At 41.0% G+C, this 72,089-nt stretch overlaps 2 protein-coding genes across 2 annotated transcripts in view; both read left to right on the top strand.

Annotated features, from left to right (window-relative positions):
• LOC149211131 (GDP-mannose 3,5-epimerase 2-like) overlaps window positions 1–640 on the top strand; it is a 2,609-nt gene extending 1,969 nt beyond the window's left edge. Inside the window, exons 5-6 of the mRNA XM_089394526.1 lie at window positions 6–213; window positions 326–640. Of these exons, the coding sequence (XP_089250652.1) occupies window positions 6–213; window positions 326–481 (364 nt within the window). The 3' untranslated portion in view covers window positions 482–640. The remainder of the gene's footprint in view (window positions 1–5; window positions 214–325) is intronic.
• A 44,935-nt stretch (window positions 641–45,575) lies between these two features.
• On the top strand, window positions 45,576–49,688 carry LOC149211130 (uncharacterized). The gene is made up of 2 exons (XM_089399193.1): window positions 45,576–46,882; window positions 47,405–49,688. The coding sequence occupies exons 1-2, from the start codon at window positions 45,576–45,578 to the stop codon at window positions 49,686–49,688; spliced, it is 3,591 nt and encodes a 1,196-aa protein (XP_089255319.1).
• Window positions 49,689–72,089: the final 22,401 nt, after the last annotated feature.

Genomic DNA, 72,089 nt, shown 5'->3' with positions numbered 1-72,089 from the left:
GCCAGGTTGACTAAATCAGACTTCAGAGAGCCAGTGAATATTGGCAGTGATGAAATGGTCAGCATGAATGAGATGGCTGAAATGGTGTCAAGCTTTGAGAATAAAATGTTGCCAATACATCACATTCCTGGGCCAGAGGGTGTACGTGGTCGGAATTCTGACAATACATTGATTAAGGAAAAGCTAGGCTGGGCGCCAACCATGAAGTTGAAGGTAAGGTTCTAGCCATTAGATTTTCAGATTGTTAAACTCCTTGCAATGCATTTTCCCTTGTGCATTGAAAGAAAGATGCAGAGTCACATTTGTTTCCTTTTGTTTTTGGCAGGATGGCTTGAAAATTACATATTTCTGGATCAAGGAACAAATTGAGAAGGAAAAGGCTCAGGGAATTGATCTCTCCATCTATGGGTCTTCCAAGGTGGTTGGCACTCAAGCCCCTGTTCAACTAGGTTCTCTTCGTGCTGCTGATGGAAAGGAATGAAGACCAAAACCTAGATCTCTGGTTAAGGGGATAAATAATCAGTCATTTTTTTATAAGGCTGGCAAGATGGTTAGCAGTTGGAGACTGCAATTTTCAATTTTCTCTATTGTTTATCTGGGAATTTTCAATTTTCTCTATTGTTTATCTGGGAATGGTAATACAGTTTTGAGAATTTTAATGTAATTATTAATAATTTTTAGATGGATGGTAGGGATTTAATTTAAATGGAAAGTTGAAATTTATCTAAAAAGTAGTTGTGCTATTTTTATTTTTCAATACAATAAAAAATGTCATATTTAATTTTTATTTGTGGCACTAAACTCTTATTAGTTAGTATTGCTTTACTATGTTTTTCTTGTTATATGTTTTTTTAATGTAATTATGCTTAAAATAATTTAAAATAAAGTTATGTTTTAGTTAATTTTTATGATTTTTTTGGGCAATATGAGATATATGATATCAGTATTTTCCAGTCATTTAATTTATATGGTTAAGCTAGTATAAATGACTATAAAAATGATAAATAAAAAATTATGATAATACTAATTTTTTCCTATTATATAATTATAACCCATGTACATGAGTATCATATCTCTTTAATAAGTACTTTAATTAACTACTATATTTCTAATTCATCAACGAAAGTAACATTTAACATCTACCGCAAACCACATTGGAAAAATCAAGGATGTACCTAGTACACCACTTTACTATTCTAAACAAAAATGCTTAAACATAATCAATATATCAGTTCAATATATCAGAAGTTGTAAACAAAATGAAACACTCACCATAATGATGGGAAGAAAAAACAGATAAAGAGCGTGGTAAGCTTATGTGCACCACTCTTCCACAACATCCATTTTGACTAAACCATTTTCTTCGCTCATTGTCTTATCCTCTTGCACATCATTATGACTAAACCATTTTCTTCGCTCACTGTCTCATCCTCTTCCACATCATTATTTGGGATGCAATCCCAAGTCCCCATTCCCACTTTCTTTAGTGCTATCACGTGCTTTACTAAAAACCCATTAGACTGTTCGAGGGATTTAAGCTTCCCTATGGATGCAACAAAGGACACCCCTTCGAAAACAGAGTCACACAAAAAAAAATGTTTACTCGTTCTCATTAAATAGATCATAATTACATCACAATTCTCTCGCATATGATCACGGCTTTGTATACTCATTGTGTGGCTAAAAGTGATTTTATTCCTCTACTCTATTTTACTATACATTTTGCTGGTTTTACACTTCCAAGGTACAAGGTATGGTAGTGTTTGTAATGCACCCACACAGTCTTCCCTTAATAAAATCTCCTTTATTCAACCTATCATATTTCTAACGATGATTTCAGTTCATCTTTTAACAACAATGATAACAGAGCTTGCATGCAAATACAATTGTATAATTCATATCGCTTGTACTTGGAAAAGATTTAAATGTGAATATTCGAGTACTTTATACAATTAATTAATCCAGTTACAAAATCCGTATGTTATGGACTGAATTCATATAATTGAATATAATAATATAATAAAAACATAACATAAATATAATCACAAATGTTTATCTCTGTTCAAGTCAATGTCCTCATTGAGTAGCGATTCACTGCCAAATTGTATGATTCAGCAGTCAATTTTTCCTCCGAGTAAAGCCATGATACCCTAGGGTGAAGGAACTCCTATGGGTTTTTAATCTGGCTTTCTTAGCCCAACCCACAATGCCCTCAAAACTTATATCAGCTAGCTAGATAATATCAAACTCAACAAGGTAACTACTCCAACAATCACACTGTCCCACAAATGTTTATATTTTCTTCTCTACATCTCAACGCAACACTAGGAACCCCTTCTGTGTAATGTAGTGCCTGGACAATTTCCCTTTCCCTCCAGTTTTCTACTGCAGGCAAGAAAATTTTGGTCTTCCATTTGTTATATAGCAATTCTTAGAGTGGAATACCCTTGGCTTAATACATGGCACAAGAATACGGTGTTAGATTTACAACTTGCTCTAGTCAATGTTAAAAACCAGCCAGCCATGGTTTACCCTGATAACCATCCCGGTTATCCTTTCGTAAGATCAACAATTTCCCCCTTCACCATAGGCTCACACTAACCTTTCATCATGTAATTCTATGGTATGTTTTATAATGATGGCAATGGTAACTTCATACATAGATTCCAATAACCAAGGCCCAAAATAACCACATAAACGAAATCACTTTGGATAGAAGAGCAGGAAGATAATGGAAGGGCTCTCTCAAGAAAATGCACAAAATATACTCTCTTGCAGGGACAGCAATTGCCTTTTAAAAAGTCTCGTCAATTTAGATCAAGCACTAAGTTGATAGGTTAGGGAGATCAATTTAGATCAAGCACTAAGTTGATAGGTTAGGGAGAACTTAGGAAAAGAGACAGCAAAAATAACAACAAAACGTTTTCTCGTGAACCTCACTTTCCTTCCCCTCTTGTAGTATCACGATCCTTGTAGCAACCTTCTTTTTGAATATTCTTTACCATGGTAACATCCATCCTAGCTCATTTTATGAACTTGAAACCATGCATTACAATGGCTTGACACTGATCAATTCCATCATGTCATTTCATCTTATTCCTGATTTAGTATCATATATCTCTCCCCCTTGGAATACCATCATCCTCAGTGCTCTTTCCTACCAGTATGTAGTACAAAAATGATTCCTTATTGTCTCATCATTCTCTTTTGTCATCCACAGCAGTACCATCTCCATTGGGAGCTTGTATTGGTTGGTAGATTGTATTGAATGGCTTTCTCAAACAATAGTATTTCAATGATTATGTATTGTTTCACCATTATTTATGGTCATCTACACTGGTACCAATGTTACCATCTCCATTGGAAGTTTATATTAGTTGGCTTTCTCAAACAGGTACAAGTCTTATATTGATTCCGTATTGTTTCACCATTCTTGGTTGTCATCTAAAGTGGTACCATTTCCGTTGGTAGTTTGTATTGATTGGCTTTCTCAAACAACGAGCCTTTCAGTAACTTGAGATACTTACACGACCATCACAATCGTGCTAATTACCCAGTACAACCATCAAAGAAAAGCATACTTGTCACTGTGTCAGATCTATTCACATGCAATATCACTCAAATGCATAACGGAATCACATATAACAGTTGTACAGGATACAATATGTTCTCGTGGACCGGTACCTATATGTATGAATGTATGTCCGTTATTACTGGCTGCCACAAGGTTGGTTCTGCATACTGTCTTTCATGGGCACATTCAATCCTTGCTAGATGCCCATCCACCTATTTCTTATTGTGGGATTTTTTTTAGTGTAGTCTAATTACTACATCTTTGTCTTTTTCTGGTCAATTTTATCTGAAATTTGCCAGGGAATTTTTGGGATGGTAAGTTTCAACTATGTAATCTACGGTGTTTTGGGATTTTTCTGAGTACTGAATCTATTTATGCATTCAAAAATACATTTTAAACAATTAAACTTCATGATTTTTACTGAAATTTATATTGTCAAATTTCAACCCAGAAAAAATATGTATGATCTTTACCAAAATTTATACTGCCAACTTTCAACCAAAAAAATCTGTAGCTTAAGTTTTTTGAGCCCAAAAATCTGTAGCTTAAGTTTTTTGGGCCCAACATCCTCTGTTAGGTTGTAACAACTAACAAGAGGCCTCTACATAGACTTGCAACCAACATATTGGACTTATTCAACATTCAATCCAAATTGTTAGAGGTTCGTCATTCATTCTCCAGTCTCATATGATTTTAAAATCTCATACTCCATCTTTTCTGCTTGCTCATTATTTTATATTCATTCTGTAACGTTTCATAGAGTCATTTCAATGTTCTTTGGTTTAAAACATGTTTTTTTTTTTTTAAGAGAAATCTTCATTTTCATTTTATTGTGCAATGCTAATAGTATATTTATGCATTTGATTGGTAGATAGGATAAGCTAATTATATTTATGTCCAACTAATGATCACAAAGTAGGTCATAGGGATTGTTGAGTACAATGATGTCCATAAAATGCGGGAGAACCAACGGTCTCCTATAAAAAATACAATGCATGAATATAAAAGCTAAAATGCAGGAACATAAAAGATACAATGTATGAAATGCCCCGACGAAGAGGATCAAACCCATCTCTCCTAACATCCAAGATTGACTAAAGAGCACTGAAAAAAATCCGCAAAGTTTGTTGGCCTGATGAAGGGTCAATGGGAGGTGCAGACTGTCCACTAACTCGTTCTTTGGGGGAGTTTGTGCATTGCTGAGGTCTGGAGGACCTAGTCCGTCTCCCAAGGACGGATTTGAGACGCTTTCGCTGTTGAGGTCTCGTGTGGTGGGGTGAGGTTCCACAGATTCTCATTGGTCTATAGTCTAGATATGAAACGGTATCAATCGTTCTCTTTGTGCCCTTGTCTGAAGGTAGTACCCTGAAAAATGTCGTGTTCCTCTGTGTGGGGTCTGGTCTGATGGGAGGCTGAAGAATATGCGCTCAGAACCTGAGAGTCTCCTGCATATATAGGGCCAAACATTTCTAATCGGGGTACCTGAAAAAGTCTATAAGGGTCTTAGAGTCTCTGAACAAGCAATGGAACCTTCCTCTAATCTCGTAGTAGATAGGGCATCCAAAAATAAAGTGCACCTCGATCTCTACTTCCTGTAAATGATATACCTGACAGATTCTGTTTGGTCTATCATTCTGGTGGTCCGTCTCTACCCAAAGTCTATGAGAACCTACTTTGAATTGGCCTAGAGTAATGTGAAGAGCATGCATCCAGTGGTGAAACGTATACTGGGGTCGAATAATGAGCCCGTCTCTCAACTCCAAGAAGTGCTCAGCATAGAATGCCATCTTTGGGTGCAACCCTCCCGGAGGATTGACCCAGGTGACCTGGATGAATTGCCTGTAGATGTCTTCCCTGATGATCTTGTGCAACTCTTGTCTAGTAGGTAGAAGGTGACCATGAGCATCCAAGGAATATCAGAAAGGAGGGAGACAATCCAACTGAATGCCCACTAACTCTAAGAGATCTAAAGCTCTTGTAAACCAACATCTAGCCCAGCCCGAGGGAGTAGAACGAGCAATAGTCTCAAAAGAGCAATATGCCAAGTAAGGGTAATGGTCCCTACTCGTTATCGAGTCTGCAAATCTCCACGATGCAAGAATGAGACCAAACTGAAAAATTGTCTCAAGCCGAAAGGGTTGAGCTCCAAACTCTGCAAGGATGATGTGTCGAGGTAATGTCAATTTCCATCTAATGATGTATCGGAGAAGAAGAGTTTGGATTCTCTCAACTGAGGCCTAATCCAACTCAAGTAAATACGATCCCAAAATCTCTGAGCCATATAGAAAAGTGGAACGAATCAAAGTGTCCATGAGGCTCATCTTGGACGAGATGTCCTAGAAGTGATGTCGAAAGCACCGTCTCTCGAGAAGGGCTAAGGATCCATATCCTTGGTTGATCTGAGGCTGAAGCGTTGATCGCAAAGGAGCTGAGAATTGCACCCCTAAGTACGTATACGTGCTGGTGATCTCAACCTCCTCCCCTCTAAATAGGAAGCGAAGGTCCAAAGTTTTCTTCACCCCATTGAATATCATAACTTTGGTTTCACCCATATTGACCATCAACTGTCGAAGATCGCAAAACAGAGATAAGGCATCCCACTGCCTCTGTAATCCTTCTAGAGATGAGGAGAAGAGGACCAAGTCATCACGAAAGAGTAGAATAGATATCATGACCTGGTGAAGAACGCAACCATCAACGTCCTGGATATGCTCGTGTAGAAAGGCCTCCAACTCATCAATATAGATCCCAAATAGGGTAGGGTACAATGGGCAACCTTGTTTAGCCCTAATCGTGCTTCAGATGAAATTAGACATCCCATGAACCATGTGAATACAACCAAGGACAGACTCATATAGGCGTGTAATCGTTGTCAATAGGGTCGCCAAGATGCCAATATCTCTGAGTCTCTGGAGTAAGGCTTCCCTCGGAATAGAGTCAAAAGCTTTCTGAAAATCTACGAAACAACAATAGACTTTCGAAGAGCGATGTCATGCCTCCTCAATCACGATGCAGAGGGTGAAGATGTGGTCAATGGTTTGATGAGTTGGTCGAAAACCTGCCTGTCCCCTAGCTCTGAGTTGTCTTTGCTCAAGGTCACTGGAGAGCTTCCTATGTAGAACAGTAGCATAAAACTTCGAGAACATGTGGCCCACCATGATCGTTTTGTAGTTATTAGGATTTGAGCTGGAGCTTGATTTGTGGATCGGATGGATGATGTGGTGTGACCATGCCAGTGGAAAACCTTCACAGACTACATGGTTAAAGAGATCAACCAAGTAACTAACCAAAGCACGGAAACCGTGTTTAAAGAACTCTATTTGGTAGCCTTCCTCATCGGTTGCTTTGTTGTTGTTCATCACCCAAATGGCCTCTCTAATATTTTTGTCTGAGAATAGGTAACAGGAAGGGGGTGGGGAGGTAACATGAACTTGGCCCTGCCTCGGAATATCATAAAGGTTGGAAGTGTGAGAGAACATGGATGTAGGGTCGAGGTTAGATGGAAGAGGGGAGCGTTGGGGAAGGATGGTATGCCATAATTGTTTAGGGGAGTGGGCAAGGAAAGCAGAAAGTTATCGTCTTCTATGAGAGACAAAGAGTTGTTTCTTGCAACGAAGGAGACGTTGGGAAGAAGCTTTGAGGTTAGGGTAAAAGGGTTGAGACTGGGTGAAGGCATATCGAAGTTCTCGATGTAGAGTCTTGCATTTGTCATCGTACCATTTGTTCATGGGGCAAGATCCAACTTTTCCGGAGGTGAAAGTGGAACGAGTGGAGCGAGGAAAGGATTTGAGTGTTGCTTCCCAAATGGCAGATGAAAGATGGGTGTATTTAGTGGAAGCAGAATCAAGCAAAGAGAACTGGGTTTTTGATGGGAGCATCTTATGTAAAGTAGAGGAGAAGATGTCAAGGTTGCCTTCGTCAAACTGAAAGGTGGTTCAAGGTGGGTCCCGAGGGGGAGGATGGGGTGGAAGGGGAGGGTCAAACTAGAGAGAGAAGGAAAGAAGTGCATGATGAGCAAGCGGGATGGGGGAGACCAAGAGATGGTGAATAAAAGGGAACAAGTTCTGGCTAGCGAGGACATAATCAACTACACTTGCACCCCGGCCATATGGCCAACATGTGAAAAAGCGAGAGTCTGGGAAACAGGGAAGACCATTTAAAATTAACAACTCATGTGATTCCCCCAACTGCAATAGATGCTTACCATAAATTATTGTGGGCCCCAAAGCATCATCTGATATCCGATGAAGCCCAACTGAATCTGGATCTATCCCCTGGGTACAAAACACATCCTTTGATCAATCGAGGAGACGTACCTGGAGATCTCTAGTACGAACATTTAAGTCACCTAGCAGTATGACTTCCCCAATAGTAGACTATTGGTCGGTGTACAAATCTATAAAGGGGTCCCCATTTGAGCCATTATGGATGGAAAATGGTGAAGAGGCCGGGGAAAAGTAACAAATTGCAATGTAGATGTCTCTTAGACAAGAAGTTCCAACGCTAACCAAATCCACATAAACCTGGCAAAATCATCTTCGATTACCATAGATACCCTGTTCTGAAGTGAGTGACTAGTGAAACAAGCAACTCCACTTGATCCTCTTACCCCTCCCAAACTCCTCGTCTCCTGCCTACAAACTGAGAACTAATGGTAACCGGTGATATCTGGGAGAGGTCGAACAAGGCTTGCATAAGTCTCGGCCACGAAGAGGATGTCTGCGGATTCGTGAGCGTCATACAAAAGTCCCGGCAATGACCAGAAAGATCCATTGCCATTCCAACAGCGGGTGGAGAAACTAATGAACACTAGATAGTTGTAATCTTCTAACTTTACTTTCCAGCACTCTATAATCATCATCAGGCTTTCCTGCTAGGTAGAGTCCATTAATAAGCAAACCAAAGTTTTTTTTCTTCACAAGCCCTAAAATCCCATCGATAGCACCAGTGATTCCAAAGAAAAAATAGAGAGATTGGATCAACTCAAACACAGAAGAAGCCATCCCCACATGATTGGAGTTGAACAAAATATCAAGAATGAGAATCTCGGCAAGAGTGTGCGGCATACAACAATAACTAGATATTATATTGAAGGTCTCAGGGGTTTCTTAAACCGTACCTGCATGCGTGTGGATTCTGAGAATCACACTAACGCGGTGTATGAATGGTGCAGCCAATGTCTTGTAATGTCCGAGGACCCCAGTGTAAGCTCACTTCTAGGATGTAAGTTGACAGTCAGGGTGATTTGTGGGTGAAAAACTAACTAAAAATTTCCATGCTTGTCAATTTTTTTTTTGTTAACATGATCAAAATGGACACTAGAGTTACAGCCTGTCAAATTTGAAGGGTATTTCAAATTTGAAATTCCTACAGTGCGCGCGTCTGTTGATGGGTTTGTTGAGCGTTATAATAAGCATGAGACATATGATTGTAGTTAGGTTAGTTCTTAAAATAGATAAACATGTTTAATGCCATTATGTTTTATTGTAAAGTTGGGAGTTTTTAGTAGGGATTTGGGGAAATCTTTTGTAGTTAACTTTTGATTTTTATTGTTGAAAATCAATTTTGATTATATATATCGATTTAGTATCTGAAAAATTTTGGGCATTTAAATGGTAGAAAAGTTACAACTCAAACTTGTTAGATTCTAAACAAATTAGACTAGAAATAAAAATTCTCTCACATATGATGTTGGCTTGGTACGCTCATTATGTGGCTAAAATGTGATTTTATTCTTTTATTCTATTCTACTCTACATTTTGCAAGTTTTACACTTCCAAGGTACAAGGCATGGTGTTTGTAGTGCACCCACACTAGCCTCCCTTAATAAAATTCCGCTCATTCAACCTATCAGATTTCTAGCGATGATTCCAATTCATCTTTTAGCAGCCATGATAGCAGGGCCCTCATGCAAATACAATTGTATAATTCATATCACTTGTAATTGGAGGGGATTTAAATGTGAATATTCCAGTCATTTATACAATTAATTAATCCAGTTACAAAATTCATATATTATGGACTGCATTCATGTAATTGAATATAATAATATAATAAAAACATTCAACACAAATAGAATCACAAATGCTTATTTGTGTTCAAGTGAATGTCCTCATTGCATATTCAACTTATCAGATTTCTAACGATGATTCAAGTTCATCTTTTAACAACCATGATAGTAGGGCCCGCATGCAAATACAATTGTATAATTCATATCACTTTTGATTGGAGAGGATTTATATGTGTTGGAAATAATACTGAGAGGGGGAGTGAATCAATATTATCAGATCAATAATTTAATTTCCTAAACAGATTTGTAGACGCTACTTCATCTAAGTGAACTAGCATGTATACGCGACTGTACTTAAAGAAACCAACGTATATGCAGAGAACTTTTGATTTGCCCAATTTATTATGCATAGAACTTTAACCAGTATATCAGAAATTTATTAGACAATGCAGTAAAAGTAGAATAAAGCATCACACATAAGCAACACACATGAACACCAAGATATAAGGTGGAAACCCAATGTGGGTGAAAACTACCTGCTGTTGTCGTCTCTGTCTTCTTTTAATAATAAGAAAATATGTTTACAATTTTGTACCGGTGCAAACTTATACCAGTACGCAGGCTTTTACCTGCAGAAGGTTACAACTTTCTCTCGTTCTCCAACTTCTACTGGAAGGGAGCTACAACCCCCTAACTTTTTTACTAGCCGATATGTTTACTAGTACGTATGCTGCGACCTACAGAAGGCTACAACCTTCTTTCTTTCTCCTTGGACCACGTTTCATAAGTTCTCAGACTGGATCCATCGAAAACATTATAACTGCAATTCAATCATCAAATACATCTGCATCAACCAATCACTGAAACTCAAACATCACTTTCTGAATCACCCATAACTAAATCAATCAATCACTTTGACAGTCAATCTAATCAGTCAGAATACTGTCACTAGAACCTAGAATTCTGCAACAGCAAACAGAAACAACTGAAACATACTTTATGAGGTATACGCTACTTCCATGTGTCGAACCTGCGTGTATATGCGCTTTTATCAAAGCCAACCAGCGTACACATCTGCAAATATTAATTCATAATTTTGTAGCTATTCGAGACTTAAGTTATACCCAGATCATAATATTTACATAACAACACATGCGTGAATATTCAGATCTAGACTATACATGATCAAACCACATAATGATAATTCATTTCAGGCCTTAAGATCTCGATCCATCATTAGATATTTTCCTTCACCAACCATTGAGGTTCCTCCTTGGTTCAGATCAAGCACAGTACCATAAGCCAATAACTTGCATACTAGATCTCACACTTTATCAGATATTCGATACTTGCACACCTGGCCTAATGATATTCTCCTCCTTTTAAAGTTTTAGGTATTTCTCAATACCATGGACTAAAACCACTTAGGAACAATACCTTGGACCAAATACCTAGGGTCAATACCTTGGACTAGATACCTTGGACCAATACCATGGATCAAAATACCATGGACCAAAAACTTAGTTTCCAAGATATACGCGCTTTTTCTTCTGTGAATGTGTGTGTGTACGTATACGCTACTTGTGTTCAGTGAACCTGCGAGTATACGCACCTTGGTCAAGGTGAACCTACGTATACATTTATTTCTTCATTCTTTGTAGTCTGATCTGTAATTATTTGTTGTTATCCTGTTGTATTGTGATCTTTCATCTGAGTGAGTTGCCATAAAGGACAACACTTGTATCATAATGCCAACAATCTCCCCCTTTGGACTTGATGGCAACAACAGCACCAAGTCACTCTACTCCTTTGACATCACGGGCAAAGGGTCATTCTCCCCTTGAGTACATGTTGAATTCTCTGATATGCTAAAATGTGTTGATTTAGCTCTAATGATTGAGTCCATGCTCCTCCTGAGCACTAGCAAATTCTGCAAGAAGATTTTCTAAAAGAATAACATGACTCTATAAATCAACTATGTGGGGATGACCTTCCTATCACCAATGAATCATACATTCATCTCCCAACCAAGTGGGAATATACCAAATTTGACTCATCCACCCAACCAAGTGGGGATATACCAATTGTTTATACATGACAAAAACAAGAAATATTACATCATCCGTCCATGCATAGTGGGGTTACAAATTAGGTCTTTTCATGACCTTTACATTAAATGATATACATGACATTTATAATAAGGACAACCGATCTAAACAAGACCATGTAGGAATTTACAGGGTAAGTTCCTCAGAAAGAATACCAAAAGGACACCGCTCACAACCAGATCTCAAATCAATACACCAGTATTTTTGACGTGGTTAAAACCCTCAGAGTGCAAGGAGGGAAACAGTCCACGGCCTGTCCCAACGTGGGTACAGACAATTTATTAATCAAAGAATGAAAATTTACATAAGCTTCTCTCATGCACGGATTACCCGAACAATGACCCTCCATGCGCTTTAAATAGAACTCATGGACCAATCGGGTGTCAAGCCACGGATCAAGTGTCGGTAATACCGAGGTGAGAGTGAACCGTCGGATCACTACATATCGTGACCGTCGGATTGTAAGTTACAAAATGTACAACGGTAAAGAAACACACTTTACCTAACTCTAACCTAACTCTATGCTAGACCAAGTTGAACTTAACTATATCCTATGTGTCGGAATATCCTAACATCCCCCCTTAAGAACAACTTGGGATAGGATTGAAGGATTTACAAATATGACACAATAGGAGAAGGAAGGAGGCACTAGAGCCTATCCCCCCTTAGTGACAACTTCCTGAACTCCAAGCATATATCGAAGTTTAGTGAACTTCGCCTCTGTGAGAGCCTTTGTGAAGATGTCTGCAACCTGATCATCCGTTGGACAATATTGCACTTCAAGAACATGGTCATGAATGAGCTTTCTGATGAAGTGCATGTGTAGTTCAATGTGTTTGCTGCGCTGATGCTGGACTGGATCTTTGCATAGCTGAATGGCACTTTGATTATCACACCAAAGTGTGGTTGGATGCTGCTGCTCAAAGCCAAACTCTGATAGGATCTGACGAAGCCACAAGGCTTCCTTACTAGCTTCCACGGCACCACGATACTCTGCTTCTGCTGACGAAAGAGAAATGGCAGCCTGTTTCTTACAAGCCCATGTAATAGGTCCTGAACCAAGAGTGAAGACATAACCAGCAGTAGACTTCCGATCATCAAGGTCACCAGCCCAATCAGAATCAGTGAAACCAACTAACAGAGGAGCTGCTTTGGCACTGTAATGAATCCCAAACTGTACTGTACCTCGAACATAACGAAGTATTCTTTTAGCTGCTTTCCAATGACTTTCACGGGGGTTTTGCATAAAACGAGCAACAAGGCCAACAGCAAAGGAAAGATCAGGACGAGTATGGGTTAAATACAAGAGTTTTCCGACAAGTTGACGGTATAAGGTAGCATCAACTTCAGGAGAAGTACAAGAGACTGAAAGTTTGACTCCAGACTGAAAGGGAGAAGGGGCTGGCTTACAGTCTTCCATGTGAAAATGACGAAGAATATCACAAGCATACTTGGACTGGGAAAGGAAAATACCTTCTTGGGATTGCAAGACTTGAAGACCGAGAAAATAGTGTAAGTGTCCTAAGTCTGTCATTTCAAATTTCTTTTTAAGGCTGGACTTCACATGGTTTATAAGGTTGGGATCACTACCAGTAAGAATAAGATCATCAACATAAAGAACAAGGATGATAAGAGAGTTGCCCACTTTCTTGGTGTAGACAGTATTGTCAGAATGACACCTAGAAAAGCCAGATTCTAAAAGAAAGCTATCCATTTTGGCATACCAAGCCCGAGGAGCTTGCTTGAGGCCATAAAGGGATTTCTTAAGTCGACAAACGAGGCTGGAGTCTGTTTGTATGAAGCCAATGGGTTGTTCCATATAGATTTCTTCCTGCAAGTCCCCATGCAAGAAGGCAGATTTAACATCCATTTGATGGACTTCCCATTTTAAAGAGGCAGCAAGGGAAAGAACAAGGCGGATAGAGTTCATTTTGGCAACTGGAGAGAAGGTTTCAGTGTAGTCAATGCCTTCAACCTGTGAAAAGCCCTTAGCAACTAGACGAGCTTTATGTTTATCAACTTTCCCATCTGGTCCATACTTGGTTCTGTAAACCCATTTGCATCTAACAAGTTTGCGTCCCTTTGGTAGAGGAACAAGATCCCATGTATCATTTGTCATCAATGAATGATATTCTTCATTCATAGCTGCTTCCCAATGTGGATGGCCTGAAGCTTCTGCAAAAGTGTCAGGATCATGATTTACTGGAGCTTGAGCCAGTAAAGAAGAGGCTCTTTCAAACTGAGAACGTGTACGTCGCTGATCTGTAGGATCACCGGCAAGATCACCTGCTGCATCCCGAGTAGCACGGACCCATCTTGGAAGTTGAGGATCCTGAGAAGGTGGGGGAGGATTATCATCCTCGCTTTCATCATCAGAAGAAGAAATGTTTTCAAAGATAGAAGAGATAGGAAGAGGTGGCACATCCGCCGGACTAGGCTCGCAGGCCGATTTATTTTCATCAAATTTTACATCTCTTCTAATGATAACATTTTTGGACTTAAATGGAATAAGTCTATAACCTTTTACATCTTCAGAATATCCAACAAAAGTACATTTCTCACTCTTAGGTTCTAAAGCTTTATGCTTTTCATCTGGAATATGGGCCCATGCTTCACTTCCAAACACACGAAAGTGACTTACATCTGGTTTAATGGAACTCCAAGCTTCTTCTGGAGTGATATTCTCTAGAACCTTAGTAGGAGTGCGATTGATTATATAATTTGCACAATTAATTGCTTCGGCCCAAAAACTAAGACTGAGTCCTTTAGATTGCAGCATACAATTAGCCATTTCCTTTAAGGTGCGATTTTTCCTTTCAGCTACACCATTTTGTTGTGGAGTGTATGGAACAGTATGTTGCATTTGAATTCCATTTTCGGTGCAAAAGTTGATGAATGTGTTTTTAACATATTCTCCACCATTATCAGTTCTTAGCTTAAGAATTTGATGTCCAGATTGTTTTTCAACAAATGCTTTGAAGGCCAAAAAAGTGCTAAATACTTCGCTCTTGAGTTTTAAGAAGTATACCCAAGTGCGTCTAGAGAAATCATCAATGAAAGTTAAGAAGTACTTGCAGCCAGAGAATGAAGCAACAGGAAGAGGACCACATAAATCACTGTGCACAAGCTGTAAAGGGGCTGAGGCGTGCCAAGAGGCACGTTTGTCAAAACTGTCCCGATGATGTTTTCCGAGTACACATCCGGAACAAACACCATCTTTGCAAGATACCATAGGAAGACCTGTCACCATATTTTCTTTACATAGATGCTGAAGGGAGCGATAGTTTAAGTGACCAAACCGCTCATGCCAAAGTTTGCTCACTTCATCATTATGAGCAACAAATACTGAGGGAAGATGGGATGACCCAAAGTTGTGAAACTTATACAACCTTTTGGAATCATCAGCAAGACCAGTAGCTAGAATCTGTTTAGGATCTTTTAGATCCTTGATTACAACATCATGAGGTGAAAATTCAACAATTTTACCTTCACCTGAATGAGTTATCTGATAGACAGATAGAAGGTTGCAGGATAAGTTTGGAACACATAATACATCATTGAACTGACCATTGTCTAGATGAACAGTTCCAGTCCCTACAACATTAAGAGATCTATCATCACCAACATATATATTTTTGGTGTTACAATCATTTAAAGAAGAAAACATGGCTTGGTTTTTGGCCATGTGACAAGAGGCTCCAGAATCAATGAGCCACTCATGAGAATGAGAAGAAGAAGAAGATACATTTAATGCATAACCAGACTGAGATGATTGACGATGACATGCAGAAAGTGCCGTTCCGGAAGTTGAAGTTGAAGTAGGCTCCAGATGGATGTTATGTTTCTTCATTGCGGCTTCCAAGGCTTCCATCTTCTTAAAGCATTTAGATTCTAAGTGGCCATCTCGATTACAAAAGTTACAATGTCTGTCAGTCCTCTTCCATTTGTTTTTATTGGTCTTATCATTTTGCTGAAATGATCTTTCATCTTGAGGCTGAGTTGGTTTAGGACCATTCCTTTGAGGATAAGACTTCTTAGGATTCTTTGAATTTGGTTGCTGCTGGGCGGCTAACGCTTTCGAGGAAGAGTTTCCAAGATTAAGAAGACCAAGGTGTAAGAGTTTTTCTTGTTCTCTTATTAAGGAATCACAAAAGGAGTCAAAGGAAGGGGGTTTGTAGTCTTTGCCTTGACAAATGAAAGCTTCCCTTGTAGAATGGAAAGTGGAAACAAATACAGAGTAGGCTGGTCCCAACTTAGTAAGGATGGAATAAATAAGGTTACCATCTTCTTTCTTAACTTTAACACCTTCCAAGAGATATCTAAGGGTCTTGAATTTGGACAAGAAATCTTCAATGCAAGAAAAATTATTAGGATCCAAAGTAAGCAACTCATTCTCAAGTTGATGGGCTCTAATTTCATTTTTAATCCCAAAAACTTTAGCAAGTTTTTCTAATGCTTCATGAGGAGTTTCAATTTCTGCAATGTGGAATCTAAGATCAGGAGAAACAGACATTCCTATCAAACCACGTGCTTGATCTTGTCTATTTTCCCATTTTTCGGCCTTGTCTTCATCTTTGGGTTTCTTCTCTTGGTCTGTGGCTATTCTGAAGAGACCTTTACTTCTAAGTAAATCTCCCATGTAGGCTACCCATTGGAAGTAGTTAGTGCTGTCAAGAATGACTTGGCATGGACTTTCCATTTTTTGAAAAAAAACTGAAGCTGAAGATGCTGAAAGTAAGTGGTCCAATGGATAGATCTCGAAAAAATAGGCGGTTTTAAAAAAAACGGCTCTGAAAAAGGCTTCCGGATGAAGAAGTTATGGCTTTTTGAAAAAAAAATTGTTGACGTTGCCGGCAAAGTGCGCGAATGTGCGGGAATGAAAAAATCCGCCCCCACAAAATGGAGACTTGAACCCAAGACCTCTACTCTCTTAAAAAGTCTTTGAACCAATTGATCTATACAAAATATTTGAGAGAGAGAGAGAGAGAGGGGGGGGGGGGGGGGCCTCGATTTGCGTGCTTGCCTTGGGAAGGCTCTTTTCCCCTACAAAACACAAAACACAAAACCCAACACGAATATGCAAAGAAAAACGAACCTTACGGCTCAAAGTTAGCTTTAGCCAAAAAACTAGAATTTTAAAAAAAATCTCAAAGTTAGCTTTTAACCGAAAAACTAAATATTTTTCTCAATGTTTTTGATTTTCCAAGATCACACTAAGGTGCAGGGAAAAGAGCATACGCATGAGAAAAATCCTTTCTTTCTGTTTCTGATTTGCCCAGATCGCACAGAGTCGCAGGGCAAAGAGCATACGCAGAAATGAAAGGTATAGATCCGGGGAAAAAAAAAGGCTAAATAAACCGAAACCGAAATAAGCAGAGAGAAAATGACAGTAAACTGCAAAAAAAAACACTATATACCCGATCTGAAAAATGACGCAGCTAGGGCTACCGGAAACCTTTTCGCGTGAAACGAAAGGGGTTCCTCACTGAAACAGATGCTCCGAACGCAACAGAGCAGTCCTCTCGGCCCGAAAGCAGTCAGAAACAGCAGATCTAGGAAACGACAGCCGCATGCAGTTCTACCGGCTTCAGATTTGGATCACCAACGGACGCGGCCCTCAAATAGCTCTGATACCATGTAGGAATTTACAGGGTAAGTTCCTCAGAAAGAATACCAAAAGGACACCGCTCACAACCAGATCTCAAATCAATACACCAGTATTTTTGACGTGGTTAAAACCCTCAGAGTGCAAGGAGGGAAACAGTCCACGGCCTGTCCCAACGTGGGTACAGACAATTTATTAATCAAAGAATGAAAATTTACATAAGCTTCTCTCATGCACGGATTACCCGAACAATGACCCTCCATGCGCTTTAAATAGAACTCATGGACCAATCGGGTGTCAAGCCACGGATCAAGTGTCGGTAATACCGAGGTGAGAGTGAACCGTCGGATCACTACATATCGTGACCGTCGGATTGTAAGTTACAAAATGTACAACGGTAAAGAAACACACTTTACCTAACTCTAACCTAACTCTATGCTAGACCAAGTTGAACTTAACTATATCCTATGTGTCGGAATATCCTAACAGACCATGATAGTCATCAGCAACTATCATACACCATATATGATCTGCACCATCAGGATCAACAACGTGTATATTTCCATCATCAAAAGAGTCACCTGAATCAAAACAATTATGCGAATCTGTACCAAGATCTTCTAAGATAATGCCAACAATGCATTATTAGAAGCATATGCTCCCCCTAAACCTGTGTCAGATGTTCACTGTCAGATATGATTATTGCATATATCAGTAAGAAATATTAAGGCATCATCATCAATTAGATATACATCAAGTTATCAACAACTTATGAGGACCAACATATTTCCACATGTTATCCACAGATTGTAACCATTATCAAACAGAGCAGATAATTGATTGAACCATATCAGACTCCTTGTTCCTCATTTTGGCCCACTGCTTTTCCTCAAACCAACATATACGCGATTGTGCCCATAGAAACCTGCGTATGTATGTGACTACGCTTCATGAAACTCGTGTATAACAACCTTTTTCTGAAAAATAGGATTTAACAACAGGATGATGCAGCAACTACTCCCAATTTTTGTCTGAGATATTCAAATGTCTCTCTGGGCAGTGGTTTAGTGAATATATCAGCAACTTGTTCTTTGGAGGGAACATACTCCAATTTGACCTTTTGTTCAAGCACTTGTTCACGTAGAAAATGATATTTGATGGGTATGTGCTTGGTCTTGGAGTGCATGACTGGATTCTTTGAAATACTGATGGCACTTGTATTATCACATAGAATGGAGATGGGTGGAGTACATGTGATCTGAATGTCTTGCAAGGTTTGCATCATCGAAAGTAGTTGTGTGCAGCAAGATGTAGCAGCCACATATTCTGCTTCAGCTGTAGATAATGCAATTGAACTTTGTTTCTTACTAAACCAAGACACTAACCTGGAACCCATATAGAATGCACCACCACTAGTGCTTTTTCTGCCATCAACACTTCCTACCCAATCTGCATCTATATATGCATGAAGAGTAAGATCTGTATCTCTAGGATACCATAAACCAAAGTTCTATGTTCCTTGAAGATATTTGAAAATCCTTTTGACTGCCTAAAGGTGTGATTCCTTTGGATTTGCTTGGAATCTTCCAACTATTCCAACTGCATGCATGATGTCAGGGCAGGTACCTGTTAAATAAAACAGACTGCCAATCATGGATCTGTAAGTTGGTTGATGTACTGTTGTTGATTCATCATTTGAGCTAAGACTACATCCTGTTACCATTGGGGTACATATTGGTTTAGAATCTTCCATGTCATACTTTTTCAAGATCTGTTTGAGATATTTGGTTTGTGAAAGAAAAGACCATCTTTATTTTGTTGAACTTGTAGACCAAGAAAATAAGTAAGCTCACCAAGCAAGGACATTTCAAATTCTTGTTGCATTACTGAAGCAAAATTATGACTCATGGATTCTTTATTGCTACCAAAAATAATATTATCAACATAAGCAACAATTATTAGCAATTTATCAGTGTCAATCTTTGTATATAGATTGCTATCTGCTGACCCCTTTGAAAAATGATGTTGGTGGAGATATTTGTCAAGACGATAATACCAGGCCCTTGGAGCCTATTTTAGACCATAGAGAGCCTTTATGAGTCTGCATACAAGTTTTACATCATTTCCAAGAATGAATCATTCTGGTTGTTCAATATAGACTTCTTCTTCTAGGTCTCCATTAAGGAATACATATTTTACATCCATTTGGTATACTTTGAATTTCTAAAAACTAGAAAGAGCAAAAAATATCTTTATGGCTTGAAGTCTAGCAACAGGTGCAAAATTTTCTTCAAAATCTATACCTTCTTGTTGAGCATATCCTTTACAAACAAGTATGGCCTTGTTTCTAATAACTTCTCCATTTTCATTCAGCTTGTTTTTGAATATCCCTTTAGTTCCTATGATATTCTTATCATGAGGTCTAGGAACTAATTCCCAAGTATTATTCTTTTCAATTTGCTCAAGTTCTTCATTCATGGCCCTGACCCAACATTCATCTTTGCAAGCTTCATTTACATTTTGAGGTTCGGTGGAGGATAGTAATGCTAGATAGCTTGAGGTTTCTATAATAGTTCTTCTTGTCTGTACACCTGCCTCTTTTTCGCCTAAAATTTGAGTTTCTGGATGATTTTTCTGAACATACCTGGAGGGAGTCTTTTATTCTACCGTTATCTCTTCTTCTGGTGCTTCATTGGTTTCTTCTTAAGAATCATTGTGATTTGATGTGGGAAAATAATTCCCATCTTCTTCATTGTCATAATCTTCGGTTTTTATCTGTTTAGGATTTTTGCATGCTTCATAAACTACAACATCAATACTTTCAACAATTTTCCCAAGTCTTTTATTATAACATTTATATCCTTTACTTCGGGAAGAGTAACCAAGAAGAATACTTTCATCTGCTCTAGGCTCAAACTTACCAAGTTTTTCATCAGTCCTTTTGATATAGTATTTGCTTCCAAAAACTTTAAAGTATTTTACCGTAGGAGTCTTACCATACCAAAGTTCATGTGGAGTTTGAGTGTTGTTTACCTGAACATTTGTTTGGTTGAGTATAGTTACGGCGACGAACACAGCTTCACCCCAGAAGGTTGCAGGAGTTCCAGATTCATCTAACATAGCTCGAGCCATTTGTTGAACAGTTCTGTTCATTCTTTCTACCACTCCATTTTGCTGAGGACTCCTTGCGATGGAGAATTGCCTTCTTATTCCATGTTGTTCACAAAAGTCAAAGAATTCATCCGAGGTAAATTCCCCTCCTCGATCAGATCCGAGGCATTTGATTTTGCGATCTGATTCATTTTCAACCAAAGCTTTGAAGGCTTTTAACTTTTCAAATGATTCATCTTTATGCTTTAGAAGACCTATCCAACACATTCTGGAAAAATCATCAATGAACAAAATAAAGTATTCTTCTCCACTAGGTGACTTTTTCCTTGATAGTCCACATAAATGAGTATGAACAAGTTTAAGAGGCTTACTAGCCGACCCTTCTTTTTCAATGAAGTGAGATCTGGTTTGCTTACCGAATTGACATGGTTTGCATATTGTATTTTCAGGAATGTTGATATCTGGAAGATCACGAACAGCCTGGAATCTGCATGTTTTCTTATTTGATAAAAGCTTAGATGTCCCAATCTTCTATGCCATAGCCAGTTTTCATCATTTTTACTTACATAAAACTGTTGTTGTCCTCCCTTAAGTATGTATAAGTTGTTTGGAGTTTTTGTACCTTTGATCACGGTTTCTCCTGAATCAAGCTCACGAACAACACATTCGTTTGATCGAAACACCACTTCATTTCCTTGATCACACATTTGACTGACACTCAACAGGTTATGCTTTAGACCGTCTACATACATAACATTCCCAGCTTTAACTTTTTCTTTTAAGAAAACAGAGCCTTTACCTTTTATGACAACAGGAGTGTCGTTTCCAAATGAGACATTCTTTTCCTTTTCTAATACATTATATGAGTGAATTTTTTCTTTGTCACCTGTCATGTGTTTTGAGCATCCACTGTCGATGTACCACTAATTTTCTTGTCCTTCTGCATACAAGGCTATACCACATTTTTCTGTTTGAGGTTCTTTCCTTCTCCATATCTTGGGATTTAATGGAGTTTGTTCCTTTTGAGATGTTTGCTGAAATTTTCTCCTGCATTCAGATTCTTCATGGCCAAAGTTGTTACAGATTGAGTATTCTATTTCATTTTCAAGAAGAGAAAAGTTATTATACGAACTTTTCTTGATCCCTGTCACATTCCTTTGATTTCGTGCTTCTCTAGTCATGATGGTTTTGTAAGCAACACATTGAGCAACTTTGCGTCCAAAATTATGACATGAGAAACATTGACCGTTAAAGAAGTTTCTGCAATTATCAAATCTATTGACCTAGTGATTGTAGTTTCTATTGATATTCAACAATGTAAACTTTGAAACGGGAACTCTGGCCAAAAAACACCAAAAAAGACATCAAAAACAGTGCTAAAAACGAAAAGTGTGTATACTGGAACGATGGTTTTTTTTTAGGGACAATTTTGAACATGTTTTAAAAATGGCAGTGAAAACAAAATTTTCGTGCAAAATATAGCTTGAAAACGAAAAAGTCATTATTCTGGAACGATGGTTTTTGTTTTTAGGGCCAGTCTTCAAAATTTAAAAAAAATGCTAGTAAAATGATCTAACAATATAAAAATGACTCATAAATTCTCAATTAACACCATATGGAAATCAAAAATTTTATTTCAAGATACGATGCATACATCAGTTAGATAAATTGTCTTAAATAACTATTCAAAATCACTCATATTTTTTTGCACGCCATCATAATTCACATCTTCAGATGAGTGACTGGATGCTGATGAAGATGTTCCATATTCTTCTCTTTCATCAACTAGTGCCCCATCTGAGTCCACATGCATGCCCATCATTTCAGGTTTCAAAATTCTTCTAGATCTATGACTGGTTTCAGCAGACTCCCATCTCAATATTGTTCCTTCTGGTAACAACCTTTTCAGAATCTCTATCGTCTTGAAGCGAAGAGTTCCCCTCTTTGTTAAATTGAAGTCATAAACAAGTATGTCAACATCCTCCAATTTCAATATGTCTGTGTGGCGACGATTTATATTTGTACCCTTTCTTTTTCTCTTTCTGCCATTTTTTTTGTCAACTACCATCTCTGGCTTATACACACCATTGAATGGGTGTGTATTTGTGGCATACCAATGTACTTCAACACTTATAACATCTTCATTTTTTGTAAAGACCTTTATAACTTTAGCAACCCAGAATGGATAGCCATTGAGATCTCCATCTGCTAGCACTGCGATCATGCAACCCTCCTTAATATCCTGTACTGAACCCCTGTAAAGGTCTTCCATGGCTTCACGTTGTGCACAAGATCTTCTGGAACCAATATACATCTCTCTTTCCTCTGCCTATGAAGAGTTAATGATACCTTGAGATTGTTGTTGTTCAACAATGTTTATTTCCTCATGTGCATTCGACACATTTTATGGCCAAATAAATGGATTTTTCAAAGGTATATCTTCATTTGTTCTTGTTTAAATGATATCACTTTGATTATTGAAAAATGACTCCCACCAAACTGAATCAGCAATGTCAAAGTACTCATATGTATATCTAATACATTTTTTAATTTCTTCTAGGCAATCAGAATAATTTATATCTCTGTTTTGTTTGCGTGCATTATGAACTTCACCAACTAATTTTAATAACAATATTTTCGATGCAAATATTGGATGATCTCGAATAAACTTCAAAAATTGCAAACCTGATGACGATGCCCATTCTGTAGTAGTTGAATACTTCTTGCCCCATATTAGTGTTTTCCCATCAATTTTTTTGATACGAAATTGATGTTGGAAGTTAATGTCATTAAGTTGTTCAATGCATTTCCCCTCACCATATGATCCCATAATAAACCTTCGCATGTCAATAGTTTCTTCCAACACATCAAAAGTAGGCTCTGGCATGTATGATTTCTTAATACATTCAATTAATGATGGCAAGCTCCCGGCTTCCTTCCTCCTCAATGTGACTGAAAAACGACTGAACATCTGATCAATATGGTCATGAGTGTGCCCAACAAGAAGGAAACCAACCTTTACCTTCTAAAAAATTCTCAATTTAACAAACATGTTTAGATATCCAAAAACAACTTGATTTTTGTTTTCACGGCAAGTGTTGTCCAATTGTATATACAAAACTTTAGGAAGATTACCAGACCAATGAAAAAGCACATCATGAATTATAGTTATGGTCATATTTGCATCATTATGAATATTTGGAGCTGTGAAGTACACCTTTGGCAACATTTTCCCATTGAAGACCATACAACCGACCAAGTGATACTGAATAAAATTTTCCTTCTGTAAACTTTTGGGTGTGCGAACAAAATGTGGTAAAAGTGTTTTCTTCTGGTCCATACCATCAATTATCAAACCCCAATATTTATTTGGATTATCATAACACTTCTTTCGATGCTTGTACAACTTTTTCCGTTCATCTGTTTGTTGTTCGCGATGCTCCTGAAGTTCTTTGACAATTGAATCTACACAACATAAAAGAAAGCCATTAAGAAATACGTTTTCATACTTGACGAATATACAATTTTAAAAGTTAAAGTTATGAATGCCTACCTCTTTCTGACCCTTGACATTTGTCCCTTTTTTATTTAAGAGAAGCACATGTACTGCAAATCCCCATCCTTGTCTTCTTAGGAATATGGACATTGTTGAATTCGGTTTTCCATATCTTCACAAAATATTGATATGTAATAAACCGGCCATGTCCCTCAACACCTTCTGCATATTCTTTGTATAAGTTGTAGATTTCGCGTCTTGAAAAATTATCTGGAATATGTATTGTCTCTCTATTTGGCATACACTCTCCATGCTTTGAAAATAAATCTTTCATCCATGACATTGCAGTGTTTGATAATGGCCCAAACTGTCTTTTATGACGTACTTCAGAATAAAATGTGGGATTCTTTTCCAAATTTTCTTGAATTCTCGAGAGACGAAAATTCCCAATCGAATGAAACATTTTGAAAGCTTTTCTATAGATAAATAAAGTCTTAATATGATAATCATAACCTGACAATGTAGATTTCATGCACCCAACTAAATATGAATTTTGCATGCTTTTATTCATTGACAAATATCTCTTCCTGCTCTTTAATGCAAATTTGAAATCCATATGTTTCAAGCAATCTTTTTGGCAACATTCATTTGAAATGAGTGCACTGATAGAACTTCTTCTCATCAGATATTCTGCTCTACCCCTTGTATAACTAGAACATCTTGCATTGATACGAAAAGGTCTGCTCCTACTCCTCGATACAATATTTCTTGGCAACATCTCCATCATTAGATCATCATTTGTATAAGGATTTTCATCATCATTAAGAGGAATGTTATCCACACTATGATCAACTGTGCTTTTCAAATACTAACTTGGAGGATATTCTTCATCTTCCCCTTCTTCAGTGCTACTATCATAGTCCATAGAATTCGGACTCAATGGAAATTTTGACTCAATGTTTATTGGATATTCTTCCTCATGTGCATTTTCAGTGTTGCTCTCACGGTCCATAGAATTAGGACTAAGTGTATCATCTTGTCCTTCATCACTGCTACCTTTATACTCATTAGAATTAGGACTAAGTGCATCATCATGTCCTTAATCACTGCTGCTCTCATAGTCCTTAGAATCAGGACTAAGAGGACATTGTGACACTCCATTCTTTTGAAATTCATCATCGCGCTCTTCATTACTGTTGCTCTCATAGTCCTTAGAATTAGGACTAAGTGGACACCGTGACACTCCATTATTTTGAAATTCATCATCCCGCTCTTCATCACTGTTGTTGTCATAGTCCTTAGAATTAGGACTAACTGGACACCGTGGCACTCCATACTTTTGAAATTCATCATCCCGCTCTTCATCAAAGCTGCTCTCATAGTCCTTAGAATTAGGACTAACTAGACACCGTGGCACTCCATACTTTTGAAATTCATCATCCCACTCTTCATCAAAGCTGCTCTCATAGTCCTTAGAATTAGGACTAACTGGACACCGTGACACTCCATACTTTTGAAATTCATCATCATGCACTTCATTGCTGCTGCTCTCATAGTCCTTAGAATTAGGACTAATTGCACACTTTGACACTCCATTCTTTTCAAATTCGTTATCACGCTCTTCATCACTGCTACTCTCATAGTCCTTAGAATTAGGACTGAGTGGACACCATGTCACTCCATTCTTTTGAACTTCAGCATCTTGATCTTTATCACTACTACTTTCATAGTCCATAGAATTAGGACTAAGTGGACACCGTGAGACTCCATTCTTTTGAAATTTGTCATCAAGCTCATCATCACTACTGCTTTCATATTCCTTCGAATTCAGACTAGGTGGAATCTATGACTCTTTATTTATTTGAAATTCTCCATCCCCTCTTTCATCAGTGCTACTCTCATAGTCCTTAGGATCAGGACTAAGTGGAAGAATTGACTTTCTATTCATAGTGGAAGAATTCTCGCTATATTCATCCATATGAATAGAGTTGTTACGCGATGAAGATGTTGATGCTGTATAAATCGAAACTTCACTATTAGGACAATCCATCCCTTTCAAATAGAAGATATTGAATGATACAAATGGAGAGTCTCCTAAAGATATTATATAGCTTAGAGAATGAAATTTTCCCTCCCAAAAAATTTCGCGAAAATATTTCCCTCCAAAAATTTTCCACCCAAAAAATTTCGTGAAAATATTTCCCTCCTAAAAGTTTGTGAGATTTATTTCACTTCATTATTTTATTATGCAATTTAATGAAAAATGTAAACTTAATTTTTTTTATGAAATAAATCATTAAAGTTAAAATTGTAAACTACAACTTCTACCTAAATTATTTTAATAGTCAAAGTATATAATATTTACTAAACAATTGAATGTTTTTTTAATTTTTTATAATACATTCTGAAACAAGTTAATCCCACATTCACCCCGCTATAAAACAATTCCATACTGTTCGCTTTATCATATTTTCATTCATCGCCATAAAAAAATTAACATGTTAAAATTTATTAAAACTAATTAATCCCGCATTCACCGTACGGTAAAACATCTCCGTAGTTTCACCTATATATTCCATTATCACTATTACTCACGTTACATCAAGGTTTTCTAAGGTTAGTTAAAAGACTTGGAGCGAATTTGTGGAGCAGTTGCATTGGGATCAACAACATATTCAACAAAGAATTCCCGCAATTGAAAGGTCAGTTAATTTTTTTCCTTGAAATTTCTCATATTAAATTAGTTTAACGAAGTAGATTTTTTTCTAAACTTAAAGTTTTTTTTCAACCAAATTAAGAAATATTTCTATCATGAGCATGGTGGGCCCAGGGAAACCCCATCTTGCATTCGACTAGCCACCAGATTTTTTTTTTATAAACTTAAAAATTTTTGTCAACCAAATTAACAAATATTTCCGCCGTGAGCATGGTGGGCCCAGGGCAACCCCATCATGCAATCGGCCAGCCACCCACTCTCTCCACACACCCTTCCGGGCCTCTCCCCAAACTCAACAACCCCTTCCCCCTCACCCCCCCTTCCGCCCCACCTCCCTACCCCACACGACCCCCTCACCCCTACCCGGCCCCCTACCTCACTACCCTGGACCCACCCACCTGCCCCCCTACCCGACTCCCCTCCTCCTCCCCCTCACCTCACCCCTCGTTTCCCCGACTCCCATTCCCCCCTCCCTAACCTCACCCTTCGTGCCACCCCTACCCCTACCCCTCCCGCTCCCCCTCACCCCTCGTGCCACCCCTACCCCTACCCCTCCCGCTCCCCCTCACCCCTCATGCCACCCCTACCCCTACCTGATGCAGGAGCATCTAAACCCCTTCTAAATTAAAGAGGAATCCAAGAAGAGCGAGGAAGACGTGGACAGTCGAGCTGAATGAAGGGAGGAAAATCTGCTCTAAAACAGATTTAAAGAGGATTTGATGGATTTGTTATCTGTGTGCATGTATTTTGGAGAGTTTTCATTGGAGAAAAATCAAGAGAGGATCAGATCAATCCTTCCTATCTAAGGCTCCTTATATAAATGTGATAGGGGTGTGATAGATATCTGTTCGGGGAGGAAATTGTGAGTGAGCAAGATGTAGTCGAGCATGAGCTCGTTTCTACGGCTGAAAGGCCTTACTTTGTCACTGTTTTGTATAATATATAAAAGCCTGTTCGAGTGTGAATTGTATATGCAATGAGTGTTTTATAATTGAGTTAAATCCATGTCATGAGCTTGTTGATCGACCATCGATCAGTTCAGGATCGATGGCGACCTAATTATCATGAGTCTGTTACATGTGATTGTTTATTGAAGACAACGTACAACGCAAAGGAAGATCCGATTGCAATCTTATTGGAGTTCTGATTGACTCGGATAAGAACTGTGGAATGATATCACATCGATTTGTTGAAACTGCCGATTTTTGGAGATCGCCGATTAGAGAATTGTGTGAACCATCAGATTAACCAGATCGGGGGTGCAGTCATATGTATAGAATCTCTGTTTTTAAAAGGTGTTCAATCGCTGTGTTTTTAAATGGCGATAAAGGAATCAACAATATTTATAGAGGTGGTTGTATATGTTTTGAAATCGATATATTTTTGTGTATTCGTAATATGTATGGTAGCGGGGTTTTAATTCTTAGCACGTATATTGTATGCTTGCGATGGTTATAATTTACAAGGCTTAAAGCCTAGAACGCTTCCGTCGAGACTTGTGGGCCCATAACCCACAGGCCCAAGTTCGAGATTTTTACATGAAAAGGGATTTTGGGCTTACACCAAGATTTCTTTTCATCAAGTGGTATCAGAGCTTGGCTCTGTTGAGATTGAAGAATGTTTGTTTTCTGAATGAAGACAAAAGGTTTTGTTGAAGAGCTGGAATAGCTCTGGGAGAGGATTCAAGTTTTTTTAATTTAGTTAATTGCATGTGGTGAATGAATGTCGGATTGTGAAACTGATGAAGATGGCAGCACAGGTATGCAAGTGCAGTTGAGGAAGGAAGCGAGATCAACAGGATCTTGAAAGGTGAGATTGTGTAGTTGATATTTAACTCTGGTTTGAAGACTATTTACAGAATTTGGTTGCAGGCATAGTGGAGAAATCTCAGCAGGAAGAAGCAGATCACAGCTTGAGAGCAGTGATGGAATCCAACAGAGGATTCTAGGTGTGTGGCAGAACCTAAAGATTCAACGGAGGTTGAATGAAAAGGACAAGTGTGTTCTTAAGAGTTGCAGATGAGAAAAGCCTGAAGGAGCAGTGGAGAATGCTCGAAAGGTTCCAGCAGAGGACCGGGTGATTACCAAAAGACCAGATCCGGAGGAAGGGATTGGTGAGGTAAGTGGCAGCAGGAGAGGTTACTGTTGCAGAGGCTTGATGCAACTCATGAGTGAGAAACTCATGGCGAAGGAAATGACTACTGAAAGTCATAAAGGAGAAAGCAGAGGTTCAGAGGGAAACCACATTAGAATGAGGGAGAAAGATGCTAAGGCAAATGGCATATTGAAGCAGTGGACTAATGAAGAGTACGAGAAAGAGAAAGCTGAGATCACAATTCATCTTGAGTTATTGATGGAGTTGTTGCAGGAGAATATGAAAGGCCAGAGACATGGTTGGCTGATGAGGAAGAGAGTGAAGTGGCAGAGGCTACAGCAGAAAAGGGATCGACAGATAAACATGCAGTTAACAGAAGAGCTGAAGAAGCTCGAGCAGATGATGGATGTACAGTTGAGACGAGAAGAACTCAGAGCAGCTGAGTTGGAAGAGGAGGTTTCCATTGATGAAATAGAGGAGGAGATCATTGATGATTTCTTGAGTTATTGGGTAGATCCAGACCAGCTGGATAATGTGAACTCTTGTATTTTTGTAGCTGATAATTTTGATGTGGTTACAGGGGTTGAGGAGGATGCGCAATCTTGTGAAGCTGTCACAAGTGTGGAAAGGAGTATTTCAGGAGATAAGTACTCTGAAGAAGAAAGCAGTGATGCTTTTACTGTTACAGTACAGGAGGAAGTTCATATGAATGAAAAGGAGATTTAGCCGGAAGACTTGGTATATGAACCGACGATTAAAGTTGTTGAAACTTGTAGTTTTCAACCTGACAAGTTGTGTATGAATGCAGGGATGATACATGATGATGATCAATTGTTTTTATTAAGTGATGGACAGATAACTGAGTTTATTGCAGGAGTTGAGAATCAGAATTATGTTCTGATAACAGATGATGAGATGGTGACAACAGAAAGCTTGGCTTGTGAAAGCATTGAAGATTGCACAGAAAGTTTCTCAAAGGAGATGACAAGTTTATGGCATGAGTTAAGGGTTCTGGAGCAGAGACTAGAAGCACAGAGGATAAGTGTTCAGAGTATAAAAACAGAGATGAATGGAAATAAAGAGGTTCCAGAACACAGAGGTATTCTCGAAGAAGATGATGTCGAGGAGAGACTAACTGATAGTCTCAAGAATGATTGGGATCAGCATACTGAAGTGCTGGCAGTGGGAAGTAAGGCACTAAGGCCTTATGATTTTTATTCTAACAAGTGTTTTGTGAATGCAGGTATTGTTGCAGGTACTGGTGAATATTTGACTCAGTCGAGCAGTCAAATGAAGGGAGAAGAGGTTTTCTATTCCAGAAGACAAGAGGGAATGGATGATCACGTGGCAGTCAGAACAGAAACAAGCATAGAAGCCGTATTAGCTCAGCAGACAGTTAGAAATCAACATCCGGGAGATTTATTGGACCGAGAGATTGAAAGCATCAGAAAATTGATGATGAAAGTATCCCGGAAGAGGTCAGCAGCAAAAAAGAAAAGGAAAGACAATAAGAGAAAGACAACGAAAGATAGCAAGAGCAGAGCAAGTGGAGCATTACAACACAAAATATGGAAACCTGGAGGACAACAACAGATAACAGTAAAGCAATTGATAAGCACGGAAAGATTACAAAATAAAATTTGGGATCCAAGAGGAAATAATTATCCAGACTTATGACCAGGTGGTCATGAATTTTCTTACATGGGGAGTCTGATGCAGGAGCATCAAGGGTATTTTTTTATTTATAAATATGTTAGAAAAGGGGGTGTGACAATTTTTAATATTTTATTTAATTAATTTGTTATTTTAAATAAAATAGGAGGAAGTGAGGATTTTTGTAAATATCCTTTTATTAATTAAAAGGATATGTGAGAATTTAGTTAGTTAAGGATATGAAGGGATAAGATTCTAGATAATAGGATTTGTTGAGATATTCTAGTGGTGTTGAGATATTAAGGGGATTGAGCATTTAATTAGATCATTTTTAAAATTGTATAAATTAGAAGGCCTCAAAGGCAAATGGGACACTTGAATAGTGAGAGTGAGAGTGTGAGCAGTGAAGGGGTTTCTGTTTGGCAACCTTCAGCAATTGTAAAGGGCCAAATAATTGGAAATCAGGCCTAGGAAAGGATTGTATTGTAAGTGTTTTGTGTGTCAATACAACCTTTGATTTTTTACTGTATGTCCAGTATTGAGTTTGCGTGAGATTGGATTTATGTGTTCAATGAATAAAACGAAATTAGGTTGTAATGAATGGTATGTATCTGTGGAATAGAGATTCGATTTTATATCTCACTCTCAAGTTTTATATTACAAATTCAATTCAGAAAGTGATGAAGGTCGAATGCATTAATGAAAAGCCGACTAATGTTATTGACTGCGCTGGTGATGCGAATGATGGAATTAAAAATAATTATTAATGGAAATGTCCAACATGAAATTAAGCCTGCATTCTCTGTGGGAAGGATTGTATTTCGTTTCATTGAAGTTGAAAGCGTTGTTCTATGTCAATTAGTGGATCCATATTATAATTGCTATCTTCAGAAATCGATTAGGTATGTTGGGTAAATCGATCTTTACATACATCGATTTGAGCATTTGCTGTGATATGTAGCGCTGGATGTGTGTTCATTGCAATCATTTCAAGTCCACATGTTGTTTGGCACTAACAATGCAAGTGTCAAAGATACAGATTGAATGGAAGCGCACAGGTGTGTTTCCGCAAATCATACAAGGAGAGAAGCATTGTTTCAGCTGAGTAGAAGAATGTTGACATTTAACTTCAGAAATTGTGTTTCAAGTAAATCGATCGCATGGTGTAACTCTGGGTGTAAAGGCACAACTAAAGGTAAAAGGCGCTACTGTGTAATTGTTCTACGTAATGAAGATTGGAACAGAATGGTGTCTAAATGAATGCAGGGTCAAATTTATGACTGTTCGTGTGAGATTTCATATCGTGGTATTATTATGAGTTCGTGGGCGAAAAAATCCATGGTTTTGTAGTCACGTGGAGCTGGAGCATACACTGGTTAGTTTTTGCGTTAAGTTGAAGCACCTGCAAAAAAGAATTGTGCGTGAATTCGATCCATATGTTATCCATAAAGAACAAAAGCCGTGGGTTACCTGAAGATTGTGTTAGTAAGGTTGTATCAATATTGAATGGCGTTAAACCCAGCGTGAAGCAGTGGCTAATCTGTCAGAAGCTGCGTGCTTGAAGGTAAATCTTGTGCAAAGTCTGTGACCGATATTGTTTACATTATATGCTGAGTAGAAAAGTCGATTTGAATGTTGAACACCGATCTATTGTGTGATGGTTAATACGATTAATTCTGTGGAAATCGAGTGAAGTTTGTCATCGATGTTTGCTGTGTTAGCAATGGAAAAATAGATATATATATATATATATATATATAGCCATTGAATTATTTGCTGGATCGGTCAATATGAACATTTGGATGTTGGCAGTGATGATCAGTTATATGTAATGCTGAAACTATGAGTGATGCCATCGATACCTCATTGCCATCAACATTTCAATCATGACTGTGTTTTTTTTACTGTGCGCTACATATTTTTTTAATCGAATTGATTCACACGTTGTTTGGATACATTGTGGGCATGGTTGTATTGAGTTATATGAATGGGAGTTCAAAGTGTTTGATGGGGCGTTTGTTCTTGAACAGAATTGAGCTTTAAGCTGTTAATACATCTTGATTGAGGCATATATGTTAGTTGTATACATCCAAACAGTCAAGACAGTGATTATGGGATTATGAAAAGAGGAAAATTTTGTTAAGAGTAGGAAAGTTCTAATTTTCCTACATGAAAAGGGATTTTGGGCTTACAACAAGATTTCTTTTCATCACTACCCCTCACACTCCCCCCCCCACTCCCCTTCATCTGCCACCCTACCCTCACCCCTCACCCCTCCCCTCACCCCTCGGTCGCCCCCCCTACCCACTCCCCTTCACCCCCCGGCACCCCTACCGTCCCGCCCCCTTGCCCCTACCCCTCACTCCTCCCCTACCCCCCCACCTCACCCCTCGGCTCCCCCCCCCCCCCCCAACTCTACCCCCTACCCCCCCCCCCCCCTTCACCCCTCAGCCTGCCCCCTGAACCCTCCCCCCACCCCCTAACCCCCCTGACCCCTCGCCCCGCCCCCCTAAACCCTTCCCACCAACCCCCTAACCCTTCCCCCCTACCCGCCCCCCCACCCCTCGGCCCGTCCCCCTACTTGCCCTCTCACCCCTCGGCTCGCCCCCCTAACCCCCGACCCCACCCTACACTCCCCCATCCCCCCCTCTCACCCTTCGGCCCCCTCCCTTCCCCGCCCCTCCACCTTCCTGCCCCGCCCCTCCACCTTCCTGCCCCGCCCCTCTGCCTTCCTCCACTTCCCCCGCCCTCCCCCTCCTCCCGCCTCCCCCACCTCCTGACCTCCGCCCCCTCGGATGGCCACCCAGGCGCGCCGGGGTGGCGTGGGGTGGGCAGCTGAACCCCACCCCACGCCACCCCGCTGGCCCGCCCAGGGTGGCCATCCGATTCCGAGAATCGGGCGACCACCCCGCCGGCCTGCCTGGGGTGGTCGCCCGATTCTCGGAATTGGATGGCCACCCTGGGCGGGCTAGCGGGGTGGCGTGGGGTGGGGCGTGGCCACCCACCCCACGCCACCCCGGCGCGGGTGGGGTGCGGGGTGGGGCATGGCCACCCACCCCACGCCACCTCGGCGCGGGTGGGGCGCGGCCGCCCACCCCGCGCCACCCTGCATGCGCCTGGGTGGCCGTCCGAGGGGGCAGAGGTCGGGAGGCGGGAGGTGGGGGAGGCGGGGGAGGGAGGGAGCGGGAGGCGGAGGGGCGGGGTAGGGAGGGGGCGGAGTGGTGAGGGGGGAGGGGACGAGGGAGTGTAGGGTGGGGGGGGGGCAAGGGCGGTGGGGCCGAGGTGTGGGGGGGGGGCAAGGGCGGTGGGGCCGAGGGGTGGGGGGCGGGGTTAGGGGGAGGGTAGGGCGAGGGGTGAGGGGGTAGCGGGGGCGTAGGGTGAGGGGTTGGGGGGGAGGGGTTAGGGGGAGGGTAGGGTGAGGGGGCGTAGGGTGAGGGGTTGGGGGGGAGGGGTCGGGGGAGAGGGGGGGTTGAGGGGGGCGAGTAGGGTGAGGGGGGGTTGGGGGGACGACCAAGGGGTGAGGGGGGGTGGGTTGCGGAGGGCTGAGGGAGGGGGGTGGAAGGACGGAGGAGGGGAGGGGGGTTACGGATGGGTGGGGAAGGGAAGGGAAGGGGGGGTTGAGGGGTGATGGGGGGAGGGGGCGGGTAAAGTGAGGGGGAATGAGGGGTGGGGCTGGGTAGATGGGGGAAAGGGAGTGAGGGGGGAGGTAAAGGGGGTGGGACGGGGGAGGTAAAGGGGGTGGGAGGGGGGGGGGGTAGAGTGAAGGGGAACGAAGGGTGAGGGGGGTTGGCCGGGTAGAGGGGGGAATGAGGGGTGGGGTGAGGGGGGTGGATGAGGGGGAATGAGGGGTGAGTGGGGAGCCCGGGTAAAGGGAGGGATGAGGGGTGAGGTGAGGGGAAGGGATGAGGGGTGGCAGGAGGTAGAGTGAGCGGGAATGAGGGGTGAGGGGGGAGGGCCGGGTAGAGGGGGGGAAAGGGGAGTGAGGGGGATGAGGGGTGAGGTGAGGGGGGTGATGAGGGGGAGGGCTAGGTAGAGGGAGGGAAAGGGGAGTGAGGGGGAGCGATGGAAGGTGAGGTGGGGGGGGGGGGGCAGAGTGAGGGGGAACGAGGGGTGAGAGGGGGTGTCGGGTAGAGGGGGGGAAGGGGAGTGATGGCGGATCGGATAGCTCTGGGCGGCGGAACAGACTGCTGCTGCAGATCTGATGGATCTAATAGATCGGAATGGCTGATCTGCGAACTCGAGAATGCGGGACTGATGTCTACTGCTGCTACACCCCTTTGCACAAGCGGATCTGGAAGAGATGATGTGGGGAGGGGGTAGGCGGGGCGAGGGGATGAAGGGTGAGGTGAGGGGGGCCGGTAGAGGGCGGATGAAGGGTGAGGTGAGGGGGCGGGATAGAGTGAGGGGGAATGAGGGGTGAGGAGGGGGGGCTGGGTAGCGGGGGGGAAAGGAGAGTGAGGGGTGAGGTGAGGGGGGGGATGAGTGAGGAGGAACAAGGGGTGAGGGGGCAGGGCTGTCGAGTAGAGGAGGGGAAAGGGAAGTGAGGGGGATGAGGGGTGAGGTGAGGCGAGGGAATGAGGGGTGATGGGGGGGGTAGAGTGAGGGGAACGAGGGGTGAGGGGGGAAGGCCGGGTAGAAGGGGGCAAAGGGGATGAGGGGAGGGATGAGGGGTGAGGGGGGAGTAGAGTGAGGGGGAACAAGGGGTGGGGGTGAGCACGGGTAGTGGGGGGGAAGGGGATTGAGGAGGAGGGGTAGGAAGGGGGGGGGTGAGGGGTGAGGTGAGAGGAAGGGAGGAGGGGGGGATGTGGGGTGGGTCAGGGGGGAGTGAGGTAGGGGGGTCGGGAAGGGGGGATGAGGTAGGGGGTAGGGTAGAGGGGGGGTTAAAGGGTAGAGGGAAGGGGGGGTAAGGGTGGGCTAGGGTAGCCGTCCGATTGCCGAGAGGGGTGGTTCAGTTGGGAGCGAGGGGGGTAGGGGGAATAGGTGGAAGGTGGGTAAGGGTGGGCTGGGTGGCTGTTCAATTGTGGGGTGGGGTGGCTCGGTTGGGGGGGAATAGGGTAGGCTGTTGGGGCTTGGGGAGAGGGGGAAGGGGGTGGAGTTGCATAGGGGTTGTGGGCCGATAGGGGGGCTAGGGGGTGGAGGGGAAGTGGTTGGGGGGTGGGGTGGCGTAGGGGTAGGGGGGAGGTGTGAAAGGGGGGTAAGGGTGCGGTTGGATGGCCGTCCGATTGCGGGGAGGGGTGGCGTGGGTCGGTTGAGGGGGAAGAGAAGTAGGGGGCGTGTGGGGTAAGGGTGGGGAAATCGCCCACCACTCCGTGGATGGACGGGGTGGTGTCAGTGGGCTTCTGCCATTTCTTAGTGTTAATATTTTTTTAATTTCAATTATCTGATTATACAAATTAAAAATTTAGGATATATTTTCGTTGTGGATTTAAGTTAACATGTTTTCGTTGTTTACTAATTTATGTGTTTCTATTTTTTAGGAAAATGGCATCAAATAAGATTTCTGTGAATATGTCTAGACCAAAGACACTTAAAGGTGCATCTTCAAAAAACATTGGTGAACGAACTCCACCTGAGCTCATGGCTACAAATATTTCAAGTGCCTCAAATGATAAGAAGATGATTTCAAACTAGAAGAATTCAAAAGAGGTGAAATTCCCATCAAGAATCTGGTATGTGAAAGAAGGAGAGCCAAAATGTGAACATATATCTATATATTGATATACCGAATGAAAATGGAATTTTTGCGCTAATGGGAAGAGTCATAGATATGTGTTCGGTACCAGACACTGAAGTTGTTTACATACTTACAAAAGCTCCCAAGTCACATGAAAGGATTAAATATCAACTAACATATTCATTGTATGACACGAGAGAGGTATCTACAAAGTTGTGTAAACAAATCGTAAATGAGATGAAACAAAACATCGTAAGTATTGTTATTTATATTTGTATTTTTTTTCTTGAAAGTGTCTCACTATATTTTTTTAATTTTGTTTTCATTGACATATGATTTTTTGTTTGGAAGAATTTTGTTGAAGGTTGTTCAATTAGGTTGGGAGGCATTCATTTCATAGAGCATTATATCATGAAAGTTGTCAGCAGTTTTTACTCAGTGTCAGAAGAAGATATGGAAAACAAGCAAAATGTAGTAATTGATGATGCTACAAAACTACATCCAAAGGATCAAAAAAAAAAAAAGACCTCTAGTGGATAAATCTAGCAAGGGTAAACAAGTTACTTTTGAGGGCAATGAAGTTGAAACTGACAATGAAGCATATGTTGTCGTTACTGAAGATGACATTGGAACTGAGAAGAGTTGTAAAAGACCAAAAGTAACAACGCCCAAAAATAAATCTGTTGAGAATGTTATGACGAAGAAAAGTAAAGTTGAAGATTTTGAAGCAGTCATTACCAACAATCAAGAACCCAGTGAAACTTCAAAAGAAAGCAGAGAAATCATTACACCATGAGCTGATTTAGAGGATGGCATTATCAAAACAAAACAAAATGCCATTCGACAGAATTTGACAAAGAAAAACTTAATTGATGGTGGTCGTACATTTCAGCTTAATGTTAGACAAACCTATAAGGCAAGTGAAGGACAATGTCAATATCAAGTCAGAAAGCCACACCATCTGCATGTTCACAACTTGAAGACATTGATGAGGTATAATCCATATGCTCATGTGGTTAATTATGTGCTTCTTGTTGATCCAATTCAAGTTCCCAACAAAGAAGCATTTGATAAGTCAAAATGTTTTGAAGACAATTATTATGTGCTTGGGGGGAACCATTCTGTAGAAGCTCAAAGACAATTTATGGAGGAATATCCCAATAACCCACGTTTTGAAACAATGAAATGTATCATTTATCCTAGTTTATAGGATACAAAAGCAAAGTTAGTGGCATGGGATCATAATTCAGATAATGAATATAGGATGTCTATGACTTTCATCCAAAGGGTTAGATTTATTCATAGTGAATTTCAAGAAAAATGTGGTGGGGATAGGATAAATGTTACTGCAGATTTCCGAAGGGAATGTTGTATGGAAATAGGCTATCAAATTGAAGAGAAACCCAATTCAAAAGGTGGAAAACACAACCTTCCTAGTGATATATTCAGAGGTGTTGATAACATTTTCCAATTGGCATTTAGAACTGGAGATGTTTGGAACTTGATTGATGAGATTTTTAGCATGTGGGAAAACATTGGCATTAAAAACCAGAAGGTTAAAAAGTCTAAGCCATTGATATGTGGCGGCAGTAAATTAGGTCCTGACTTGAAACAGCTTCCAGAATATATGACTATCACACTTTGGAGAGCAATGCAAGGAGTGAAAGATGAAAAAATTTTCAAAACAATATTATCTCGTGTGGAGTCAGGGGAATTATCATTGGAGGAAATGTCCGAGGAATTTCAAAAGTAAGTTTGTTGAATTATTTTTATTTATTTCTAGATTATAATTTTCTTTTAAATAAAACATGTTGTTCTTGGTAGTATTTGTTATACATATCATTATATTGACTTTTTGTTACTTTATCTATGTAGTCACAAATTTTACATGAAAATTCAAGAACAAATGGTTAGATTGTTGAATGAAGATAGTTGGGATGATGTCGTACGCAACTATCCAGATTCAAGTTCTACATATACATTAAAAGCTTTTTATCTTGCATTTAAAGAGGTATCTTGATTTACGCATTCGTTTTTATTCATCTGTGTACTATTTTTAATTTATAACTTACACATATATTTGTTTATTTTATAAAAGATGAAGAAGGATGATAATGGAGTGCCAACTAGCTTCAGAACCTTTATTGAAAAAATAAAGACCGAAAGACTGAGGAAGCAACGTGTTAAGAATGTTGAACTTGATCCAACTCTTACTCATTTCATTTGGAATGGGCTAGACACTGTTCAATATCAAGTAATACAAGGCGACTGTGAAGACATTGCTAAACTCATACCTAAAAGGGAGTATGCCCTAGTTATTGCAGATATTCCCCATGGTTTCAATATTCCAAATATTGACTATGATAGTGACCCTTATACTTATCAAGCTTTTAGTAAACTGGTTGCGAGATTTGTAGAAGTCATGTCATCACCATTATGGAGATTTGTAACATTTCATTCAGACACACAATTGGCAATGATATTGTCAAGCTTCAAAGGGAAAACAAATTCAAGGATGCAGCTTACATGGTAAGAAGTTTAAAATGTATATTTGATTAATGTTGAAAAATTCATTTATGTACAAGTTGAAAAAATTGGGTTGAAGAAAGTGAATCACGTGTAGCAAAAGAGACAAAGGAACCTCAACCACCATTACATGGGATGTTTGGAAAGACATACATTGGGAGATTGGCAGACATGAAAGATCCATTAGAAGATGAAAATGAGCAAAATGAAGCAGAAAATATTGAGGAAGAAAACAATGATGAAACTTTAGAGGACGAAGAGTTTGGATTACGTGACATTGTTGATTAAATTTAAGTTATGCTTGGAAATCAAGCTCATTTTTTGTAACTGTTAAGTAGTTATACTTGCAACGTTTTGACTTTGACATTTTATGAGAAGAATATACACTCAATTAAGGTTGTTATGCGTTCAATATTTGTAATATGTGATTTTCACATTAATTTTTAAGTTAACCATTATTTTTTGAAAAAAAGTGATTATTATTATTTTTTTGACATGAAATTCATAAAAAAAAAAACTATTATTTAACTATTTTTAGTTAAAATTTTCGTATAAAAATTGTGATTTTCGCATGTCAATTGTAGTAAAAAATTATCAAAACGTGTAGTTTTTAAAATATATTTATGTTAAAAATGGTTATTTTTATGTCAATTGTTAGAAAATATTGTTTTTTAGAAACAATTATTTCTTGTGGATTGAAAAATTAATTAACAATGTATAAATATGTAAAATATCGAAAATTCAAAATATCAACCTTCTTCTTTAAATATGCGAAACAATAAAAACCTCACTACAAAAAAAATAAAATTAAAATAAAAACAAGAAAATATGAAGAAAAAGACCACTTCAAAAATTATTAAGTTTACAAAATAATTATTTACATTTCATACATTAAAAAAAAAAAAAAAAAAAACAAAACAAAAAAAACAAAAACAAAAACCTTTTTAAAAAATGGTCTGGTGCAGAATTACCACATTTTTAAATCAGCATAAAAAACACTACCATTATAAAACACAATGTACATAAAAAAAATTATAGTGCCAAAAACTAAGCTTTAAAAAACACGTGTGTTCTGCATAACCCCTTTTCGAAATCGGGTCACTTTTTTGCTATCTCTACAAAACGGGTAACAGTATGGGTTCCCGTTTCAAAGTTTACATTGTTATTCATCTTTGAAGCAAATTGAGTATGATTTCCCTGAGGTTGATTGTGGCTTCTGTTCATCCTTGAAGCAAATTGAGCCTGATTTACCTGGTGATCTGCTTTATGCCTTTGCTGACGATTGTCATATTGTTCATTGTTCTTTGCTGTATCAAGATAGATTTTCGTGGAAGTTGACGGCTTCTGTGATTGAGATGCTTCTTCAGTATATCCAAGACCTGTCTTTATCAGAAGAGAATGCTGCACTTTGATAATTACATTTAAGGTTTCTGATCCTTTAGCAAATCTAAGATTGAGAGATTTTGTTTTCTCAAGATCCTTTCTTAGACCCACAATTTCACATTCTTTTCTTCTAAACAGATTTTAAGTTTAGAGATTTGTTCATCAAGGTCATCTTCTTCTAAAGAATCCCAAAAATTATCATCGTCATAAGCCATTAGAAGTCTATAGTCATTACTATTTTCATCTTCATCACTATTTGATAAACCATCACTATCTTCATGAGTATAGTAACTCTTTTACTTACATTTTGTTTTCTATTCCATTTTGCAGATTCCTTCCCTTTATCATATTTATCTTTATGAGGACATTTGGCAACATAATGACCGACTCTACCACAGGCAAAACATTTGAAAGGTAGTTTACCTCTAAATCTTTCGGAACCCGTTGAAGCTTCTTGACAAAGTTTACTTCATCTTCTTCTTCTGAAATATATCCTCATTCATTGAGTTTTTCCTTTCCTTTTACTGAAGCTTTAAATGTGTCTTCTCTCATATCTGATGGGCCTCCTTTTCTCATCTCAAAGGTAGTTAATATTTCGTGAAGTTGTGTCATAGTAATAGTCTGTAGATCTTGTTTTTCTTCTATGGCAGATACTTTTGATTCAAATTTAGCAGACAAGGATTTTAAAACTTTCTCAACTAAGGTAACTTCCTTTATTTCTTCACCCAGATTCTTCATACAATTAACAACCTCATCTATACGTAAGAAGTAACTAACTATACTTTCATCATTGTACATCTTAAGAGTTTCATATTGAATTCTGAGAGTTTGCAGTTTAGCATGTTTTACCTGAGAGTCTCCTTCGTAGCTTAGAATGATTTTGTCCCATATTTCTTTGGTTGATTTGAGCTGCATAACTTTGACAAACTCTGATTGCGACAGACTTCCCAATAATGTATTGACAGCCCTGGCATTGGTTTCATATTGATTTTTAGCTACCATATCTATAGGAATTGTTGATGGAAATGTATATCCTCCTTCCACGATTTCCCAGACATCTGTTCCAAGTGATTGTAGATAGGTTGTGGTTCTTATCTTCCAATAAACAAAGTTTCTCCCATCAAAGATTGGTGGTCTGATGGATCCCACGCTTTCTTGATTACTCATGATGATGGATCTCCCTTCAAGCGATCAAGCTTCTTCTGAAGGACCTGCTCTAATACCAATTGTTGGAAATAATACTGGGGGGGGGGATGAATCAATATTATGAGATCAATAATTTAATTTCCCAAACAGATTTGTATATGCTACTTCAGCTAAGTGAACTAGTGTGTATACATGACTATACTTAAAGCAACTAGCGTATATGCAGAGAACTTTTGATTTACCCAATTTATCATGCATTGAACTTTAACCAGTATATCCGAGATTTATTAGACAGTGCAGTAAAAGCATAATAAAGAATCACACATAAGCAATAGACATGAACACCAAGATATAAGGTGGAAACCCAATGTGGGTGAAAACCACCTGTCGCTGTCGTCTCTGTCTTCTTTTAATAATAAGAAAATTTGTTTACAATTTTGTACTGGTGCAAACTTATACCAGTACGCAGGCTTCTACCTGCAGAAGGTTACAACTTTCTCTCGTTCTCCAGCTTCTACTGGAAGGGAGCTACAACTCCCTAACTTTTGTACTAGCCGACATGTTTACTAGTATGTAGGTTGTGACCTACATAAGGCTACGACCTTCTTTCTTCCTCCTTGGACCACGTTTCATAAATTTTCAGACTGGATCCATCAACAACATTATAAATGCAATTCAATCATCAAATACATCTGAATCAACCAATCACTGAAACTCAAACATCACTTTCTGAATCACCCATAACTGAATCAATCAATCACTTTGATAGTCAATCTGATCAATCAGAATACTGTCACCAGAATACAGTCACCAGAACCCAGAATTCTGCAACAGCAAACAGAGACAACTAAAACATACTTTATGAGGTATACGCTACTTCCATGTGTTGAACTTGTGTGTATACGCACTTTTATCAAAGCCAACCAATGTACACATCTGCAAATATTAATTCATAATTTTGCAGCTATTCCAGACTTAAGTTATACCCAAATCATAATATTTATAGAACAACACATGCGTCAGTATTCAGATCTAGACTATACATGATCAAACCACATAATGATAATTCATTTCAGGCCTTAAGATCCAGATCCATCATTAGATCTTATCCTTCACCAACCGTTGAGGTTCCTCCTTGGTTCAAATCAAGCACAGTACCATAAGCCAATAACCTGCATACTAGATCTCACACTTCATCAGATATTCAATACTTGCACACCTGGCCTAATGATCTTCTCCTCCTTTTATAGTTTTAGGCCTTTCTCAATACCATGGACCAAAACCACTTAGGACCAAATACCTAGGGTCAATACCTCGGACCAGATACCTTGGACCAATAACATCGATCAAAATACCTTGGACCAAAAACTTAGTTTTCCAAGATATACGCACTTTTCCTTCTGTGAAAGTGCGTGTATACGTATATGCTACTTGTGTTCAGTGAACCTGCGAGTATACGCACCTTGGTCAAGGTGAACTTGCGTATACCTTTCTTTCTTCATTCTTTGTAGTTTGATCTGTAATTCTTTGTTGTTAACCTGTTGTACTGTGATCTTTCATCTGAGTGAGTTTCCATCAAGGACAATACCTGTATCATAATGCTAACAAAATGTGCATATTCCAGTCATTTATATAATTAATTAATCCAGGTACAAAATTCATATATTGTGGATTGCATTTATGTAATTGATAATAAAAGCATTCAACATAAATAGAATCACAAATGCTTATTTGTGTTCAAGTGAATGTCCTCATTGGGTAGCGACTCACTGCCAAATTGTATGAATCAACAGTTAATTTTTCCTCTAAGTAAGGCCATGATACCCTAGACTAAAGAACGCCTATGGGTCTTTAATCTTCCTTTCTTAGCCCAACGCACAATGCCCCCAAAACGTATATTGGCTAGGAAGATAATATCAAACCAAACAAGATAACTACTCCAATGATTACATTGTCCCCGAAATAGTTTATATTTTCTTCTCCACATCTCAACGCACACTAGGAGAGGAATCCCCTTCTATGTAATGTAGTGCCTCAAAAATTTCCCTTTCCCTCCAGTTTTCCAACACAGGCAAGAAAAAAATGGTCTCCTATTTGTTCTATGGCAATTCTTAGAGTGGAATACCCTTGGCTTAATACATGGCACAACAATAGGGTGTTAGATTTACAACTTTCTCTAGTTAATTTTGAAAACTAGCCATGGTTTGCCCTGATAGCCATCTTGGTTATCCTTACATAAGATCAACAATTTCGCATTTCACCATAGGCTCACACTAGCCTTTCATCATGTAATTCTATTATATGTTTTGTAATGATAGCAATGGTAACTTCATACATAGATTCCAATAACCAGGGCCCAAAATAAGCACATAGACAAAATCACCTTGGATGGAAGATCATGGAAGATAATGGAAGGGTTGTCTGAGGAAAATGCACAAAATATACTTTCTTTGCATGGACAACAAGTGTCTTTCAAAAAGTTTCATCAATTTAGATTAAGCACTAGGTAAGGGGAGGGGCGATCATGGGCTCGCGCAAAGGACAAGGTTAGGGTTTCTTGAGATTTCCTGCGGTTCGAAGGGGTTTTCAGATTACAACGGCGGTTCGTAGGGCATAGGTTCGACAGCTACGCGACGGTCACCTGCAGCGGTCACGGTCCTGCTACAACAGCTGCTGCTTCTCCGTTGGAATCCTCGCCTGTCCCTTTCGGTCTCCGACAGTTTAAACAGTTATGGATGACTGGGAGCATGAAGCGGTGGATTATTCGGCGGATCCCTCGCCGGAAAATATTATCTTTGGGATTCCTCATTTTACCTCTCACTCTCAGCCCTCCCATTCCGCATCCTCTTCTGTCCCGGCGCACCAACCTATTTCGGCTCCCGTTCCATCCTCTGCAGCAGATTATCCCCCTGTTTCTCCGCCGTTTGAAGTTCCTCCGCTCTCACCAGGGTCTCTGCAATTTCTGGCCTCCCATACTCCCCCATCGCCCGCATTCGACCCTTTGGCGTCCATTCCCGTGGTGCAACACATTCATCAGAGACAAACTCCGGTGGCTCATCCATCTGTCTCAGGCATTCGACCATCCGGATGGTTTGAGACACCTGCGGTTTCCTCTCCCCCCGCAAACCCTAGTCCCCGGGAAGGTATCACTAACCCTCTGGTGGATCATCCGTCGGCCCCCCGCACAGGAATAAAGAAGGTAAAGTGTGTCAGATCGAAGACAAGGGATATATCGATTAAATTCGACGAAGCAAAGCCTCTTGGAGACTATATGGACATCGCGAACACCGTGTTGGTTGGGCACGTCAGAGGCAGATCTTACTCGAAGCAGAGGCTTGATCTATGGGTCAAGGAGATCTGGGGAGGTGTACTATTCGATCTTCCAGAGGTACATGTCCTCCCCAGAGGATGGTTCTCATTAAAATTCTCCAAAGTCTGTCAAACAAATCTAGTCTTGGGTCGATATTGGCATATCGAAATGGCCCCGGTCCTTCTCAAACGCTGGAATCCCCTCTTCGATCCAGAGCGCGAGCAGCTCGGTGCCGGTCCAATCTGGGTGAGACTCCCAGGGTTACCAATTCCATTCTGGGACGAGGAAGTTTTCATTAGGGTTGGCAATGCCCTGGGGACATATTTGGACTATGATCGCACCTATGTGGAATCCGGGAATCGAACACTTGCTCGGGTCTTGGTTCATCTGGACACTCGCGAGGGGCTTGAGGAACAGATTACGCTTCAATGGGGCAGGTGTATTCGTGTTCAGTTGCTGGATTATGAAGGAGTTCCCTTCCGTTGCAGGCGATGCCATAAGGTGGGACACCTCGCGAAGGACTGTCCTCTCAATAAGAAAGCTACCGATTCAGTGAAAGGCTCTCCGGCATCTACCAGGATGGCTTCCCCCATCATCTCGCGTCCTCCTTCTGCTGGAACGGCCCCCTCGGTCTCTGCCCCTGTGGACGATGTGGGGCTCCGGAGATCCTCGCCACCAAAAACTAGGGCTCGTTCGGCGGCAGAAGCGGGTATGAATTCTGTTTCATTTATCCCTTCTTTGCATTCGTCTATTGATGATAATCATACATCTGGTCCATCTGCACACATCTCTATGATTCCATGCACTTTATCATCTCCGCTTACCTGCACTGAATCTATAATTTCTACATCTCCTGTGCCTATCTCCCCTTCATGCCCATCTTCCCCTCCTCACCCTTATTTCCTCCGGTCTCGGAATACTCCAAAAGAGTCGGCTGTAGGTCACTCGGGTCTGGGCATTGTCATTCCTGAGGGGGCATCTTTGAACACCAGAGGGAGAAAATCCCACCTTTCTAAAGCCATCAAACAAGCTGGGGCAGAGGTAGTCTCTGGCCGGCAAGCGACCATTGACGGGGTTCTTAGAGCAGGACACACCCCGAGAGGTGTTCCCCCATGAAGTGTCTATCATTTAACTGCAGAGGACTGGCTAGTTCCTCCAAAAAACTAGCCATGAAGAGGCTCATCGATACTGAGCCTATCGACATTATCATGCTACAAGAAACCCTCTGCTCTGCAGAACAAATTGTTCGTGTCATGCAAGCCATGGTTCCAGGATGGAGTTTTTATGCAAATGATGCTGTGGGACGATCTGGGGGACTAGCCATTGGACTAAACCCTCGCTCCATTAAACCTATTTCTTCCTGGGGAGGAGCAGGGTTCATTGGTTTGGACTTCTTCTCGGCTGACCTCGGCATGGACCTCAGACTGGTCAATATATATGCTCCTTGCTCCCAGAGAGAAACATTCTGGAGGAATACTCTTCAGCTCCCCCTGCTGAATGAAGACCATGTTATTATTGGAGGAGACCTCAATTTCTCCTTGGGATTCAGGGAGTCTTGGGGCACAGAGGCACAAATTGACTCTATCACTGACTTCATGACCAACCTGCTGGAGCAATCAGATTTCTCGGATATTCCTCTGCAGCGTCTCCTTCCTACCTGGCGGAACCGACGGGTGGGGGATGCTGCACTAGCTCGCAGACTTGACAGATTTCTGTTAAAGGGCCCTCTCCTTCAGCGCCTACATCTCTACCGACAATGGGTGGGCTCGGGGGGGATATCGGATCACAATCCTATATACCTGGAGATTCAGGGTCCTTTCAAGAAGCCCAAGGCACCCTTTAAATTCAACTCCTCTTGGCTGAAGGATCAGGACTATATCCAGCTGATAAAGGACTACTGGGTCTCTCATCCTATCAATAACTCGGTTCCTCTTGCCAAAGGTTTCTGCAGGAACCTCTCAGAGATCAAACATCTGACTATAAAGTGGGCAAGGGAGAAAAGGGATCGGGAATCTGCACAGCTCACCCAAATAGAAGCGGATTTATGTTCACTCACCGATGACAGAGGGCAGGGGTTCATGTCAGCTGCTGAGAAATGTAAGCTTATTGACCTGGAGAATCAAAAAGCCAAGATTCTCAAAGAGAGAGAGGAATCCATTAGATTAAGGAGCCGAGCTTTATGGATACAAGCTGGGGATGACAACACAAAGTTTTTCCATAACTTTGCAAAATGCAGGAAGGTATCTAATACTATTTGGAAGCTCCCTACACCGGATGGAGATATCGCAGACAACTTCAACAAGCTCGCTCACCTGGGCATCACCCATTTCAGGAACCTCTACAGGAGCCCACGAGAAGAAAATTTACTTGATATTATTAATGTGGCCAACCACTTCCCGAGATTCGTGGAGGAAGATGATGTGGAATCCTTAACTGATCCGGTCACTGCGGAAGAACTGGAAGGAGTTCTGAAATGGTTCAAAAAAGACAAAAGCCCAGGCCCGGATGGATGGACCATTGAATTCTACATTACCTTCTTCGATGTTTTGGGACAGGACCTACTTCAGGTGGTTGAAGAAAGCCGGACCTCTGGATCAATATATCATGCCATCAACTCCACATTTATAGCACTCATCCCCAAATCTGACTCCCCGGCATCCTTTGATGACTACAGACCCATATCTTTATGTAACTGCCTCTATAAAATCATATCTAAGACCATTGCAAATCGTCTTAGACCTATCCTCTCCCGGTCCATTGCCCCTCAGCAATTTGCATTTCTCGATTCCAGACAGATCCATGAGGCCATTGGACTCGCTCAAGAAGCCCTCCATTCCATATGGTCGAAGAACTTAAAAGCCATCCTCCTTAAAATTGATCTGTCTAAAGCATTTGACCGTGTCAGCTGGCTCTACCTCAAAATGATCCTCATTCATCTGGGTTTCCCTCATGCTTTCATTACTTGGATCATGGCCTGCATTACTTCACCATCTTTCAGCATTCTTATCAATGGCTCGGCCACAGATTTTTTTCACTCGGAGCGGGGTCTGAGGCAGGGGTGTCCTCTATCTCCTCTCCTTTTCCTGTTGGTCATGGAAGGTCTCAGTCGCCTCATGGAAGCAGCAAAGAGGTCTGGTGATATTGGGGGACTCCGCATTTCTGACCTTTGTTATCTCACTCATCTACTCTTTGTGGATGATGTCCTTATTCTTCTTAATGGCAGTGTTCGAGACTCTCGAACTTTCTCAAGGATCCTCCTTCTTTTCTCATCTGCCACTGGTATGATGCCAAACCAGATGAAATCAACCATCACCTGTGCTCGCACATCAGTACAAGAGACACAGATTGGCTTACAATGCTTCCCATTCGCGGTCCACCCCCTGGATAGAGGTCTCAAATATTTGGGGTTTAATTTGAAACCTACTTGCCAAAGGATAGCTGACTGGGTCTGGTTGGTTGCCAAATTGGAAAAAAGACTCTCAGGATGGAGCTTCAGATATCTCTCCAGGGCTGGTAGACTGGTGCTTATAAAGTCTGTATTAGAAGCCACCCCGGTATTCTGGATGGCCTTAGCCTGGATCCCAAGGAACATCCTGGGGAGACTTCAGCAAATTTGTAATCGATATCTCTGGAATGGGAGTCAGGACAAAAGATTATTTGCTTGGATCGGATGGAAGAAGATCTCTCTGCCTAAAAAGTGGGGAGGATGGGGGCTCAAGGAACTGCCTGAATTTGCAAAAGCACTGGCTGCCAAGATGGGGTGGACGCTGCTTACTAGACAAAATCTCTGGACACAGGTAGTTTATTATAAATACATTTGGCCTCACAATATTTTGGACTGGGCCCGTTTTCCTACCTGGTCAACATTGGGATGCTCCTCGGTCTGGAAGGCCTTAATTCTATCTCTCCCTCTCATTCGGAACAACCTTGCTTGGCGCATAAATGATGGGCGGACGGGCAGAGTCGGTTTGGACCCCTGGATTAACTGTGGGGGTAGGCATATTCTTAATCCAGACCTTTTATTGCATTTACAGACCCAGGATATTCGACATTTTGCTCAAATTGCAGATCAACAGCGCACTGATATTTTTTCACAAGCCTGGAAGTCCGCACAGCAATTGAACCTCCCTATCCAATGGCATCAGGAATGGGATCGTTATACTGAGGCTTTATCTGAATCCCATATTCGAATAAAACAAGGTCCGGATGAACTTATTTGGTGCAATGCTGACCACGGTATATATGCACCAAAATTGGGATACATTGTGCTCATATCTCACAGATTGCCTGAATCGATACAGTCATGGTGGCAATCTATTTGGAAGCTCAAGGCTTCTCCCCGGTCCAAACTCTTCTTCTGGTGTGCACTCAATGGCAATGTACCCACGGGAGAACATCTCGTCCGCAGAGCAATATGTGGCCCATCATGGTGTATTTTCTGCAAAAATGCATCAGAGACACAGGAACATATTTTCCTTCTATGCCCTGTCATAATCAACCTGTGGATCAACATATGTAACCTACTGGGTATTGCTGCAAATTGGAAAGGGAATGATATAAGGAGCGCGTGGGATTCTTGGTCGCTCTGCCATTCGGGAACCAAATTACAAAACCTGCCACCCGTGGCTACTTGGTATATTTGGCTTGCCCGGAATCGGGCTATATTTGAGGATCGATTAATATCATGGAGCAGGGTAGAAGCCTCCATTATTGCAGCATATCATGAGCTCCCAGACCCTCCTCCCCCGCGACTGAGAACCATTCAACCAATGCCCACCTTTGATAGAACCATCCCGTGGGCTTTTTTCGACGGAGCAGCAAATCTGGATGGGTGTGGTGGGGGTTTTGTACTGCACCTAAATGACCACCATCGATACCTTGCCAAAATGGGCTTTGGCAATGGATCAAATAATTTCGCGGAACTCTCTGCTGTCCACGGTCTTCTACATTTTGCATTATCACATCAGCATACCAGCATCAATATATTTGGGGACTCTTTGGTGGTTATTAACTGGATCAACAATATCACACAATGTCATACACACACACTCAATAACTTGTTACATGATACACTCATCCTCAAAGCAGCATTTAACCATTGCTCATGTTTGCATATTTACAGAGAGCATAACAGCGAGGCTGACAAATTATCCAAAGAGGCCACGACTCTTCCCCGAGGCGAGTGGATAATAGTGGAGCAGAATGGTGCAGAGGAGTATCAGTTTTATCACAGGCCATTCATAGAACAAAGAGAACAAAGGGACAACAGTCCCATCAGCTGATAGGCAATGGCGATTTTGTTTATATTTGATAATAGAAATACAGAGAACATGGATAATATGTATATAAACAGAATCCTCTTTTGGATATTATGCACAGACAGATGAATGTAAACAGAACAGTTTGGTCGATACCTACAGAACAACACTATGAAAAGTTGATTTTTGTATGAACATGCAAGTAATGCCTCGGCATCTGCTATATGTAATTTTCAAACATTAATGAAAGTTACTGATTTTTCCAGTGGAAAAAAAAAAAAATTTAGATTAAGCACTAAATCGATAGGTTAGGGAGAACAACTTAGGAATTTGGTGATCCGAACTTAAACATGAACGCAACAAATGACAGGTATAATCATAAATACAAAGGTGCAGTAGAAAAACACTTCATTTCATTAATAGAAAAATATTGAACTATTCTTACAAACAAAATGGAAATAAGATAGCTCGGGCGATGGTAGCTTATCTCTGAGAAGAGATGTGGCAGCTACATACCTCTGAAATGTGTTACAATGAGGTTCAAGGACCTATTTATTATTGAAAAACATGAGAAAACCCTAAACAACCAAAACCATAACCCTAGGAGATCTAACACCAAGAGTTTGTGGGCCCTGTTGGGGTTACTTGGGCAGTCAACTTCCAGGGGTCGTAACTTGGTCATATTATCTCCTTTTGGTGTGTACGATACCTTGTTGGAAAGGTCTCTCCGAGTACTACAGGTTTCGCCTACAACGGACCTTGAAAAAACACTGTTTAGGGGGTCAAAATTGCTCTGGAAGTTCACGACCCGAAAAACTGCTAAAAATAGTAAATGTTGAAATAGACAAGGAAACATATGAAACTAACTTGAGGGATACATGAAATGAAATTTCCAGTGAAGCCACCATAGGTGTACCCGACCTATAGTCACAAAGATACGAGCGATTAAAACAGATAAAAAATAGTGTGCAACAGAAAATGAAAAAACATGAAAAATTTGCACACGAGAGAGAAGGTCTTGCCTATGGGCAGAAGAATGTGTCACAACCACCCAACACACACGCTTACCTCTTCCGTGATTACCATTTTTCAACAAACCTCGGAGGCATCTTGCAAGTGTGTGTTGTTCTGCACCAAGTTTCTTAGCGAGTATGAGGAAGGACTGAAGTTTGTTACCTTCAACACGACTCGCCAAGTAAGATTGTTCCAACCATTCAGCGAATGGATCATAAAATTCATGACGGACATTTTGAAAGATTCATGATCTTTGAGAAGATGGATTCCTGATTCGAGAGAGGGGATCACGATGGGAATCTGATACGGATAGATAGATCTGGTCATTCTCGTCAGTCATGTCAAGAAAGTGAGGGCCTGCCATAGCCATCAGTGTAGGCCGAGGTGCCTCACTTGCTTGACAGAGATCTAAAAATTACACAGTGAAAATCATAGTGTGTGAAGCGACTGTCATTGGATGTAATGTTGGGAAAAGGATAAACTGCATGACAACCACCCAAGGTAGAAGAAAAACCATACCAGTCGATTAAGATGATAGATTCCCAGTTTGACACGAACAAAGAAATTTTTTGAACAATCGTGTGAACACTCTGAATGCGGGAACCAAATTCGCTTTCCGCTAAACATGATAGAACACCCGCCTGCAACTGGTGAAAAAGTGTGTAGGCATCATGGTAATCACAGAAATGTGGAAAGGATGCCAGCACTGTGAATGTGTGAAACCAGTTGGGGTGTGGTGAAATGAGAGTAACTTGATTCGCACAATAGGTTGTGTGCTCGTCATCACACAGGGATATTGCTGATGTGATGAGTGGGCAGATTTGACGTGCGAAATTTGCAAAAAGACCAAGGAGCTGATTACGAGAGAGAACATATGATAAGTATGATTCCAGATAAAGATATTCTTTGAGATGATCAACTTCATTGTCCCATGATTGAATGAGGGATGGACACTCCCAACCCGAATTAGATGTAAGAGAGGTGCATGAAGATGGACATGTTGTAATGGACTCGTGGATTCAATCATTAGCGAAAATCTGAAATTTTGAATATCACACCGAGAATAGTAAATATTCTTTACACGGGGATCCACGTCGAGTGCAACCAATGCAGATATACAGATTGTGCGTGAGAAACGAGATCTCATTTGGTTGGGCGGGCTTACCAGAGTCACGAGGTCAGGATGACAACCATCTCTGTCACAGGCTTCATCAAAATTTTCAGCAAGCTGAGTTGACGATCTGTCTTCATGCAACGCACAAGATGATGACGAGTGGGAAGAGTCCTGTGTGTTGAGACTATTTTCATCGTGGAAAACCTCATTGCCTTGTGTTGATCAAGGAGATAACTCATGGGATGAAGAAGTAAGAGAACGTGGAATATCTCCGACACATGTTGATGCATTGTGAATGATAGGAGACACAGGCAAGTGAGGTGTAAAGGAAGCTTCGATATGGATGTCTGCTTTGACTGGTGCGCATTCCATATCTGAGTTAGAGTATACACGAGATGACAGTAGATCATATGATGTGCTTGGGCATTCATCACAACATACGGAAGCGTGGGAGTGATGATAGCCCAAGACTGGAGGTTATTCGAAAGAATTGATTGTGCATGATGTTTCACCAAGATTCGCGGATCGAGAATCGATAAAGAGTGGAGGCTCAATGTTTTGAGATGAATTGATTATGTCTTCACCATCCTGCTCCTCCGTTTGTATGATGAGACTTCCTTGCACATGACTGCAACTTGAGCCAGTAGCCCGAGAATCAAGAGAGTGCATGCAACTAGCTTGTGAAGCAGATCACTCAAGCGAGTCATGGTGCAAGGAGTCATGGCTTGTAGATGATGGAGGATGGCAGAGATGCAGATTAGACTCAAGACTTGGGTTATGAACTGTGATGTCCTCTTGCAGAATGGACGGATGAGTTTTTGCCATAGGCTTTCTGAACCATTCTGGAATTGCCTCCATTGGGGCGGGAGATAGCCGAGCAGATTGGTTGGGAATATGTTGTGCATATTTCTCATCTTTGTAATCGCTGCGAGGGGGTACCCGCTGCACAAATTTCTTAGATTTGCAGTTGCTGCGAGGGGGCACCCTCTTCAAGACATGAGGTGGCTCGTGATCTGCAAGAGTCGAGGAAGAAGGAAAATCAGGAGGTTCACTGTTTCGGGAGACATGAACCAAGCGTTTCAGATCTTGCCTCATGAAGTTAAGGTCCACAAATTGTTCAGGAATTTCGTGACATAGGTGAAGGAAGCGGGTAGCAAAGTCCTCAACTGATTCTCCAGGCTTCATTCTTAAATGAGAGATTCTTTCATAAACATCTTGGTGGTCACACTCATCAAAGGCTTGATGGACCTCCTTGAGGAAAGTGAGAAGGGAATGGACAGAAGCAGGGGGCAGGGTATGACACCACTGATTAGCACGACCTTCAAGGGTGAGGAAGAAGAGTATGCAAACAAGCTCATCACTATCAATTTCATGAGATTCACAGAAATGAAGAAAATCAGAAATGTGCTCGGTTACAGACGTTCTGTCCTCACAGTCAAACTTTAACAAGGACAAGTGATTGAGAAGCTCATTGGGGATTGATAACTGATTAAGGGAGAAATGAGAGAAACATCTTGGGAGCATGAATTGTGTATTATTCATTGGGTAAGAGATTCAACCCAGATGTATGGGCTCAACTTGTCATCTGGCCCTCCTTCTAGTGCCAAAATGTTGATGGTGCTAAACCCACTAACATGCAGGGGACCACCCCGGTATGAAATCCCAACTAGACCTCACACCGTTTGGTGTGGGAGTCCCATCCGGTACGATGGCCTGGTTGCCACTATCTTAAATATTTTCCTCAACTCTTGCTTTTCAACATAAGAGAGTGGTCGGCATTGTCTTACGAGAAGTGAGGTTCGTGTGCCTGATGATTGTAAGTGTCTCTTGTGTCTATGGTTCTTTCACTGTAGAGGGAGAGGGTGGGAGTGAGTCCCAGGTAAGTTAGGAGAATTCCCAACTCTGTTAGGAACACATAACACAACAGGACGTGCACAAATTTTGTCGGAACAATCCACACGGGTGCGGCAGTCACAACACACAACAGAAGATAACACATAAAACACTCAGTGGATTAGTCCCCGCGATTACAACGGTTGCTATAGAAATTTTTATGTGAATGGTTGTCTGATCTTTTGGAGAGTAGTCTACATGGGCAAGACAACGTTAACAACATATAAAACAAATTTTCATTAACATATATGTATTACAACAAGTGAATTAGTTCAAGTCTTAAACACAGGTTAAAGCAACATGCATTACAAGTGTTCAAGATTAGTCTTACAACAATTACAATACATGTGTGAAAACGTGTTGGCCTGTTAGCAGGATTTTGAATTAAGCTAAAGTTCCAAGACACATCATTACACCATACATCACTAACCCCGCGTGCGGGGTGTTGGAGCCACTACTTACTCCTCAAAGAAAATATTACAGACTCTCAAGGCTATGCGGGAGGAGCTAAGGTGAAAAGTCCTTTGCATGTACAAATGAGGGGGTATTTATAGCCAAGGGTGAAACTGATCCTTGTGGCTATTCAACTACCCTCATGATTATTTGTCCTTCGTGACTTTTCAACTTTACATGACTCTAATACAACAAGTGGGTCTCTTGGACTTCCATGTTACATTACATTGATTGACCGTATTGCCACAGTAGAGATGTGGACGACATGACTCGACATGACAGTGCTGGTACATTCATGATGCTACTGGTGTGCATGTCAAGTTGCAGTGCTGCTGGGTGATGGATGTCCTCATGGCATGTCACAGCTTCACCTTTGCATGGCAACATGCGCGGAGTCTTCGATGGTCGTTGGGTTCGCTTGATGTTTCATTCACACGTTGCTCCTTGCTTGTATGTTGGAAGACTTGACAGGTTCGTCTATTCGCAAAAAGTGCATGTTTGTCCGTCCGTCCATCCGTGAACATATTTTGCATGTTTTCTCATCTGTCCATCCGCGAACACATATTTGCATGATTGTTTGTTCACGAGCACATCTCTTTGTATGCATTGTTTGTTCTTTCATTGGCGAACCTATCCTTCTGCATGTGCTCACTTCGTTCATCCCATCCATCGTCGTGTCATGTTTGTTTGTGTGCATGTATCTACAGTCACTCATGATGAGATGACATCAAATCTAAAAAAATCCTAGTCTACCATGATACATGATCGTTTCGAATGCAAGTGACCGGGAGAGGAGACAAGGTTGTGAGCTGGGATGGAGGCTTTGGGCACTGCTGATGAAAACTGCGCAAGAGTCACTGGGTGATGAAGATGGGAAATCCAGATCGACAGTGACTATCCACGGGATCTGGCTCAGCTGGAGGACAAAACTGCACAATTTTTGAGAGGAACGGTCCGGGTTGCGGAAACGCTGGGAAGGAAAGATCTGCACAATTCCGGAACAAGCAAGCAGGGGGAGCTTGGCAGCAAAAACTGCATTATTCCTGAGGGGAACTGGCAGTCCATTTCCGGGAGCTTGGCAGCAAAAACTGCACAATTCCTTGAGGGAACTGGCAATAAGTTGCTGGAGCTAGGCAACAAAACTATGCAATTCCTGAGGGGGACTGGCAGTGTAAGCAACAAGCGCGACACTTTGTTATAGACATATTTGGGCACTGCAACCCCAATCACATATGTCGATAAACCAAGGGCTCTTAAACCCCTAAAAGTGTTGTTCCACACCCTAAATGATCAAGGTCAACTGTTTACATCATTTCCCAGAAGTTCTCCCTGAAAAACCACTCAAAACTAGTCAAAACTAGACCATACAGACTGCTCAGTGCTAAGGGTGCGATGCATACTGGCTGTTACACTAGCTAGGTGCAATGCATACTAAAAGAGCCTTCTGTAGGGTGCGATGGGCGAGAGTAGACATATGGCAGAGACAGTTTGCTAAGTGGAAACCCAGATAATCTTCTAGAAACTTCTCATGTGACACTTTCCTCTCTGAATTCGCCCAGGGATGAGTAAGAGATCATGAAATCTCCAAGTGGAACCAAGAACTACAGTGGAATGACACTAATAAAAAACCCATAAACTGACTCACGCCTCTACAAATATCTATAAATGGATCCCTCATCCTAGAGATCCAAAGGCTAGAATTTTTTAATTTGTAAGGAAGTGTTGTTGAGTTCTCTTTGAGACATTGCATTGTTGGGTGATATTGCTTTTCATGAGGTGAAGAGGGCTTTCATGCTAGGAGGATGATGCTGGATCAGACAACTAGGTTGTAATCCTCTCTTCTACTTCTACAATCAATAAAGTTATCTGAGTTTTCCTCCATATACTTGTGTACTTGTAAATCTTGTAATGGTGAATGCAATTGTATGGTTAATGTACTTTTGATTCTGCATTGTTTATGGTATTATAGATCTCTATGCTTTGATGGTTTTTTGTTGCTTTGTCTCTACAGGTGTTCTTTAAAGCAGGACAAGTGAGAAAGGAGTGGCAAGCTCTATCAAAGGAGAGAGGAAACAAGCAAGGAGCCAAGCGAAAGATTGAGGTTGGTGCTCTTTGCTTCTCTCTTATCTATCATCCATAAAGGAAAACACAAGTTACTTTGAATTGTTTGTTTCTAAGATAGCTACCCGTCTTAGTGAGACTAGCAGATCAAATAGACACTAGTTTTCCTGTAAACAAAATGGTGACTCCACTGGGGAGCGAATAGTTTGTTTGTTTGTTATTGTTGTTTGCTTTATAAACTACAGACGAAGCCTGAAGTTAAGCCAACTAACCTTCAAACTGCACTTGCTATGCAAGTGCAAAGTAGATCAACATTGCTTCAGTCAATCTCCGGGTTGGTTTATGAACTGAACATCTGACTTGCAAACATCCTAAGTGCCCTGGTGGTAGCTCATTAACCTCATAAGATCATACCCCTATACTTTGTTGTTACTGTCCATCATAAGCTCAGCCTAAATCACTAAACTTAGCTGCAAATTGTAAGTGAAAACCAAGCTCAGTTTCATTCCCTGGTCCATTGCACTATCTCTAACTAGCAGTTTGGATGCATCGCACCTCCCATGTGTTGCAGGTGAGATGCATCCCTGTTTCCCTTAAGGACAGGTGCGATGATTGAATGAGATTGTTTCCCTCTCTGGAATTTGGTTTTTTCTTCATTGTTTTCAGCTCTATTCAGTATTTTTGCTGCATATGATCAGTATATCATTGTTGAAGAGCCTTCTTCCTTTACATTATTCAGCCTCCATTGATCAGGAATTGTGAATGTTTTTTTATGTATTTTTCATCATTTACAGTCCTCCTTTGTCAAGAGTAGCTTAATCGAACTGTCGTCTTTTGATTCAAAAGTGTCGTGACTGTCGTTTTGAGTGAAGAAAAAGGGTGTCGTAAAGTCTTCCTATTTTAGATAGTTGATTGTACTTTTGTCATTGTATTTGATTTGAATTATCAATATTTGAAGTGTCGAAAGCAGTTTTCCATTCGAAATTGAAAGTGTCATTTTAGTTTTCCTTTCGTTTTGAAAAGAAATTGTTGAAGTGTCGTTTTGAAGAAAAAAGTTTAGATCTGTACTTACTTTTCTTTTTGGCATTCTCACATTAAGGAAACAGAAAAACAAATACATGCATGTGCATTTGCATTTAGACTGCATGCGGAAAATGATTTAGGAAAAGTGCATTTAGTGTGTGCTCTCTGCTCTCTGTTGAAAGAATCATACTCTTATTTCCTTAGTAGCTAGGATTTTCATTGCTAAAAGAAAACAATCGATTGTTTATCATTTTAGATTGCATATTTAGGAATTTTACATCTACATCATGCGGTGAACCTTGAAAGGCAAACTTCTTAAAAAGATCAACTCTAAAATAAACCTCAATGAACATAAAAACGCTTTGGAACCTAACACACAACATCTAGAAGTCTAGGCTAGAGACGTATTTCGACATCGTAAAGCCTGGTACTATCGTTTTCATCGAAGGTTGGGTGATTCCTCCTCTTTGATATGACAAGTGCCAGTATGGACTTGTTCTCCTCGTACAGTCGAGTATATATTGGGAGACCACAATAGGCTGATATCCTTTATCCTTAGGAAGTCGTGTCTACCGCCCTATCGATCGCAATGCACTGAACACAGCATTCGAGAATATTGACTATCGTACGTAAAGTCCTTGGTAATTTCTCTATAATTTACCACCAAGGTATATATTGCAGTTTTGCGATTGGTTTGGTAATCCCTCTGTTTAGATTTCCAGAGTAGTCACTTTCGTTCCTTTTCGACTCCTTAAAAGAAAAGGTCCATCTGATCACTTGTCACTTCAGGCTCATTAAAAATCGAAGGCGACTAGATTCACCTTTAGCTTTTTCTCGACTCTTAAAAATTGAAAAAGCAAGTTGTGTCAAAGCATCATAAAATTCATTTAATTCGGAATAACATTTTCCCCTGTTTAATTTTGAGTTCATCAAGTAATCTGCAATTGTGGAAGAAAGTCAATCAAAACCCTTTCGTTCGTGGAGGCTAGCGAGTCAACCGTCTTTAACTCCGGAAATGAAAGCATTCTAGGCGAAACGGTCTCGTTTAACTGAGTCCACCTCTCCTGGTTTATTTGAAACTTGTGTTTCAACATCATCAGAGACTACAGTTACTCCAATCATTTCTGGTACATCTACCTTTACTGAAGAAGTTCCGCGGTTACAAGAGGACATTAGAACTGATCCTAGTGTAATGGTAGATGCCTCAATACCTGAAATAGCTCCATCTAGAGCCGATCCAGAAACTGAAGTTCACTCACCTGAACATCTGGGAGTTGAGTTCCAGAATTTAGAAGGTGTCACCCCTCCAATATCTATCGCTGCAGAAATTATACCTTCTTCGGCCCCAGAAATATTTTACGGACCTGACGGTCTACCTCTTCCACCTGGACTGATTGCTATAGAAGAAGTTGTAGAGGATCTTCCATCCAGTACTCCATTGTGTTTTGGAATTGGGATCCACTTATATCCTTCTATTCCTGAAGTTAGTTCTTTCAATCAACCTTCATCGCAAGTTCCAGTTGAATTGCTAGGAAATCTTTTGGATAGACTAAATATGTCTAAACAACCATCAACATCTAGGACTGTGTCATCTGATACAGCAGCAGCAGAGCCTCCTGCTGCTACTCCGACAATGTTTGCTGGTATACCATCTGTCCCAACTAGTTCTCAACCGCTAGATGGAGTCCACCCAGGGACTGTTTCGACAGCATGGTCTGTTCCTATTTGTTCATCCAGAATCTTGTCTGGAATTTCTTATGTTGAAGCTCAGCAAATTGATCCTGCATATCAGTTTCAATTTGGGCAGCCCAGTCTTCAAAGACCCATCTATCCTTTGAGCACTGGATTGCCACCATACGGGGGGCAGTATGCTTTTTCATTGTTCCCTCTTGGAGAACAACCGTATGAGAGCTCACAACAAAATTTAGGTCAAACTGGAATTACATCGGGCGGTTGGATACCAATACTGCCTCAACAACCAAGGGTTGTATATTCAATGCAACCAACACACCCTGTGTCGAATATCACCACTACGCCTGCTATTGTGACTGTGTCGCAAGTACAAGCACAACCTATTGTATGTCAACCTCAAATTTCTCAAGTTGCAGTACAATAGCCTCTTGTCTCTACGACTCTGCCACAATCTCAGATTAGTGTTTCCTTAACCAGAACGACTCAGGCTCAAATAGGTGTTATGACTCCACATCTTGGTCAATCATCCAGTATTGGGAAACAGCAAATGGTTCAACAACCATGGCTGGTGCAATATCTACAACCCCAATTCCAGCAAGTTTACCGAGGACCTGAGCAACAAGGCGCTTTAGGTAATGGACAACCGCATTTTCAAAGCGGTTATCAACAACCATACTATAATGGTTATGCCCATCAACCTTATCAAAGTTACCAGCATCAGATACATTATGTTGGTATGCAAAGACCCACTGCTCAGGCGATCCCATCTTATCCTGGGTATGCTTTGCCAAACCTGAATCAACAGTTGCCCTTCGTAGCAACTCTGGAATTACCAGATTTGAACCGATTAATGAATGATCCAATTGCTTACGCCCCTTGGTGGCCAGTGATTCCTCATAAACTTCCTTCATATATTCCTAAATTCAATGGAAATCTGGGTGAAGATCTGTCGAATCATGTAATGACTTTTCATTTGTGGTGTTCATCCAACACCCTCAATGATGATTCGATTAGGCTTCGCCTTTTTCGGCGAAGGCTAACTGGTCCGGCTGCAAAATGGTACATCGAATTGCCTAGAGCTTCATTTGATAACTTCAGCGCCCTTGCCACTACCTTTTTAACCCACTTTCAGTTACCCATAAGGTACAAAACGGGAACATAACTCCTTACTAACTTTAAACAGACAACAACCACTCATATATCTGATCATATTCATGAGTGGCGATGTCGTTGTTGAATGGTAAAGATGTATGTTCCTGATCAGCTTCTAGCTGAGTGGTTTATTAAGTCGTTATTACCTTCTATTATGGAATATGTGGCGAAAGGAGGAGTTATCACTGAAGAGCAAGTCATTGCTCGTGCACAATATTTGGACTTGATCTATACTCAGTCTGGCACGCTCTACGACAAAATTCCTAACGCTCCCAGACCAGAATTTTCCGTTCCTCCCCCTCCTAAATCGAACAGGGACTCTCATGATGGCGATGGCGTGATTGGTACCTCAAGTACGCAAACTAAAAAGGCTCCATCTGGTAAAGCCCTTGCAGTTTCTAGCAAAAAAGCAAATGACAAACTTCTTGCTTCGGAGGTTAATGCCGTGTCATCCGACAAAGGCAAAGAACCGAAGCAACCAGGGGGCAAGAAGAAAGGGAAAAACAAGAAGAAGAAACAGGAAGATACACCTCCTGAAAAATCTTTTGAAAACACTATTGGGCGAAAGAAACCAGGTCAACCATGTTTCATATGTAATGAAGAACATTGGATGAAAGATTGTCCGCATCAAGCTGAGCTCAAGAAATTTTAAAATCTTCGAGCACCTCAGCAGTGTTGACTGATCCGTTTCCAAACCCAGAAACTAATTTGGTTGTTATTGATAATGCTTCCCCATCCCAAGTGCTTATGTTATCTGTATCGAAACAGCAAAATGATGCTTTGATATCGACAAAGAATAAAGATTATGGGAATCCATAGATGTCGAACAACAACAAGGCTATCGATCAACCTAGTAGTTCGAAAACAACTTCATTAGAAGTTGTGCCACCCATCATTCCTGAACTAACAATAAAGTTTCCAAAGGGAGTAGTACATAAATCGACATTTAATCCTTGTGCTTGAGCAGCACAGAATTATAATATAGTGGAGGATCTGGCCCAATCGCCATCCACTATGTCGACACTTGAAGTACTGCAAAATTGCCCCTCCCAAAAGCAAGCTTTATTATCAGCAATAGGTGGGATTGACCCAACGAATTCCAATCTTGTGGCCTTTAACCACAAAGGATATGAACCTCAGTTATCGACCCAACTCACTTTCCTTATACAGGTAAAAGCCCTCAACAAAACTGTTCATCGAACGATCATTGACGAGGGCGCATCCACCTGTATAATGTCAATGAGTTGCTGGAAAACTTTAGGCTCACCACCCTTGTCACGATCATCAACGACATTAAAAGCGTTTGATGGAAGGACATACACGTCGTATGGGATATTAAGTAACTTGCAAATTGAACTGGGGGGCAAGACAATAGAAATTGAAGTCGAAGTTATTGATGGAAACCTCGATTACAATATCCTACTGGGAAGGCCCTGGATTTATGCTATGGCTGCTGTTGTGTCAACATATTTTAGAAAGATTTCATTTCCCTTCCAAGGGGGAATTACAATCGTTGACCAACTAACCTTTCTCCCCAATAGTTCACAAGTTACGAGAAGCATTCCAATGATCCATGGAAGCTCTCAATCGCTTCAAAATGTTGGATTAGGCCTCTGAAAAGACCCTGCCTTAATGGGTACTTTTTCCCTCCCGCCTCCGAGTAATCTGGCGGAAGTGGCCATGGTGGAAACCTGTAATATGGTATCTTCTACATCAGCAAAGATTAAGAAGATTTCCGAACATTTCGTTAGCATGGATCATCACCAGGTATTGCCTCCAAGCCCCATAGAAATTTTGTAGCAATCAATTTTCTTGGCCTGGGCGGCAAACCCAAATCAACACTCATCGAGTGTTTGGATAGACAGGTCTCTAGAATATGGCACCTCTTCAGATCCTTGGTCATGTATACATTCTATAGACGAAGGAATCATTCAGTCAATGATGATAGGAGAGGCACCATGGGAAGATTACCACCATCATTCCCATCTTGAAGATAACGACGAAGATTATTCCAGTGACCTTGATCATCCTTCAGTTTTTTTATTTTATATCAAACACTGTAAATACGATGGATTTCGAGCCAAATCTGTCCAATATTGAAGAAACTATCACCATAAATATCTCGACCAAACCTAATGTTGTAGAGAATATTCATGTCGGCAAATCTTGCTCTTCTTCAGAACTGGAAATATACTCTGCTCTCTTTCGTGAATTCAGAGATGTCTTTGCATGGTCATATGAAGAAATTCCAGGCATTGACTCGAGCATCATTGAACATGAAATCAAGATGTATCTAGATGTCAAACCAGTACGACAGCAGCTTCGACAGGTTCACCCGAAGAAAGCCGCTACCATCAAGGCAGAAATTGAAAAACTTTTACATGCTGGTTTCATTTACCCTGTTCCTCTAACTGATTGGGTATCGAATATTGTTCCTGTCATGAAAAAGCAAGGAACGATTAGAGTGTGCGTTGATTACAGGGATGTAAATCAAGCTTGACCAAAGGACAACTACCCTACACCCTTCATCGACCAGATAATTGATGAATGCACCGGATGTGAAATCTTTTCATTCATGGATGGATTTTCCAGATAATATCAAATAAACATCCGCCCACAGGACCAATCGAAGACTGCATTTATATGTCCGTGGGGCACATTTGCGTACTGTAAACTACCTTTCGGTTTAAAGAACGTAGGGGAAACTTTTCATAGGGCAATGAACTACGCCTTCCACAACATCAAACACATCGTTCAACCATATCTTGACGATTTACTAGCTCATTCGCGAAAGCAGACTGATCATCCGCAGCATTTGAGAGCTATATTTCTACGTTGACGACACTACAAGATACGACTCAATCCACACAAGTGTGTGTTTTGTGTCGGTTCTGGTCGTTTACTTGGTTTTGTAGTTTCTAAGGATGGGATTCGACTCGACCCATGTAAGGTTCAGGCAATCATTGACATGCCTCCACCTTCAAATTTGCTTCAGATTCAGAAACTCCAAGGGAAAGAAAACTTTCTAAGGAGGTTCATTCCAAATTACACCAAACTTTCTAAAGGTTATCCACGTCTTTTGAAAAAAGAAGTGCCCTTCAACTGGGATCAGGTTGTGCACACTTCCTTTGATGCTTTAAAGGATTCCCTAATAAAAGCATCATTAATGTACGCTCCCGATTATCAAAAAGACTTTAACCTGTATCTTACTACAACAGATACAACCATTGCAATGGTCTTAGTACAAGAAGACGACAGAATTGAACATCCAGTCTATTATTTAAGCCAAAACTTAAATGATACAGAAAGAAAGTACTCTATGTTGAAAAGCTGGCTCTAGCAGCTGTTCAAGCAGTACAGAGATTTCGACACTATATCCTCTTTCGCAAAACTACCATTCTGTCAGATTGCAACCCTATGACCTACATTCTGTCGCGTCAATTACTAGGGGGTAAATATTCAAAATGGATAGCCATTTTGCAAGAGTTTGATCTGGAATTCACAAAATCCAAATCAAAGAAATCTCTAGTTTTCGTGGAGTTACTACGCGACCTCCCATCGTCGTCCAACGATTCAACATCTAAAGCATCAATCATGGACGAATCTCTATTTCTGATATCGTCAAGTGACCCGTGGTATGGAGATATACTAATCTATCTCCAAACCCAAACCTTTAGGCCTAATACCTCTTGTTCCGAACAACAACGTACTCGATACCAAGCCAAAGACTACATGATTGTCGGTGATACACTTTACCGTCGTGGTGTTGATACAGTTCTGCGAAGGTGCCTCACGCATGAGGAGGCCGAAAAAGTACTGAATGATTGTCATTCAGGTGCATGTGGGGGGCATCAATCTGGTTACGCTACGGCACAAAAGATCTTACGAGCAGGTTACTTCTGGCCTACTATATTCAAGGATTGTATAATCGCGGTCAGAAGTTGCCATGCTTGTCAGCTCTTTGACTTCAAAACCAGACAACCACCCACACCACTACATCCAGTATTTGCTTTTGGGCCATTCGCCAAATGGGGCATATATTTCATGACATGTAACCCCACCTCGGCTGGGGGGCATGGATATATCATAGTCGCAATTGACTATTTTACAAAATGGGCCGAGGCGATGCCTACATTAAACAACAACGACGAAACAACTGCTCTTTTCTTTTTCAATCATGTAGTCTCTAGATTTGGTGTTCCACAAGCTATAGTCACAAATAATGGATCATATTTTCGCAATCACATGATGGTTGAATTCACTGCCAAATTAGGACTGTCCCACGATAGTTCTACTCTGTATTATCCGCAAGCTAACGGACAAGTTGAGGCCATCAACAAGGTCCTGAAGCGCATGCTGCAAAGGATGATTGGAGTCCACAAACAGAATTGGCACTTAATCATGTACTCAACCTTGTGGGCATATAGGACATTGGTGAGAAATGTGACCGGATTTACACCCTTTCAGTTGGTGTATGGCCTGGAAGCAGTCTTACCGATTCAGTGTGAAATTTCATCTCTCAAGCTCGCAATCGATCTGCTTCCCGAAACTTCAGAGGAAGAGGCTCGTTTCTTGGAACTAATCCAATTGGATGAAACCCGTCGTGATGCTGCTTTGGCTAACGAAGCTCATAAGAAATGAGTCAAGGCACAATTTGACAAAAATGTCAAACCCCGTGTCTTCTCAGAAGGTGACCTGGTCTTGCTGTATGATCAGGAATCCGATAAATTGGGAGTAGGTAAGTTCCAACCATTGTGGATGGGCCCCTACATTGTTAAACGGGTATTAGCAAAAGGAGACTATGAGCTAGTAGATTACGATGGGATTCCACTGTCGCAACCCCGAAACGGGTTGTATCTTAAGCATTACTACGCTTGATTAAGTGTAGTAATCTCTTTATATACTTTTGTTACGTTTTTGTTTTCGTCAAGAGTGATCATTTTGGTTAGGTAATCCACTTCGCATTTGTTGCAGATGTCGGACCTGTTGGAATCATTTGTTGGATAAACCGACAGAGCTAATCGTAGTACGCGAAATCTATCTTTTGCAACCTGGGCCATTTTTGATCCAAGCGGTGAGTTAGTGAGTTTCAGAGGGATATGTATTGGTTGATCAATGAATAACATCGCTGAGTACAACGCGTTGATAGAGCTTCTCTTTGATGCCATCACACATGGAATACGCCGACTTGTTGTCAAACTAGATTCACAACTCGTCATCCTACAACTTATTGGCGTCTATTTCGTTCGGAATCCAACTATCTAGCATATGTTCCTAAGGGTCAGGATTTTGGAAAGGCAGTTTGATTCTATTCAATATCAACACATTTCCAAAAACTTAAACACATTAACTGATTCACTAGCAAATTATGTGTTAGAGAGACATTTGTAGCATTTATAAAGGAAAAATCATTTCAATCAATATTTGCCTCAGGATCACATAACTTAACCGAAATAAAACTCCGAAAATAAAAAATATATATAACTATTTATAGTTTTTACAAAATGTTTTGTGTCCAGGACAAAATCGGTCATACAACCCAAAAACTCAAAAATGCGGAAAAGCACCCTAGACCAACGGTGCTGGTGATAGCAAGTCACCGCCTGTGCGATCATATGTAAGAGCCTAGTCCATCGACTCGGCACGCCAGTGGTATGGCACTGTAATCTCAGAGGTAACTCGTCGGTCCTCACATCCTGAATACCAAGGGTGAGACCCTCGATCTGATCCTGTAACACTGCAAGGGTCTCTGCTATGTCCAGATCGCGAAGGACAACCCTCCCTATAGCCTCTCCTGCTGGAACGACAGCTGCTACCCTTGGGCGCGCTGCTGGTCACACTGGCCCAACATCTGCACACATATATGAGTTTGATTAGTCTTGATAACCTTTAAAAAAAACACAAGAACATTATAAAAGCAATAAACATAGATATGGTCAGATCTTTTTACCTATAACACCCCACTGCTCCCCAGCGAGTAACGCCAAATCCGGGTCGCCTCGAAAATCCATCCCAACATATGGATACTCTGCGAAGACCATCTCCTGACGGTTGAACCACTCAAAGAAGGCATCAGAGAATGAAATCTGTGACTGACCAGCATGTCTAGCCATGAGATCAACCCATCTCTGCATCCGTGGTTCCCTCGGTGCTGGAAATCCGAGTGAAATGTATTATGGCTGCATCAGTGGAATCCTCTCCAAGGTGAAAGTAGTCAGAATGGAACTGTAACCAAAGTTCTTGGACCTTCCATTCTTCACCTTGGAAAGTTGTTCTTTTATAACTGGAAGTACTGCATCACACTAGTTGAATACCTTTGGTTCAAGGCATTCCAGGGCGTACTACATATAAGACCTGTTGGCCAAATGAAGAGCCGCGCTACCAGCCAATCTAGCAAAGGTGAATAAAATAGTCCTCAAGGACTGATCAGTGACATCTCAAATACTGATCTTGCCATCCCTACTCGGCTGAGATCCATCTCTATAAAACTGGCGAATATAATCCCTCACGGATTCACCCCCACAGGCGGATCCTGACAGTGAGAGAGGGGCACCACGCCTCAATAGCCTAGTCAAAAAGTAGATATCCTCAACTGTCAAAGGAATGGATTTGCCTCTAATCTGGAACACTTGGTTGGTCGAATCCCATGCATCGAGAAGATATTGCAACAAATTGATTTGTTGCCTCATGCTGGATATGCGGAAGAATTTGAGCAAGCCATAGTTTCACAATGCAGTAACCGTACCCAGATCATGTAAGGCAATCATGTCCTCTTCTTCATGCTCGTGTTCACGCCATGTAACGACCATCTTGATCTGATGAATCTCTGAAACACAAACAAGAGATGAATTAGGATCCTGATTTGGGCAAAAACAGGCAAAAATTTCATGAGAAAACACTGCATAAACTTTCCCTCCTGCTCCCATCGCACCCTACCTGTGTACAGGGTGAGATGCATATTGACTGGCCAATGGCCAGCTCAGTATGCATCACACTTTTCGATGCATACTAGGTGCGATGGGGAGAGAACGAATTGTTCAAACCCCTGGGGCCTAGAAGAACAGGAAAAGTTGCTCAGAATCAGAAAAGGAAGGAATGCAATTGAAGAGCTCAGGGTTAGCTCCTACCTAGTCCAAACGGCACAGAAAATAGTCCACTGGATCTCCTGAAATCAACTGATGAAATTCAAGGGGGAAAACACCTCCAAAGCTCCAACAATCCCAAATTTGAATGAAATGGTAAAAATGAGAGGTAAAACTGATTTTATGTTACTATTCACGTAATTCAAATAAGATGTTAGTTTTTAACTCATTTTTCAAGCATGTATTTGCATTTCTAATCAATTTGATGGAGTAATTGAACAGGTTGTACGACCGTCGAAAGAATACAGTGTTAATGGTAAATTGAATGTCTCTGACTATTATCATGAGCAATGTTACCGCAGGGTTCAAGCTCGTTAAAAAATAAACCCGCCACTGAGCATAGTTTCTAAAAGATTCAAGCTCATTAAAAAATGAATCCACCCTCGGTAAATAACCATTGTGATCGCATAGTTATCAGCCTTTTGAGCCTTGGTCGTGTTCTTACCGTCACCTCCACTCTTTTAGTCGATCATACGCCACCACTTGATTGTTTACCCTTTTGAGGAACAACAACAACGAGTGATTCTATTAGCCACCCTCGTTACATTGCCGTGTTTGAGAAGTTTTAAACTTACCTAGAACCAGTTGCTACCCGGATACATCACTCGTTTCTAAAAAACGAGTCTCTTTTAAGCTCTTTTTAGAGTTGTAAAATATGAAAATATTGTCGAGCTACTGGCCTTTCCAGCTCGTTAAAGTAAAGGAAAGCACCATCCCTCCTCTATATTTTAATATTTTTGGACCTGAGGGATCATTACACAAAAAGATCGAGTGCTTGTCTGTTTTGGCTCGCTAAAACTATTGAAAAGTCATCCCTTTCGTATTATTTTATACTTTTTCGGACTTAAGGGATTATGCCACGAAAAAGGACTACTAGAGTTTCCTTTCCATCTCTTTTCAGACTCTCTAAACATGAAAAGGACCGAGTTATCTTTGTCGTTAAACTCGTTAAAACAATAGCGACAAACTTGTCCATCTGGACAAGAGCGAGTTTCACTATTGCTAGGCTCGCTAAAACATAGCGACAGGTTTGCCCGAAGGGAAAATTATAGAACAAGCATATGTTATCCTCCTCAAGCTTGAAAAAAATAAAGAGGTACTGGTCAGCAATGATTGGGGAAAAAGGGAAGAAAAATTGAAGAACTTCATTGGTAGCAGGTTGCTCTTGAACATGACACTTTCACTCCATCACCATGATTAAGTCGGGTTGGGTTATTCCGTTCACCATCACCATTGGTCCTCCATACCATCCATGGGGTTAACGCTACCAATCCATCTCAGTGTCGCCGATATGTTCAAGAGAAGTCATTCAGAGAATTCACCAACCCAGCCAACGCCTCATCCACTGCAATGCCTTCACCCTCCATTTTTTATGACCGCCATTCCTGAACCTTGTATCATCAGATCGTTTTCACCTCCAGAAAATCATTTGCTTCATTTCGTGTCATAGATGTGGGATTCATTAAGGCCCTCCTACGACGGGTCACTTCTTGTCGACATCAGCTCATTATCCAAGAAGTTAACTTAGGAACAACCCTTTCAGTACTTTGAAGCTTGCATGCCTCAATGGCAAGTTTCTCACTTTCGGCGATAGGTTTACATCAATGGCCTTCGAATGAAATATTTTGTGTGGTGTTCGACATCGACTCACATATTCACACCACGTGAATTGTACTGTAGTACCTTGAGGGTCATTATCATTATCGGTGATTCCTCTCGCGCCTATTAATGGCTTACATCATTGGCTAGTAATCAGGCGATGTATTTTCATGTTCGACTTCAGAACATCTTTTCACATGGATCAACTTGTACATCGGGCGAAGATTGAACGAGTTTGAAGACCCCAGATCTAGTTTCATCCATTCGAGCTGCGATATATTCATGAAAATAAAGACATCAAATGTACACCATAGCTGCACAGATGATCATCCAAGCTAAGGGATGATGGCTCTACAAGAATCACCAGTCTACAACACAGATGGTTGTCTGTCCTATGTACATGAAAATGAATTTATAAAGCTGAGCATGGGAATGCCCACCTCAGCTAGATCATGAAAATAATGTGAAGATAATGTATTGTATTGTATTTTATACAGGTCACCTTCCAGTTCGAAAAACCTCAAATCCTCATGATAAAGCATTTCACCCGACATCAAAAGATTTACGACCTCATGCTTTAGGGGGCAACTATTATAGACATATTTGGGCACTGCAACCCCAATCACATATGTCGATAAACCAAGGGCTCTTAAACCCCTAAAAGTGTTGTTCCACACGCTAAAAGATCAAGGTCAACTGATTACATCATTTCCCAGAAGTTCTCCCTGAAAAACCACTCAGAACTGGTCAAAACTGGACCATACAGACTGCTCAGTGCTAAGGGTGTGATGCATACTGAAAGAGCCTTCTGTAGGGTGCCATGGGCGCGAGTAGACATATGGCAGAGACCGTTTGCTAAGTGGAAACCCAGAGAATATTCTAGAAACTTCTCATGTGACACTTGCCTCTCTGAATTCGCCCACGGATGAGTAAGAGATCATGAAATCTCCAAGTGGAACCAAGAACTATCAGTGAAATGACACTAATCAAAAACCCAGAAGCTGACTCACCCCTCTACAAATATCTATAAATGGATCCCTCATCCTAGAGATCCAGAGGCTGGGATTTTGTAATTTGTAAGGAAGCGTTGTTGGTTTCTCTTTGAGACATTGCATTGTTGGGTGATCTTGCTTTTCATGAGGTGAAGAGGACTTTCATGCTGGGAGGATGATGCTGGATCAGACAGCTGGGTTGTAATCCTCTCTTCTACTTCTACTATCAATAAAGTTATTTGAGTTTTCCTCCATATACTTGTGTACTTGTAAATCTTGTAATGGTGAATGCAATTGTATGGTTAATGTACTTCTGATTCTGCATTGTTTATGGTATTATAGATCTCTATGCTTTGATGGTTTTCTGTTGCTTTGTCTCTACAGGTGTTCTTTAAAGCGGGACAAGTGAGTAAGGAGTGGCAAGCTCTATCAAAGGAGAGAGGAAACAAGCAAGGAGCCAAGCGAAAGATTGAGGTTGGTGCTCTCTGCTTCTCTCTTATCTATCATCCATAAAGGAAAACACAAGTTACTTTGAATTGTTTGTTTCTAAGATAGCTATCTGTCATAGTGAGACTAGCAGATCAAATAGACACTAGTTTTCCTGGAAACACACTTGTGATTGATCGTTGGTTGACCGTGATGACACTTGCGTGACAGTGTATGTGACTCCGTGTGTGAGTGCGACATATGTTTACATAGCGAACACAACAAGTACACACAGAGAAAAGACCCTGAGTATAACCAGAATATGGTCGCAAGCATGACATTGACATCAACATGCGAAACTTGGGTGAAATGATCAAGCAAGGTGGGTGTGAAGACTCACACAAGCTCAGGGAGTGAACCTGAATGTGCACAACCATCAAGTGAAACTCTCAAGGGAGGCTCCGAAATTGGGTGCAGCCCAAAATTTTGGAGGGTGGTTGTAGCCGCGACAACACAACTCGATATAGTTGTATAGTCTGTTGGCGAGTGTTCTTGATCTATGTATCCATGACTTGATCAATTGTGGCATGTTCCATGCATTCAGGGTTGAGCTCTGTTGGTGTGAGTTGTTCTACAATGTCATAGGTGTCCAACAATGGTGTAAAGTATGGACGAAGGCAGTCTACATTGAACACTAGGTGCAGACCAAGGAACAGTGGGATGCGGAGCTCGAAGGAATTGTCACCAACAACCTTGATGATGGTGTATGGCCCATATTGGAGCGGGCGAAGCTTGCGATGGGGTCCAGCGAGGCGCTTCTTCTGTAAATGTAGCCAAACTTTGTCACCCACCTAGAACTTGTGCGGCACTTGATGTTGATCATGGCATTGCTTGTACTTAGCATTGGCTTTGTCCAATATATCATGTACCTGCTGGCGGATGTGTTGAATGCGCTCAATGAAGCTGTTAGCCCTTTCGACTTCGGATTGGACGTGAGCCGAATCTGCCTCAAATACAATTATGAAGACTGACACTAGTTACATTCTTCAACGCATTAGTGGTGTCTCATTGGAAACCATGAATTCAAGAACTCCTAGTAGTTGTATTTCCATATACAACTACTTGACTATTTTACCATTTATTTTGTCATAATGAAAGAATTCAAGAGTGTGATTACAATCGACTTAGAAAGGGTAAATTTCATCAATCCATGCTCACCCAGAGGGAAATCCTCCCCTTTTTTGGATGCAACTAGGGTGTTGCATATAAATTTGGGATAGGAGGTATCAGTGTCCATAGGTTTAGAATCTCTAGATCCCTCTTTCCTCCTCTCTCTTCCTTTTAGCCTCCTCTTCCTCTGTTTTTCTTGCTTCTTGCTCTCTCATTAATCTTAATTCTTCATTTTTTTTTCTCCTTTACTCAACTTCTTTCTTAGGCCTTAATGCTCCTGCCTATTTGTCTTGTCTTTCTTTTTTGGATGCTAATTCTCTTGCTAGTCTCTCCTTTTTTGCTCTCTCTTCTTTCTCTCTTCCCCTATATCTATTCCTTCCTCTTATATCTACTTTCATAGTTTCTACTTCTCATTCTGAAATCCATTTCATCCATAGATGTGCCTCTTCCATGCACTTCTTCCTCCTTCCACTCTTCATTTTGCTAAAGCCATTTCGATAAGGTGTCATAGTGGTAGTTGATTATATTCAATGGATCATGGATTTTGAGCCTTTCTTCTCCACAATGAAATGTGGCCAGGGCTTTAACCTTTTTCTACTACTTCTCATACATATTTGATCCCATGAGCCCCCATATAAAAGGGAAATGGGAGCCGTAACACTTTCTTGTTGTGGGCAAGTGATGCCCCAACTTT

The sequence above is a fragment of the Pinus tabuliformis genome, chromosome 1_2, assembly GCF_031772625.1.
Source record: "Pinus tabuliformis cultivar Carrire ecotype Pingquan chromosome 1_2, CPIR1, whole genome shotgun sequence".
NCBI classification, from domain to species: Eukaryota; Viridiplantae; Streptophyta; class Pinopsida; order Pinales; family Pinaceae; genus Pinus; species Pinus tabuliformis.
Note: the sequence above shows the minus strand (reverse complement) of the source record. Positions and strands in the feature narration are given on the sequence as shown.

Coding starts and splice junctions, on each gene's coding strand:
- LOC149211130 (XM_089399193.1), top strand. CDS start 45,576: ATGAAGAGGCTCATCGATACTGAGCCTATCGACATTATCATGCTACAA. Junction 46,883..47,404: donor CTGGAAGGAGTTCTGAAATG/GTTCAAAAAAGA, acceptor ACCATCTTTCAG/CATTCTTATCAATGGCTCGG.